This window comes from Balaenoptera acutorostrata, chromosome 8 (assembly GCF_949987535.1).
Source record: "Balaenoptera acutorostrata chromosome 8, mBalAcu1.1, whole genome shotgun sequence".
Classification (NCBI taxonomy): domain Eukaryota; kingdom Metazoa; phylum Chordata; class Mammalia; order Artiodactyla; family Balaenopteridae; genus Balaenoptera; species Balaenoptera acutorostrata.
This window is the reverse complement of record NC_080071.1, coordinates 86,195,502-86,266,289: the sequence shown is the minus strand read 5'-3', so window position 1 is coordinate 86,266,289 and position 70,788 is coordinate 86,195,502. Positions and strand designations below refer to the sequence as shown.

Below are 70,788 nucleotides of genomic sequence, written 5' to 3'. Positions count from 1 at the left end.
CCAAACAGACAGAGTAGGTGCACCCTGGGTATGAGGAGCTAGGTAATCACAGTCTGCTGGGATAAAGATGAAAAACCAAAGCCTGCCTCCCAGACAGGTACCCAGAGCCATTTCAGGGTCCAGCCTAGCCACAGATGCACCCCCATCTCCAAGGATTTTTTTTTTTTTTTTGTCTCAAGAACAAATAGGTTGAGAGATGTGGTCTGTGCACAGAAACTACCAGGAGGTTTCTACCAATGATGTAGAAAAAAGGGAAGACTGTTGTCTGAAAGCTAAGTATGAAAATCAAAAGATAATGGACCATAAGAGATTAAAGCCAAGTCCCCTTCAGGAGAAAGAAGGGCTCCCGAGCCAGAGCAAGGACTTTCTTGTCACTGTGGAAACACTGAAAAAAGACTGTGAAGGATGAGGCCTTGGCAGTGCTGTCAACACTCTGTCAGGGGGTGGGGGTGGGGGAACCAGGCGCAAGGATGCACGCAGCCTACCTGGTGCTAGGGGCAGCTACTGTGAGTACAACTGTGGGGCTGTGTAGCAGGGGCTGCGAAACATTCAAGTCACAGAACTTGCTCAGAAGTCTTCTGGTTATGATTTGGCTTCCTAGGTATCTTGGTTCAAGAGAGATAAGGTCCTGATAATCAGAAGGTAGTGGCATGCAGCCTCGGGAGCTGTGGTTCTCAGGATGAGCTTGGCTAATGTGAGAACACTCCATGAGACCCACCCAACAGATCTCTGAGCCTCCAAACCAAGGACCCGCCCAGGGAATTCCCGGTGGGGGAGTGGTTCCAGGAGACCCGGGGGACTGCCAGCCCGTTCTTCCTGGTCCTGTGCAAAGTCACACTTTTCATGCTGGTGGTCTTTGGCAAGGTCTCTTCTGGATATACGTATCCTGGATGTTTCCAGCATCTATGGATTCCTGGATGATCCTGCCTCAAAATGCCCTCATTACAATCCCAGGGACCCAGGATGTGCAGACTTTTACCAGGTTCTCGTCTCCTGACAGTGTCTGGGAAGGTCTATTAGTTTCCTGTGGCTGCTCTAACAAAGGACCATGTATTGAGTGGTTTAAAACAACTCACATTAATTATTTTACAGTTCTGTAGTTTAGAAGTCCAACACAGGTCTCACTGGACTAAAATCAAGATGGTGACAAGGCTGCATTCCTTCTGGAGGCTCCAGGGGACAACCTGTTTCCTTGACTCTTCCAGCTTCTTGAGGCTGCTCTGCCCACAGTCCTTGGCTCGTGGCCCCTTCCTTCATGTTCAAAGCCAGCAACACTGTGTTGAGCCCTTCTCCCATCACATCCCCCTGGCTTTCTCTTCTGCCTCCCCCTTCTACTTTTAAGAACTCTTGTGATTACATTGGGCCCATCTGGATAATCCAGGATAATCTCCCTATTTTTAGGGCAGTTGATTAGCAAGCTTAATTCCATGTGTAACCTTAATTCCCCTTGCCATGTCCCTTAACATTCACAGGTTCTGGGGACTAGTACGTGGACATCATTGGGGGATCCATTATCCCAGAAGGCCTGAGGAAGCCTCCAGGATCCACAAAACCTTCCTGGTTGCCCCTGGTCACCTTAGTTATAGTGTCTCCTTCCTCACCTCTGGCCACCTCAGAACCAGCTTCTGTGGGGTGTACATTCTCCCCAAGCCACTGCACCCCAAGTGTGGACCCAGGCTTCACCCCAATTCCCCAAAGCCCAGTTGAAACAGGATGAAAAAAATCACTGTAACAACTGACACCAGAAGTCCTCTTAGCCAAGGAAACATCTCGACAACTGTTAGGGCAGAAGGTGGGACTTAAGCGTGTGGGTGTCAGCATGAACTTGTGCCACAACTCAGAGGCTTCAAGTGCTCTGTGGGAGGTAAGGGTGGAGAGAGAGAAAGGTCGGGAAGGCAGTGAGAGGAGCCTGCCAGAAAGAGGCTGGGGTCCGTGTGGAGGCGAGCCTGAGGCTGCTCCCCAGGGAAAGGGTGGCTGTGGGTCATTTTAGCTGTGGTTAAGCTGAAGTTTGTGTTTTGTGACATGAATCCTCTTGTCTCTCTGCAGCACCCAAATTTAAAAAATTTCCCAGGAAACTCATGACTGCCTGTGGGCAGGGGGGTTTGCTGGAACTCTAGGAAGAGGCTGACAGCATAGTGGCAGAGGACACCATGGAGATGTCAGTCAGCCCTGCCCTGGGAGCTCCTAGAAAACTTGGGAGGGCTTTGGCTATTCTTCATCCATGGAACAGGACATCCCGGGGAGGGAGGGCTTTGTCCTTCTCCAGCCCTTTGAGGTCCAGGTGAGCCAGTCTCGTCTAGAGCTCAAGGGGTGGTGAGACTCCAGGTGACTTCTGGATCTCATAGCTAAGCCCAGGATGTACCTTTTAATCATATATTACTAAAGGCTTGAGAATAGCAGGAAAGCATTCCGTTATGGAGAACAGTCAATGTGGTCACCAGATTTGCCAGCTCCTGGCACCCAAGTGGTGCCTTCCTCAGGCTCCCTGCTCTCCAGAAGACCCTGGCCTCCTGGAAGATTTGCCTTTGATCATGTTGTTTCTACCTGAAGTCTAGAAACCCCCTCCCTCCCCAATTTAATCTTCTCTGGGTAGAATAAAAGGGGAAAAAAATTCCTTCCTACGCTCAATTCTCAGGATCTCAGGAAACTCCAAGTTGCAAGTGGCACAAAGCAGACCTGATAAACATTTATGTTCCTCTGGGTCAAAGGGTAGGCTATTTTTAAGGCTCTTGATCGGTATTGCCAAATTGCCTTCTAGAAACTGCATGAAGATGTCCTTTTCCCTAGACTTCTGCCAGCACTAAGAATTGTCATTTAATAAATCTCCACCAATTTGATAGGGAAAAAAATCTCATTTTCAGTTCTTTGATTACATGTGAAGAGGTGTTTTAAAAATATACACATTACTTTTTTGAATGGGATGAGTAATAATGAAAAACCTATTTCAAATGTCACTAAATCTTTATTTAGATGTAAGAAAAAAATTTCAGTTCATATGAAAAAGGGAAGGTGTTATCTGTGTGACTTTTGTTATGAGAATTGAGGCTGGGGGAGGGGAAAGGAGAAAAACAAGAGAAAAGCTGAGAAGAGGGAAAGGGAAGAGCAGAAGAAATAAAAGTGGGGAAGAAGAGATAAAAAGAAAAAATGTAGCATTTCTTCGCATGTCGTCCCAGGTGTCTTGCCTGGGATACAGGATAGTAGGTGTTGCTTGAAATGAGCCCCACTCAGCTGACCCTGCACTCTGCCATATCATGTCCAGGTCAGCGGTTCTCAAATTATGATCTTAGGAAAACTTCACACTATTAAAAAGTATTAAGGACCCCCCCCCAAAGCTTTTATTTATGTAGATTATGTCTATCAGTATTTTTGATGTTAGAAATTAAAACAAAAATTAAAAAAAAATTTTTTTTTAAATACAGGAGGATTTTTTTTTAAAAAAGGAATTCCTTTATTTTTATTATTTATTTATTTATTTATTTATTTTTTGGCTGTGTTGGGTCTTCGTTTCTGTGCAAGGGCTTTCTCCAGTTGCGGTGAGCGGGGGCCACTCTTCATCGCGGTGCACGGGCCTCTCACTATCGCGGCCTCTCTTGCTGTGGAGCACAAACTCCAGATGCGCAGGCCCAGTAGTTGCGGCTCACAGGCCTAGTTGCTCCGCAGCATGTGGGATCTTCCCAGACCAGGGCTCGAACCCGTGTCCCCTGCATTGGCAGGCAGATTCTCAACCACTGCGCCACCAGGGAAGCCCACCCCCCCAAATTTTAAATATTTACATAACATTTTTATGAAAAATAATTTTGTTTTCCAAAACAAAAAAAATTAGTGAGAAGAGAGATATTATTTTTACATGTTCCTAAATCTCTGATATCTGACATAATAAAAGATGGTTGACTTTTCCTTTCTGCTTCTGCATTCAATCTGTTGTGATACCACACATCTTGTAGCCTCTGGAAAACTCCACTGTACACTCATGAGAGAAAGTGTGTGGAAAAGGCTAATGACATCTTAGTAATATTATAAAAATGGTTTTGACTTTGTGGGTTCCCTAAAAGTGTCCCAGGAACCCTCTCCCCAAGGGGTGCCTGGACCACACTTTGAGAACCACGGATCCAGGCAGGGGGGATTGATACCAGCCTCCTCCCCCTTCCCCAGAAAGGGATATCTAAAAATATATATCAAGGGCCATAAAAACATTAATGCCCTTTGACACCATGATTCCCCTTCGGGGGATATATTTTAAAACAATAATCCCCAAAGAAGGAAAAACTGCCCAAATGATCCACAATTGGAGAATGGTTAAATAAATGCTGGTATATCCGCTTAATAGAATTTGTGGTTTAAAAATTATAATTATTGGGAATTCCATGGCAGTCCAGTGGTTAGGACGCTGTGCTTCCACTGCAGGGGGCATGGGTTTGATCCCTGGTGAGGGAACTAAGATCCTGCATGCCACGTGGAGTGGCCAGAAAAAAGAAAAAAAAAGAAAAAAAAATTATGGAGGGAGTAGCCAAAATGGTGGAGCAGGAAGACCCTGAGCTCACCTCCTCCCACAGACACACCAAAATTACTACTATTTACAGAGCAAGTATCAATGAGAATGACCTGAAGACTAGTAGAAAAGATTTTTCACAACTAAAGATATAAAGAAGGAACCACAACAAGATAGGTAGGCAGAGCACAGACATTGTATAGTCAAGACCCACACCCCCAGATAGGTGACCCACAAACAGGAGGATAATTACAATTGCAGAGGTTCTTCTCAAGGAGTGAGGCATTCAAACCCCACATCAGCCTCCCCAGCACAGGGGTCCTGAATTGGGAAGATGAGTCCCAAGAAGGACTGGCTTAAAGACCAGCAGGGCTTGCATATGGGAGAGCTGGGAGGCCGTAGAAAACAGAGACTCTGCTCTTAAAGGGTGCACACAAAATCCCACATGCTCTGAGACCCAGCAGAGGGAGTAGCTTGAAAGGAGCCTGGGTCACACTCACTTATTGATCTTGGTGAAGCAGGAGGCAACTGGGACTGGGACTCCCCCTAGGGACCTAGATGCTGGCAAGGGCCATTTTGGGGAGCTCAATCTACCATGAGGATGCTAGTGCAAAGGGCCATTTTGGAGTCCTCCCTGTAGCCTATTACCACAGGGCGCTTCCCTGCCCACCAGCCAGTTGGCACCAGTCCTGGGAACCCCCCTGGCCTGTCAGCCAGCCTCCTGGAGATCCAGCCTCACCCACCAGCAGGACTGTACCAGCTGTGGACCCACCAGCCCCTTAACCAGCCTCCCCAGGACCTGGCTTTGCCCACCAGCAGGCCAGCACCAGCCCTGGGATCCTCCAGGTCCCACAACCAGCTGCACCAGGACTCAGCCTAGCAGCCCACCAGCAACTGGTGTATGAGGTAGGGCCTGGCAGCCAACTGGGCTTGGGGCCAGCCCCACCTGCCACCAGGCCCACAGTAGTCAAACCTGCCACAACAGAAGGGCCCATACAGTCCACATAGGGGACACCACTAGAGCATATAACTCTGCTGACCAGAGGGCAGTGTGCTGCTGGGCCTCAAAAGATGACTCCTACATAAGGCCACTTCTCCAACATTGGGAAACATAACCGACCTACCTAATACATAATAAAAACAGGGAATTAGGCAAAATGAGGTGACAGAGGAATATGTTCCAATGAAGGAACATGATAAAACCCAGAAGAAGAACTAAGAAGAGTGAAGATAAGCAATCTACCTAATAAAGAATTCAAGGTAATGATCATAAAGGTGCTCAATGAACTCAGAAGAATGGATGAACATAGTGAGAAGTCTAATGAAGAAGAATCAAACAGAGATGAATACAAAAACTGAAAAAACAACAACAACAAAACACTAGAAGGAATCAACAGTAGATTAGATGATACATTGGAATGGATCTGTGAACTGGAAGACAGAGTAGTGAACATCACCCAAGCTGAACAGAAAAAAGAAAAAAGAATTTTAAAAAATGAGGACGGTGTAAGAGACCTCTAGGACAACATCAGGCATACTAACATTCACAATATAGGTGTCCCAGAAGGAGAAAAGAGAGAGAACACATGCCGCGGAGCAACTAAGCCCGTGCACCACAACTACAGAGCCTGTGCTCTAGAGCCTGTGGGCTACAACTACTGAGCCCGCATGGCATAACTACTGAAGCCCGTGCGCCTAGAGCCTGTGCTCTGCAACAAAAGAAACCACTGCAGTGACAAGCCCATGCACCACAATGAAGAGCAGCCCCTGCTCGCCACAACTAGAGAAACGCCCACACACAGCAAAGAAAACCCAACGCAGCCAAAAATAAATAAATAAATAAATAAAATACATTTATTAAAAAAAGAACTAATAAATGAATTCAGTAAAGTTGCAGGGTATGAAATTAATATACAGAAATCTGTTGCATTTCTATACATGAACAACAAACTATCAGAAAGAGAAATTAAGGAAACAATCCAATTTGCAATTGCATCAATCAGAATAAAATACCTAGGAATAAATCTAACCAAGGAGCTAGAAGACCTTTACTTGGAAAACTATAAGAGCTTAATGAAAGATATTGAAGATGACACAAACAAATGGAAGGATACACTGTGCTCACAGATCAAAAGAATTAATATTGTTAAAATGACCATATTACACAAGGCAATCTAGAGATTCAATGTAATCCCTATCAAAATACTAATGGCATTTTCCACAGAACTAGAACAAAAAATTCTAAAATTTGTATGGAGACACAAAAGACCCTGAATAGCCAAAACAATCTTGAGAAAGAAGGACAAACCCGGAGGTATCACGCTTCCTGATTTCAAATTATATTACAAAGCTACAGTCATCAAAACAATGTCGTACTGGCACAAAAACAGATACATAGATCATTGGGACAGAATAGGGACCAGAAATAAACCCACACTTCTATGTTCAGTTAATGTACAACAAAGGAGACAATGGAGAAATACAGTGGGGAAAAGACAGCCTCTTCAATAAATAGTGTTGGGAAAACTGGATAGCTATTGATACATGCAAAAGAATCAAATGAACTACTTTCTAATATCATATACAAAAATAAACTCAAAATGGAATAAAGACTTATGTGTAAGACCTGAAACCATAAAACTGGAAGAAAACATAAGCAGTACACACTTTGACATTGGTCTTAGCAATATTTTTTTTTGGATGTGTTTCCTCAGGTAAGGAAAACAAAAGAAGAAATAAACAAATGGGATTATATCAAACTAAAAAGCTCTTGCACAGCAAAGGAAACTATCAGTAGCTGCCCACTGAATGGGAGAAGATATTTGCAAATGATATATCTGATAAGTGTCAATATCCAAAATATACAAAGAACTCATACAACTCATCAAAAAAACCCAAACAACCTGATTAAAAAATGGGCAGAGGGACTTCCCTGGTGATCCAGTGGATAAGACTCTGTGCTCCCAATGCAGGGGGCCCAGGTTCGATCCCTGGTCAGGGAACTAGATCCCACATGCATGCCACAACTAAGTTCCCACACGCCACAACTAAAGATCCCGCATGCTGCTATGAAGATCCCGCATGCCACAACTAAGACCCAGTGCAGCCAAAACAAACAAACAAACAAACAAACAAACAAAAATGGGCAGAGAAACTGAATAGACATTTTTCCAAAGAAGACATGCAGATGGTCAACAGACACATGAAAAGATGCTCAACATCACTAATTATCAGGGAAATGCAAATCAACACCACAATGAGATATCACCTCCCATCTGGCAGAATGGCTATCACCAAAAAGACAACAAATAACAAGTGTTGGTGAGGATGTGGAGAAAAGGGGACACTTGTGCACTCTTAGAGGGAATGTAAATTGGTACAGCCACTGTAGAGAACACCATGGAGGTTCCTCAAAAAATTAAAAATATAACTACCATGTGATCCAGCAATTTCACTTCTGGATATTTTTCCTAAAAAAATAAAAACACTAATTCTAAAAGATATATTGCACCCCCCCACCATGGTCATTGCAGCATTACTTACAATAGTCAAGATATGGAGGCAACCTAAGTGTTCATCGATAGACGAATGGATAAAGAAGATGTGGCATATATATATATTATGTTATATATATTGCAATGGAATATATATACATATATTACAATGGAATACTACTCAGCCATAAAAAAGAATGAAATCTTGCCATTTGAGACAACATGGATAGACCTAGAGGGTATTATGCTAAGTGAAATAAGTCAGACAAAGTCAAATACTGTGTGATTTCACTTACATGTGGAGTTTAAAAAACAAAACAAGTGAACAAACATAGCAAAACAGGAACAGACGTATAGATACAGAGAGCAAACTGGTCATTGCCAGAGGGGAGGGCGGTGGAGGGGGATGAGGGAAATAGGTGAGGAAGATTAAGAAGTATAAACTTCCCACAAAATAAATGAGTCATGAAAATGAAATGTACAGCATGGGGAATATAGTCAGTAATACTGTTTAAAAATATATACATATATATTTATGAAGACTGTACTAGCATGGAAAGAATATATATGGCCCGAAGTGAGAAATGAAAATTATAAGACAGACTCTTCATGGTGCCTCCCAGTCTCTGGCCTCAGTTTTTTTTTTTTTTTTTTTTTGTTTTGCAATAAGTATAAACAAAAGCAAGGGCTTTGTAACCTGTCCGCTGGCCCAGGTCAGTGTGATTAGGCAGGAGCAGAGAGCAGAGTCACCGAGGGGCCTGGAGCTGGGGAAGAAGGTGGGGGTGAAGGGCATACAGAGGGAGCCAGTCAGGGATGGAGACTTGATGCTTCAGCTCATTCCATGGTGCTCTTTCTGTGGTGACATGAAAAACCTTTGGTTAAGCAGCTGTTATCAAAGGCTTGTGTGGAGGTGACAGCAGACTAGCTGTGAGGGGCTGTGCTTCACTTCACAAAGGGAAGGAAGGAGCTGCAGAACCCGAGACATTTTGGAGAGAACCAGGTCCAGGGGGCCACACCATGTCTAATGGAGCCGGGTGAGAGCAGCTGGAAGGCCGCCAATGCCGGGTGGGTCTTGGCCTGGAGGAAGCATGGATGGCAGGGCCTGATGGGCAGTTTAGCGGGCAGTCCCTGGGCTGGAGAGCTGGGACCCAGAGACTCCACCTGGGCAGGACCAGGGCCAGGTCTGTGTTTTAGGAAGTCCTCACTGGTAGCCGTGTGCAGGCTGTGATAGACTTGGGGAGACTATTTGAAGATGAACACAGTGGTCCTTAAAAGACAGAACTGAAGTCATCAAGTCCAGCAACAGACTCAGAGCTAGTGAGAAAGGGGCAGGGAGTGTGGCATGGGCCTTATTCCCCCCGAGCTGAAAATACAACCAAACCTCTAATTACACCTTGCAGTGTAAATGCAATCTTCTATGACCATGACTGTGTACGTACTCTTTGACTGCATTCTTTCCCTTCGTATTGCAGCAGGTGTGGCCAGCTTACGTCCAAGGTGCAGCTGACCGAGGCCGAGCTTGGCTACTTCAGCACATCTCAGGATTTCCATCTTTGTTTCACCTGTATTAAGGTCATTTCCTATCACTAGTATCAGCACTTCCATTTTTCCATTTTCTATTCACAGTCATAAACAATAAGGACTAACCTCAGTAAAGGCCCATGAGTAGCAAAACTAGGGTGATACAGACCAAGAGAGGCAGGTGCACAAACAGCTGTGGGCTTCCAGGCAGGTGCTGTAGTAGGTAGTTCAAAATGTCGATTTGACGGCCAATAGATCTCTCTGGGTTGGGTGTGTGAAAGGGGTGGAGGGTCTGGACTGTGGCCAAAGGTGATGGGGCTGTTGGAAAGTTGAATACACCCAAGTCAAACATGGGGAAGTTGACAATGCGTTAGGTCGACCAGGGTTCAGCATGAACCTATGACAGTTCTTATCTACTTTTTGGGGTTCACCAGAATATAATGTGACTCAGATGTTCTGATCTCCAGCTTGGGGCAGTGTCTCAAAGAAACCCAGTAAAGTCCTAAAGAACCACACTGGATACCCACCCGCTATGGCCCTGATAGGCCCCAGAGGGCCCCAAGTGTTCAGTGGGCCAGTCCTGCTTGCTTCTGAAACTGCCAGAGCAGAAACTCGGCCCAGCTCCAGCAGGAACACAGTCTGCCCCACTGGGACTGCCCACCCAGCTACCACAACAATTAACTTCCGCCAACCTTCTCAGATGGATTCCTTCCCCCACCCACTCCCACTGACTCATGACATCTCAGCCTCACACATCAGGGTGCATCATTCTGTTGAGGATACTTTTTTTTTAAATTGAAGTATAGTTGATTTACAGTGTTGTACGAATTTCTGCTGTATAGCACGGTGACTCAGTTATACACATATATACTTTTTTTTTTTAAGTATCCTTTTCGATTATGGTTTATCCCAGGAGATTGGTTATAGTTCCCTGTGCTGTACAGTAGGACCTTGTGGCTTATCTGTTCTAAATGTAAATCGTTTGCATCTACTAACCCCAAACTCCCAGTCCATCCGTTTCCCCTGCCCACCCCCTGCCTTGGCAGCCACGAGTCTTGAGGACACTTTTTAATGCAACCACCACTCATCATCTTAGCTAAAAAAAATTAAAAGTCAGTCTTTAAGATCATCTATCACCCAATCTATACTCAGATTTCCCCAGTTGTCTCAAAAGTGTCTTTTTACAGCTGGTTTGTTGGAATCAGGTCAGGACCCAAATGAGGGCATGCATTGCATTCAGTAAGCCTTTCCTCCTTTTCTTTCTTTTTCTTTTCACGTCTTGTTTTAAGGAGAAAACTGAGTATATGTCTGGGAGTACATTCTTTTATTTATTTATTTGGTTGTGTTGGGTCTTCGTTGCTGCACGCGGGTTTTCTCTAGTTGCATCTACCGGGGGCTCCTCTTCACTGCGGTGCGCGGGCTTTTCATTGCAGTGGTTTCTCTTGTTGCGGAGCTCGGGCTTTAGGCGCGCAAGCTTCAGTAGCTGTGGCACATAGGCTCAGTAGCTGTGGCTCGCGGGCTCTAGAGCGCAGGCTCGGTAGTTGTGGCGCAGGGGCTTAGTTGCTCCGCTGCATGTGGGATCTTCCTGGACCAGGGATCCAACCCGTGTCCGCTGCATTGGCAGGCGGATTCTTAACCACTGCGCCACCAGGGAAGTCCCTAGGAGTACATTCTTAATGCTCAGCAAATAAGTGAAAACCTCGCCCCAGCACTCACCCTCGAAATATACTTCTTACAGAAGGCAGCTGCCTCCCAGAATCAACTCCCTCTCTTTCCGCCTCTTTCTCTCTTAAATCCCAACCACCCAAGCCCACATCCCCCCACCCCAGGCTGGTCTGTAGGGCTCCCCTCTCCCAGCTCCACGGTCCTTTGCAGAGATCACCTGAGCCTCCGGTCTTCTTTAGGGTTCTCTCTGCTTTGCCCACGAGCAGGAATCGTTATCACAAAGGAGAGCCCCAGGCCTGGGCCAGCAGGCACACCCCCTTCCACTTGGAGGCTGAGTGGCGGGGAACAGGGGTTGCGGGGTTGGGGGGAGGGGGCTTGGTGAGGGGGAGGAATGAAGTCCCAGCGGCGCAGTGAGAATAACGCAGTGAGAATACCTGGGGGACAGATGTGGGGGCACCGTTATGTGTTCAGATAGCCAGTGCCCGTGGGGACGACGTGTCTGACTTCATCGTCGCATCTGCAGGGCCGAGAATGGTGTCTGTCACGTGCAGGGCATCGGGAAGGATTCCTTGTCGTGAGCATGGGCAGTGGTCCTGCTTTGTCGTCTTTGGAACAGTGGCCTGTGTCTGGGGAGTGGTGATAACGAGCTCCATGCCAATTTGCGACAGAGCTTTCAGTTGTGTTCTTCCCACTCCTGAAAGAGGGTCTTAACCTCCGGCTAAAGCAGAATGTCTCGTGCCACCTCAGTGCTGAGTCACTCCCGGGGGCTCCCGCACGCATGCACTGCATTCTCATTTTCACTCAGAATTCGCTCGCGTGCTGTCAGTCATCTCACCGTGGAACTTTCCCTCTGAACCAATCAGCAATGGTTCCTGGAATCCAAGTCCCCTCCAGTTCCCTCCGTGAGCTTTCTTCCAAACCTGTGGCGTTTGCCCTGGGATCCCAGCCTCCACGCTGATGGGGCCGGTTCCCATCTCAGTTCGTACACTCACGTGTGTTTACGTGAAGAAAGGAAGAAGCCAGAGCTTCTTCCTTTCTTCCAGGACTTGATTTCTGTTTCGAGGGCCCCTCGTCTTGGTTAACTCAGGATTCTCCTCCTCTTTCCCCAGGATCTCACGAGTGTGGGGGCGTGGCTACGGGGAGTGGGGGGCGGGGTCAGCATCCGGTCCTCGGGCTTCTCTGCGCCACGCTGACCAACATCCCCCAGGAGCCCTGGCCCGACACGGCTGGGCCATGAACTCTCACAGGTGTGCTAACCCGCCCACATCTCTCCCTGCTGGGATGCTCGCCTGCTTCCTGCCCCCTCCCAGGCTCAGCGAATCATTCTGTGGCCCCTGGTTCAGAACCTTCGGGGCTGACTGGACGAGGTTTCGCACCGCCCTTAGATGTGCAAGAGTCAGACCAGTGCTCCCGCCCCGGGCTGAGCCACTGGGGTCTCTGGGAGGCTTGGCACACCGCCCCGGTCTCCGGTGTGGCAGGGGGAGCAGCTTCGCCACCCTCACTTTCTGATCCCCACATCCTGTCTGGGGCTGTCATACTCTCCCCATGGCTCCCTCACGGTGGGAAGCAGGCACAGGAGCCCTTCCCAGAAACCTGCCAGCATCTTGGGGTGTTTGCAAGGAGTCATTGTAATGGGAGCAAGTGAGGACCGGAGGGGAGTGGACAGTGGACAGTGGAGAACTTGGTAGAGTGATGGATGGTGGCCCCAGGCCTGGAGAGTCATTGGAAGGGAGCTTAGAGATGAAGTGGAGACAAGGGAGGGGGGTGCAGTAGGATATGACATGGGGAGTGGCTTGATGGGGTTCAGGATTTCTTGGGCATTTGCTTGGAGACAGTGAAGCATCTAGAGGAGAAGGCATGAGGGTCAACTGGACTTGCAAGGTGAGTCCAACAAGTCCCTAGAAACCCAGGTTCCTTGGTCTCTGTTGTGAAGCTCAAGGAAGTTCTAGGAAAAATCAGTCAGTCACACGTGGGAGGGATCAGGTTTGCCCCAGTCCAATGTCCAGTCTTAGGTAATTTCCATCACTGTCCTGGGAAATCTCTCTGAGATCCTTCCTGGGATCCAGAGAGCACGGGGATGTTACTGCATGAGTGATGAATGACAGGTGGAAGGTGTCTCCATGAGAGATTTCTTACCTGACTGTTCTCACTGGTCCTGACTCCTGGGCCTGGGGTAGGAAGCCAGGGAGAATGGGGGCAGCGCCTGGCTCACCACGTCCCAGCACTGACCCCCAGGGGACCCTCCATGCTCCAGGCTCTTGCTTTTTGACCAACACTCCATGGCTGCTTTTGCTGCCTGGGCCCCACTGGGTCAGGGACGCTCAGAGACAAACACGGGGATCCCTGTTTGCTCTAGGGAATTCCTCAGCCCAAACATCTCCCAGGCATCCAAGCCTCTTGACCCTGCCATGGAGGGGCTCCTGGGAGAGGGACGGTATGCCTGGGAGGGAGGGGCCGCTCCAGAGCACCAGCCAGCCAGGCTCTCAGGCTCTCTCCAAGGGATGGGGGAGCCAGGAGTCTGTCTCATGAGCCCCCACATGGGCCTAACCTGGGCTGGCTCAGGTTGGAGAGGGGCCTTGCCCTGGGACAAACATACCCGGTTGTGGCCCAGGCACTGCCTCTGATGGTCCCCATATAGACCTTGGTCTCCTCATCTCTAAAGTGGGCACAGCTGTGCTGCAGGCAGGACTTTTCATTCTCTCCCTCTAGAATTCTCTGCTTCTGAGGTCACAAGGACAAATCCACAAGGCAGACGGAACTCAGATTCCGGAACCCCAGGGTCCAGCTCTTGTCCTGTTCATTGGCAACAATGAAAAAAAAGCAGCCCTGCTGTTATTCTGCTGCCCCCAGGCTGCCGCCTTCCCCTTCCCCTCCCCTCGCCTCTTCCCCCTTACCTGCTCCCCTCTATCCCTACCTCCTGCAGGCTCCCACTCTCAGCCCCCCGGCCCCTCCTCCTCCTCACCCACCTCGCCCAGCCAGGCTCCCATCCCCAGCAGCAGCCCCCCACCTCCCTTTGCTGCCTCCACAGGCCCCTTGGGGTCCCCTGCTCCCCCTCCCCCGCCAGTCCCCCTCCCCCAACCCTCTTCCCTTGCCACCTGGCCTCCCTCTCTGCTCCTCACCCCTCCTTTGCCCGGGACCCCCCTTCTGGCGCTCCTCTGGCCTCCGGCCACCCAGGCAGACTGCTCACCTGTCCCTACAACCTTCCCGCCCAGTCACCTCGCCCCGCTATCTCCCCACCTTCAGGTCATTTTGCAAACTGTTCTAGGGGACTGATGCCCCTGCCAGTGGGCCTCCAGACCTCTCAGAGCTTCGTGGATCGGGGGTGCAGGGCACAGCCCCTGGTGGGCAGCTCTGAGGCAGCGTGGCGGGCCCTCCAGCACTCCCGGAGGCCCCCCTCTCCACAGTGAGTTCTCAGCCGCCTGGGAGAGAGCGCTCCGCCTGGAGGTGAAGGCTGGGCGTCGGGGCGGGAGGGGACGCAGACCTCTCTGAGCCTGGGGGCTCCTGAGCCTCAGGGCCTCCACACCCACCTTAACTCCCTTCTTGCCCCAGTGCAGCCAGGGCTCCTCCTGTTTCCCATCCAGGACAGAAGCAAGGAGAGGCTGGACCGGCCAGAAATGGGGGCGCCCACTTTTATATTCTTCTACCTCCCGAGCTGGGCCAGACAGCTCGAGCTGGGGCAGCCAAAAGGCGGCGGCATGTCCCCCTAGGAAGGTGAGCCCTGGCATGCTGGCGGGGCGTGGGTAAGGGTGACCCCTGAGAGCCCAGAAACAGAGCACAGGCTCCCTGCCCCCTCCAGGGGGGCACAATGTGGTGTGGTCAGCGTCCAGAATTATGCTTTCTTTTGGCCCCTGTAGACTTCTCAGTCTTGATAACTGCCTTCCTGTGAGGTGAGATCTCTTGCTGTGAAGACAGACCATCCGACTGGTGCCTCTTCTCCGGGATTCACGGGCCGAGGGAGCTGGGATCCCGCCTGCTGATGCCCTCAAGTTTGCAAATGATTATGAAGTGAATGTAGTACCGTGAAACCATAACCTTGAGCTCCGAATTTTAATGCCAAGGGCAAGTGGGGAGATGGACAGAGTTTGAGGAACCCTCCATAAGCCCCTTCCTGAGTAGTTACCCACTTCCTCTCTCGCTCCATCTGTTCCAGGGGTAGGTCCTACCCCAAGCAGGGTCTCTGCTGGGCCCTGGTCCAGGCACAGGCCAAAGAGCCAGGTAAGAACCTGCTCCCCAGGGCCCTGGCTTCCTCAGGCCATTTGCACCCCCTAGGCCTGGCGTGGCAGGACAGCAGGGGTGCCCCCAGACTGAGGATGGGGGGACTAGCTCTCTTCAGGGCCCAGCAGGACACTTTGGCCCTGGGCCCGCTGGGGTGGAGGCGACTGGGGAGGGGGGAGTGGTAGCCCCTCCCCGAACCCTCCCCTGCCGCGCAAGGGCCTAGTGTCTCTTCAGTGAGTGCGCAGCCTCATTGCTGGGGAAGGAATCGTGGCGCTGACCCCACTTTCAGAACAAGGTTCTGCCCTGGGCACCGTGCGCAGGGCCAGGCCATGTGAAACTCCTACACACACTCCTACACCTGACTCCTGACCCCAAAGGCCTCCTGTCCATTCTCTCTCTTTACACACACACACACACACACACAGAGCTGTTCTCCAAATCAGATATGGGGTCCTCTTTTTTCGCTTCAGACCACTCACTGGTCTGCACCCTGGTCCCTCCCTCTTGTTAATGTGGTGAGTGGACACATTTGGCCCCTGTCATTGCCAGAGACCCACGGACACCTTTACTTTGGGGGTCACGGGGCCACCTGGCCTCCTGCTCAGGTGTCCTAGAAGATACCCCTATGAATCTCTATGGAGCCAGGGGTATGAGGCCCAGACTTCTGCAGCCCTGGGGGCTGGGCAGCTGGAAGGATACAGTCTTCTCAGGGAGACAGAAGTGGACTGCTTCTGTGAAAAACATCTCAGACCACCCCTGCCCTTTTTGGATTGGAAACTTCTCTGGGAAATGTCTGGGTCACGTCATTCCCAGGCTCCAAATCACCCCACCCCTGAGAACCCTCCTTTCTCTCCTTGACCCATGATACCTCCGGGCTCCCCCCAGGCATCTCAGACAGGGCTGAACAAGGACAGAGCTTGCAATGTCCACCCAAGGGAGGAAACCCATGGCTCAGCTCCTTGGAGCCATGGAAAAGGAGCGCTGTCCCCTAGAACTGTCCGGCCCCCTTTCCCCCGGGGCAAAGGTAAGCATTGGGTTCTCGTAGGCTCAGCCCAGCCCAGCCCAGCCCCGGGGCTGCAGGACAATGAGAAGTCTGGGGAGGAAGGTGCGGGGAGGCCCCGTGGTTGGCCAGGCCCCATGGCTCTCCATCTCGCAAGCTCGGCCTGTCCTCTAAGAGAGCCCTGGTGCATCATGCTTCCCACCCGAGGTGGGCAGGTGGGAGCCATGTCATAGCTGACTTTCCTCCCCAAGTGCTACTTGGGGGCGGTTTAATGAGCTCTTAAGAAAGGCCAAGCCTTCCTACTTTACCTGGGAGTTGTTTACTGAGACCTGGAAGAGACACAGTGAGCATCAAGGTTCTCACCAACAAATGGCTGGACTTGGAGGACTTATTTCCTCCCATCCAACATGGTATCCTTCAGTTGCCCAGGGGAAAATGAAAAGGAGGTGACGGGACTCAGTGGAGGCTTAAGGCTGCCGCATGCTCCGGAGGGTGGCTGGGTGCCAAAGCCCGGGGCTCTGGGAGTCTGGTCCAAGCCCTGCCCTTTGCCTGCTGCCTGGGGTTCCTGGAGGGCTTCTCATTTTCCAGAGCTGGTAGAATTCAGCCAAAAGAGGACCTGGAATCTTCATTTACCTTCCTCCTGATTCAAGTGTCCCCAGGACCAGTCAAGCTCCCTAGTTTTTCCTTCAAGTGAGATGCTATCGGGAAAGACCAAATATTTCTCAAAGCCATCTAAAAAGTATTTGTTAAAACCATTTTTTTTTTTTTTCCTGGCCACAGAAAAACAGGGCAGAAGACCAGGGTATGCAAGGCTGGCGCAACCATTTTCCGGTCATCTGGTTACAGAAAGAGAAATTTGATTGTATTGATACTTCTTATACATTTTAGGAGCAAATGACGTAACATGGCCTTTCGTAAAGAAAATTGATTCCATATGAAGCCTATCCTGACAGTTTCACTTCCTCAAGTGGCATTTCAGGAAGTCCTTGCCTGGCCAGCTTTTTTATGTGACATTTAACCACCCCACTCCACGCCCCAATTATTAGTATGAGAACAACTTTAACCAAATTTTAAAGGATTCAAACATCTTGCTCTCCTTGGTAAATTTTCTCTATTCTTTTTTTTTTTTTTTTTTTTTTTTTGCGGGGGTGGGCCACGTCGCGGCATGTGGGATCTTTTTTTTTTTTTTTTAAGGAACTCCTTTTATTTATTTATTTATTTATTTATTTTATTTTATTTTTGTCTGTGTTGGGTCCTCGTTTCTGTGCGAGGGCTTTCTCTAGTTGCGGCGAGCGGGGGCCACTCTTCATCGCGGTGCGCGGGCCTCTCACCATCGCGGCCTCTCTTGTTGCCGAGCACAGGCTCCAGAAGTGCAGGCTCAGCAGTTGTGGCTCACGGGACTAGTTGCTCCGCGGCATGTGGGATCCTCCCGGACCAGGGCTCGAACCCGTGTCCCCTGCATTGGCAGGCAGACTCCCAACCACTGCGCCACCAGGGAAGCCCCGGCATGTGGGATCTTAATTCCCTGACCAGCGATCGAACCCATGCCGCCTGCAGTGGAAGCACGGAGTCCTAACCACTGGACCACAAGAGAAGTCCTAACTTTCTCTATTCTATTTGGTAATTCCAACATCATCTGTGCTGCACAGTTTACAGATTTTGAGAAATTAGCATTAACTTTCTCCTAGATGTGGCTTTTGCCACGCAATGTTTTTTGGAATGACACAGGGCAAATTTATTTTCTTAAAGTTATATTCTAGGGCTTCCCTGGCGGCGCAGTGGTTGAGAATCTGCCTGCCAATGCAGGGGACACGGGTTCGAGCCCTGGTCTGGGAAGATCCCACATGCCGCGGAGCAACTGGGCCCGTGAGCCACAACTACTTAGCCTGCGCGTCTGGAGCCTGTGCTCCGCGACGGGAGAGGCCGCGATAGTGAGAGGCCCGCGCACCGCGATGAAGAGTGGCCCCCGCTCGCCGCAACTAGAGAAAGCCCTCGCACAGAAACGAAGACCCAACACAGCCATAAATAAATAAATAAATAAATAAAAATTAAAAAAAAAAAAAAAAAGTTATATTCTAGCTTATGTATTATTCCACTGAGTTAAAAATCTAATATAGTTCTTTCACGCAAGAGACACCATAATTAACTAAATGTTTCACTTTCATAAGCTGTATGTTTTTCATTTCTCATATACTATTCTCCATAGAATTCATTCTTTAGTTGTTTTTATTGAGTTTGGGACTCTTCGAGAAACTTTTAGGTTAATGACTCTCCAAATGCAGGCTGCAAGAATATTTTCTTTTTTCCTTCCAGTTTTATTGAGATGTAATTGACATACAGCACTGTATAAGTTTAAGGTGCACAGCATAATGGTTTGACTGACATACATCATGAAATGATTATCATAACAAATTTAATATCATAAATTATCATAACATCCTTCATCTCATATGAATACAAAATTAAAGAAATGGAAAAAAATGTTTTCCTTATGATGAAAACTCTTAGGATTTACTGCAAGAATATTTTAAAATTCTTCTCCAGCTGCATCCTGGGGTGGTGGGGAGGGCTGGGGTTTCACCCTGGGCTGAGGGAGACCATGCGTATGAGGATTGTGCTATATAATAAGAGGGTGATGCTGTCGTCTGTCACTGTCACTGGCTCAGGCCAGGTTTGCTGGTACCCTGGCTCTGTCCCCTCCAAGTGTCTCTCTTGAATGACCTGCCATCTTGTCTCCTGCTCAGGACTCTCGGTCAGGCAGGCTTAGGAAGCCTGGACTGTGGCCTTGGGGAGGCAGAGGAGGTCATGACCCAGCTATGAGGTAATGGAGCTGCAGGGGATTCGTGGTGGTTCAGGGCTGTGCCTGTCTGGGAGTGCATAGCTGAGTGAGTGTGCGAGTATGGGTAGTTCTCTGACTTTAGATCTCTTTACACATTTGTGTGATCTGTCTGATTGTGATTTGTGTGATTTGACACGTACCTGTGTCTTCAGGTGTGTGTGTGTCCGTGGGAGCATAAGCATGTGTGGGTGTCCTCAGGTGTGTGTGTGCACGTGTGCGTGTGTGTGTTTGTGCCTCTGTCTACATGTATCTTTGGATGAGTTTGTGTGTGAGTGTGTGTGTTTCTAGGTTAGGGCATATCTCTGGGTGTATATTTGTTTGTGTGGACATGTCTACATACCTGTGTGTCTCTGGGTGTGTGTACCTCTCAGGGTGGGTGTGCACAATTCTGGTTGTGAGCCAGTGAAGGTCTGAGGAGAGATGGCGACACACAACACAATTATTCTGGACCCTGGGGCAGATGAATTGGGCAAAGCCCCCCCTATGGCAAGGTGGTCTGTTACCCCTTTGAGGCCCCCCCAGGAGTCAGTTCAGAAGGAAAGAATTCCTGATGGAGAAAATAATGAACAGACATGTGGAATCCCATCATCTTTCACTGCCTGGGCCCCTTGTCCAGACTAGAGGCTGGGATGGGCTGGGGGTGGCCACTGGGCCCAAGTCCACACACTCTAGTTCCTGAGACTGGCCTGTTTCGTGTAACCTGAAGCCCCTTGTCTGATATGTTCCAGACATTCCCACATGCTGGCAGCAAGCACAGCCCGAGGTAACACAGCCCCTTTGTCTGACCGTGGCGCTGGGAGCCTCTTCTTGGAAATGTGGTCACTGTGGTGTTGAAACCAGGGTGCCTGCCGGCCGTGTCTGAGGGAGAGAGGAAAACACTCACGCCACCCCCAGGTGTTTGCTCTGAGGCCCAGTGACTCTGCAGTGAAGGACCCTGTGTGTGCTCATGTGTCCAGGTTGGAGGAACCCATGTGCATCTCGGGAGCCAAAGAGGATCAGGGCGTCCCAGGCAGTCAGTGGAAGAAAGGACCCTGGGCCAAAGCCCAATGGGCAATGTCCTTCCCCGGGAGATGGACTCAGGGAGAGGAACCCTCAGACTGGTGAGAGGGGCCAGTATCCAAAGCTCCCTCACTGGCCTGTTGTGGCAGCTCATCCACTCAAAGGCCAGTGACCCAGGAACCCCCAAAGCCCTGGGCCACCAGGACAGTTGGCCACCCGAACCCCCAGGTAGCAAACTAGTGTCTCCTCGGGGGAAGCTGCCTCTTGCCCAAGAAGTGACTCAGGCCCCTGACGGTGGGGTGTAGGGCCTGGGGCCCGGGGCCCGGGGCGAATCTGAGGGTTTTGCTCAACACCCTTGGACCGGCCAAGACTGGATTTTCCTGCTGCGTCCAACCATGTGCACTTCCCTGGCACCAAGAGCTCAGGGTGGAGGCTTTCAGTGGAGATTTGTGCTGTTAACAGCTGTTGGTCACCTCACATTTGGCCTCCAGACTTAACCTCCCTGAGGTCCTGGGGCAGAAAGAGCCAACAGATCCAGGGGATTGAGAGTGTGGCTGGGGACCCATAAATGTTTAATTCAAGTACATTCCATTGCTGCTGCAGAGAGAGGGGCAGAGAGGTCCTGGCCCTCGAGCAAACTGAGGTTTTGTGATTGCAGAACCAGAGCTAGGTTGGAAGCCGCCAGGTTCTGTGGTGTGAGGAGGGGCGAAGTCAGCCTTTTGTGCTAAGGGTGCAAAGGAGAAACAGCAGGGCAGGGAGGGGGCCCCCAAACAGCATGAGTTTGAGGGCCAGTGCCCCATGGAGACAAGCGAGCTGTTAGCTCCCAAAGGGAGCTTTTATAAGGTGGACAAGGAAAGCACCTGGCCCCAGGGGACAATCTGGGCAGCCAAAGTGGGTGGGGGTGAGAAGGGCTGACCTCTGGGGTGGCAGGGTGCTGTACGGTGGCGGCTGTAGGTGTGACCTCAGAAGCCTAAGTCAGGGACTTCTGAAGCCAAGCTCTGGAAGGGAGGGGCTTGCCCCCCACTGCCCCCTTCCTGCAGGCTTTTGTGCCCCAATACCTTAGAGCCTGGCATCACCCCTCCTCCTGCTGCCATAGCCTCCCCTACTCAGGCATCCTTTGCTCTGCCAAAGGGACCCGCAGGTGCTGCCTCCTGGGGGCTGGTTTGGAGCGTGGGGCGCGTGCCAGCCTCCAGGCACAGTTGCTCCTCCTGAACGAGGCTGTCAGTGCCTGGCCACGTGGAAAGCAAGGACCCTGCAGGGAAAGCTGCCCTGAGTCCATCAAGTCCAGTCCCCTGTGGCCTGATGGCCTGATCCCAAGGAGGCGCAGCCACCAGGTGACACAGGGCAGACCCCCAGATGGATGGAAGAGCACTGGATGTAGGGATGGGGCTTCCTGGAGTGCTGGCGGGCCCACCAGCCTCTCCCTGAGCCCAGGAGGTGCCCAACTCACGAAGCTCCAAGAGGCCCAGGGGCCCGCTGGCGGGGGCACCAGGCTTCTGGGATGGTTTGCAGGATGGTCCAAAGGAGGGGAGATGACTGTAGGAGGTGGCTGGGTAGGAAAGATGTAGGAACAGGTGAGCAGTTTGCCCAGATGGCTGGAGGCTAGAGGGGGGCCAGAAGCGGGGTGCAGGATGGTCCAAAGGAGGGGAGATGACTGGAGGAGGTGGCTGGGTAGGAAAGATGTAGCAACAGGTGAGCAGTTTGCCCAGATGGCTGGAGGCTAGAGGGGGGCCAGAAGCGGGGTGCAGGACAAAGGAGGGGTGAGGAGCAGGGAGGGAAGCCAGGCGGCAAGGGAAGAGGGCGGGGGGCGGGGGACTGCCGGGGCAGGGGCAGCAGGGACTCCAGGGGACCTGTGGAGGCAGTGGACCTTGCAGGCTCCAAAGTTAGGAGACGGCCTGCTGCTGAGAGATGGGAGCCTGGCTGGGCTGAGGGCTGAGAGCAGGGGCCTGCAGAAGGCAGGGGTAGAGGGGAGCAGGTAAGGGGGAAGAGGCAAGGGAAGGGGGAGGGGAAGGTGACAGGCTGGGGACAGCCGAATAGCATTAGGGCTGCTTTTTCTTCATTGTTTCCAATGAGCAAGGTGAGAGTCTGACCCTGGACTTCTGTCTGCCTCTGTTTCCTCAGACCTTAGGATCAGATAATTCTAGAGAGAGAGAGTAAGATGACCGGAGGCCCTGCTTGCAGCACAACTGTGCCCATAGTAGAGATGAGGAAACCGAGGCCTGAAAGGAGACCATCAGAGGCAGTGTTTGGACTAGAACAAAGTGTGCTTTTTTTTTTGCAGGAGGCTGGGAAGTGATGGGATCAGGGAATGGGATGAGGAGTCCTGGACCAGGATGGAGGGTGGGACTAAGCAAGAGATCCAGGCTGCAGATGCATCTGGGCTGGAAGATGAGGACCTGGAGACCTTCGGCCCCACGTGGAGACTGTCCTTGTAATTAACACCTTCTCGCGTTCAGAACTTTGAGAATGTTGTTTCATCCGGAGGCCTCTGTGCTTTCATCTTATAAATATTCATACCCAGGTTCTTTTCATTTAGAAGAGATGTAGATCCAATTATTTTAATGAGCACTGAAAACTTTTCCCTCCATAATAGCTTTCCCTTCATATAACAGTATGTGTGTTATGTAACAGAAGTTAATGTTCCTTTACAGAAATCTCTGTAAAAATCATATCATACATAAATTAAGGTTTCTGGTCACCTTAGATTATAGAACAGGTATCCATCCAATTTGTGAGTAATTGTCTACCTTCAAAATCAATAAGTAGGGAATGAAATTTTGTTCTTGTAACATCCCCTAACATTTTCCTATGCCCTACGGACACCCCTCATAAACAGCGGTGACAACTTGATGCAGCAGGTTCCCCGCGGAGACAGGTGAGGTGGGCGAGAGTTGGGAGGTGAGTTTCTCTAAGCAGCAGAAACACCTTGCGGAAGTTGGTTGGGTGCAGACGGTGCCGTTGTGAGGAACAAGGAGTCCGAGGTTCATGCTGCATAAGCCAGGTTTTCTCTGTGACGTTGGAGGCAAAGGCATCCGTGGATGGTGGGGATGCTGGGGAGGGCTGAAGGAGATATGGGAGAGGCTGGGCCGGGTCTGATCTCGCACCAGGAAGGGGTGCTGGTGCTCCAAGACCACCGTGTTGAGTGGCTCCCTTTGCCTCTTGGAGCGTTTTCCGCAGGCTCAGTGGCCTGGGGGTGGAGTGGAGCCGGGCTGGGGACTGACCCGGGCTGGGGACGAACTGGGCAGCGGCGAGGCAGGGGGTGGAGCGGGTGGAGGGAGGGCTCGAGGGAGAGGGGAGCTTTCAGGGGCTGGGGGGCTGGGGGCGCCCAGGGGCAGGAGGCGGGAAGAGGAGGAGGTCACACTGTGAGAGCAGCACGTGAAAATCAAAAGGCGGTGAGGGTAGCAGTTACCTTGGGGCCTCTGGAGTCAGGCAGGTGTGGTTTGCGCTGCAGCTCAGCTTCTTAATAACTGGGTCATCTTGGGTGCGTTGTGTAACTTCTCACGTCTCTGTTTCCACATCCGTGAATTGGAGGTGCTCATGGGCCCTGCCTCGTGGGGCTTTGTGAGGATGCCGTGAGGTGGTGCATGTGTGCACTGAGCGCCAGGCCCAGCAGGTACAAATCTGGACTCGTGGCTTGATGACCAGGTCCAGCTGTGCTCCTGGCGCACATGTGGGCCCGCGACTCGACCTTGCTGCACCTCAGTTTCCTCGTCTGTAAATGAGGCTAATGATAGTATATACCTCACAGTTTGTTTGGAGAATGAACTGATTTTATTTATAAGGGCGTAGCCCACGGACCGATCCTCAGGACTGGCTGTGTAAATCGTGGATGGTGCTGTCCTGGCATTCTTGAGGTCTCCTTGAGGGGTGGGGTGTCCAGGGATGGAGACTGAGCTACGAGCGGGGAGCGACTGGGAAGATATTTGATGACAATAAGGAGAGGATGTGGAGGGCACCACAGCTGCGGGCAAGAGGCTCTGGGGACAAAGCGTTTTTGTATGAAAATAGGAGGGTCGGCTTCACCCTTAGAAGGACCTGTCAGGCCCTCGGTATTGGAGAAGCTTTTTAATCCTCCCACTCAGGATTAAAAATTTTTTTAATCAAAATTAATTCAAAGATTTCCAGGAAGGAAATGAACACCATGCTGACTCCAGCTGTAGAGGGGTGAAGATGTACTCGTTATTAATCACAGCAAGATGATTCATGGGAACAGAAGGACATACCATTATACCCCAATTGACAATTTTCATGCAGCAAAGATAAAAATGTGTGTCAGTGGGGGAGGGTTGGGAAGGAACGAAGTGAGGAGAAAACACTCACAAAAAATAAGTAGGACAGACATTTAGTAACTAAAGTGTGAAAGAGATTATTACGCTCCCAATGGACACGTGGGCTAAGGACAGAGTGCACTTTATGCAACAGGAAATATGAAGAGTAAAGTATTCCAAAAGGGTCCACCATTCCCCCCCTCCATCATGTCCCCGGGAAACATACAGTGTAACTGGGAGCTGTGACCTCTGGCAGGTGTCATGGAGCCCCGGAGGCCAGAGGTGAGAAGCCCCCAGGGCCCAGGCAGGAGGGGGACTGGGGCCCTGGTTGCCAAGCTGGAGGCGGAAAGGCCAGAAAGCTCCCTCCATGGTTCAGCCCAGGACACTCTCCCCCTTGGGGGCCAGACCCCCGAGGGGCCTTGGAGAACCTGGACAAGAAAGCCAGGGGTAGTAACTTGGAGGCATCTACGTTCAGATGCTTCCTCGAAGTGCTGGCCCTGCTTACATAAATCACAGAACCCTTCCTCCCTTGCTGGAGGGGAAGCTTTGGATGTCCATCTTTTCTAGAACCCTGTGGTCTTTACAGCCTTCATGGTGAAGGGCCCCTCTGATGCGGCAGAATTTTGGCGTCTGCCTTGGAGTCCACCTCATCTGACTCCTGCACCCTCGGGGGACTCCAGCTCGCATTAGGGCCACAAGCAGCAACAGGGAGGACAATTGTGGGGAGCCGGGAGCTCTGAAAAAATGGCCACAGTCATGACAGGAACTGAAGGGAAAGCCCACACCCAGATATCTGAGCATCCAGAACTTTCTGCCTTAACCTTGCACTACATTTCTAGTGAGAGCCGGAAGGGGCGTGTGGGAGGGGAATGGGTGAATCCTAAAGGGTTGCTGTGCCCTAGTAGGTTCTACTTGCTAGTAAGCGTCTTGACCTTGATGCTGTCAGCTACCCACGTGCCCACTTTCAGGGAGGCTGGATGCTGTCGGTCTCTGTGGGTGCTATTAGGGTTCAGCTGATTTGCCAACAACTAGGGGGCCTGGTGGGGTGGTCCTCAGGGACTTGGTTCAGACCCCCCAGAAAGGGTCTCATTTGTGCTCCAGTGGACTGAATTAGGCAGGCTAAATGCATAGGTTGAGCTTAGGGACAGATCTGTGGCAGAGCCTGGAGGGGTGGCGCTGAGGGTGCCTCCCTGCCTTTCCGTCCTCAGTTTCTCCTGCCCTCCCCTCTCTGTCCAGGCTGCCTCATGTCTGGGACCCCATCCCCTTCTATCAGGAAGGTTTCACTCTCCACGTTGCTGCTTTCCTTTTCTCCTAAGAGACCCTTGAGGCAGACATAACGTCAATGGGGGCCGAGGGGTCTCAGCATCATGAAGTACCCGACACTTGCTGGTGCTCTGACCCCTGCTGTCATGCCGACTCCTAAAAGCAGTGTTCTGAGGCAGGTCCTGCTGTCTGTCTTGACCACCACTGCCTGGTAAGGAGTTTGTTGACTGAATGAATGTCTGACCCCCAATTTACAGAAGTTAGGCAACGAGCCAAATTTACAAAGCGGCTGCATGGGGAGTGGTTACTGAGCCCGGCCCGCCTGAGGCTCTCGCTGGAATCAGGCTACCTCAGATGACAATGACCCTTCCCTCAAACCACCCGACACCCCCTTCCCTTCCTGATTCCTTCCTGTTACTGCTGTTGCCCTCACCCCACGCTGACCCTGCCACCCGAGTGGGTCTGTCCTGTGTCCAGTTCTTGAACTGCCCCAGCTCGCGGTAGCTGGTCCTGATTTGGCTGGGTGTGAGAAGAAAAGCTCTGGACTAGGTCAGAGCATTCTGTTTTATTGGACAGCTTCCTGTATGACATTCTGATCCAGTGCATACGTTCCCTGGGGCCCCTGAGCACCCCTGCCCCTGCTGCTGTCTGGCCAGCCCTCCAGCCCTTCGACTCTGCAGAGAAACCCCCGGATCCCCCCAAACGCCACGCTCCTCCCTCCTCGTGACTGCCCTTTGGCTGTTCTCTGTGCTTCTAGAATCTTCCTCCCCCACCTTGTCCCTCGTCCCTGTTCCCTGAGTAGCTCCCCTGGGCGGGATTGGGAGGCATCCTACATGGCTCTGACCCAGCACTTACAGCCTGCAATGCACACCTCCCCACCACCGCCTCCCTCCCCCACAGCGGTGGGCAACTCTGGATGGAGCTGGATGGAGAAGCCGGAGCCATGGGTTGGCCCTGGGCAAGTCCCTGCCTGGTCCGCCCCTAACGAGCCAGCACACTCTGAGTGTCCCTGAACCACACGTTCCCCTGCCAGGGGTCCGCTCCCTTGATGAGGGTCCTTAGCAAAGGTCTTCAAGAAAGGGAGGTGGAAGATGACTTGTGTTTGCATTAAAAGGGAGAAAATAAGGACCCACATATGTGTACATGCTTGTATAGAAACTGTGAAAGAAGCTGCAGTCAGCGGCACCCTGAGGGTAGGTGGGTGCTGGCTTTGGGGACAATGCTGGGGCACAGACATTTTACTGTATGTTTACATGTGTATTTGAATCACGTGTATGCATTCCTAATTTAAAATAAAAAGCAACAGTAATAAAACAGAAATATTCATAAAAAAAGAAGATAGCCAGAACGGGAGGTGGGTAAGGCTCCCTTTGAGGAGGGCCTGAGCAGTGAGTCCTTCTCTGCGGGCCCCTCAAGGCTGACCCCTTCCCGGAGCTCCCACGCTGCAGGCCCTGGACACCTGCCCATCTCCTCCCTGCTGCTTTCCCCACGGGCTACTGGCCTCCTGCAGCTTTACCTGGGGTCCCCTGGCCCGGCCGCCTCACCTTGGCTTAGATTGGGCCAGGGGCCTGGGGTGGTCTCGCTTGGGGAAGGACTGCCCGGTGCCCCGCCTCGAGCCCAGGCCGGCTTGGGTTCCATGGCCCGGGGCAGTGAGTGAACTTGGTTCTACCCATAGCACAAGCACGAGTGTGATTGGATCGGAGACGGTGAGAACTTAAAGGGTTCTGTCAAGCTCTTCACGGAATGATGAGGATCTCGTGCCCTGGAGGGCCAGGTGACTTGCCCACAGTCACACACAAGCTATGGTTTATACAGAGACGGAGTTTGCTGGGATAAATCACCCCGACCCACTTTGGAGAGTTTCTATTCCTGTAGATGCCGGAAAGCCCCAGCCTGCCAGGCCTGTAGAAACAGCCTGGGCCTCAGTCTTTCGTGGGATCTCCTAGTCCCTCCTGGGCAGGGAGCAGAATCTGCCAGGCTGCGTTTCAGCCCAGACTTTTCTGAATGTCTGGAATCTGCATGGGTTCCTTGCTGAGAGCCACCTGGGGCCCATGGGCGAGTCTTGGCTCTTCCTGCCCTGGAGATGGGCTGCCCCGGGGAAATCTCTGCTCACAGGGCCCTTTGGAGTGATGCAGCCCAAGGCTGACCCAAATCCCTGTAGAGTCCAGGAGCAGAGAAGCTAGGGCCAAGGAGCAACGTCACGGGCATACCCTGCTGACCGTCCTTGAAGACACGCAGGCAGGGGCTGAGGTCTCCTAGGCTGGACCTTCCCAACCCACAAGTCCTGAAATATGAAGGTGTCCAGCACCACCTTTTTTTCTGTGGGCAGTAGTTCTGAATCCTAAACCCCAGAAGCGCTGGAAGCCGTGACAGCCTTTTTCAGATGCTGGCTGTCCCTGTGTGACGCCAAGCTCAGAATGTCTGCTGTGTGAGATGGTCCCTCCTCTTCCAAAGGCTTCTCACGCCTCGGCTCAGGCAGTGCCTCTTGACATTTTTTGGGGAAGCTGAGTGAATGTGCAGACCCTCTGAGAGGGCACAAGAGCCTAGAGCCTCTTCCTGGCAACATGCCCGCCACCTCAGGCCGCATTCTAGCTGCACTTAGAGAGGAGGGACCCCCACGGAGCCCCTCTCCTGACCCGAGAGAAGAAGCCCCTTGGCCAGGCAAGGCTTCTGTGGAGCTGCCTGAAGAGCATCTGGTCCCACCCCCTCATTTCACAGATGAGGAAGCTGAGTCCCAGAGAGGGAAGTGACTCTCGCCAGAGCAGGCTGGTGACCAAGCTGGGAGGAGAAATGACATCTCACAACTCGCTCAGCTGCACTGGACCCCCTACAGGTAATAGACCCCGGGCCACTCAGAAAACCCAACACACAGAACCACACACTGACCTTGCTCTCTGGGACTGCGGGCGACTTTCCTGAGGTCAACCGGGCCTTCGGGTCCTGGGCTCTGTCCACACCTGCCCCGATTCGACGGGACTTCCCAGGCGGCAGGGGCAGTGGCAGCCTCCGTGACAGCGGCAGCAGCAGCGGAGGGCTGGTTTGTCCCTGATTGCAGGTGACATTTTCTACGAACCCTCAACTTCCTCCTGATTTGACTCAGGGTTGCAGCGTCTTGCCTGAGTGGGGAAACCTCGCTGTAGGCAGTGCAGGAGCCTTCCCCTTGGGAGCTCGGCTTGCGCACCACACCCTCCACTGGCCTGGCTGCCTGCTGCCCTGGAATCTGGCCAGGAAAACACAAAGAGCCCAAGATTACAAACTCCAGGAATCACCCTGCAGCCCCTGAGCGAGGTGCTCACGGCAGGCTAGAGCCATGCTTGGGAGTCTAGGCCAGCCACTTGCCAGCTGTGTAACTTCCCTGGCCTCAGTGTACCTCTCTGGGGAATGGGAGCATTAATAGTTTTTTCCTCATGGGGCTCTGGAGAGCAGTAAGTGATGGAAGTACTTGTCCCCCCTCCCCACCCCAGTAAGCACCCAGCAAGCTTTGGATACCATTATGTCTTAGAACTAGATTATTCTCGAACCCTCAGAGAGGCTGGGAGGGAAGATACAGCAGCATGGAGAACCCTGAGGAGTCTAGATCTTTCTTAAGAGTGGAGGTGGAGAACGGGAAGCCAGGAAATGTCTGCAGGACTGGCCTGGGCTGAGCTTTGCGCTCCCGGGGTGGTGGAGCTGGGGCAGAGATGTGCACAGTGCAGCCCAGGGCTGCATGGAAGGCTTGGTGCTCTCAGGTCTGGCCGGCTGTCTCAGCTCCACAGGGAACGCCTGTCACCCTGGAGCTGCCTCAGACCAGGTCGTTAATTCAGTCCCTCTTTCATTTAATAAGTCCTTTTTGACGGACTGCTATATCACCTTCCTGAGGTGGTATAAGGGCACAGGAGGCATGGTCCTTGTCCCGGAGTTGCTTGAGGATGGCAGGACACTCACCCCAATGACACACAGATGCTGTTAACAGCCCCACCCGGCCACAGCAGGGAAATCATATCAGATGATGCGGTGGATCAGGGAAGTGGATTGGAGGAAGGGATGGGGTTTTTAGGAGGGGAGGTGAGTCTGAGGGTATCAGACTCTGTTGGGTGGTGCCAGGCACTGAAAGGAGTGAGGAAGGGGGTGCTGGGGGTTCCTGGATATACCGGGTGCCCTTGCTGATGATGACGGTGGGGATGGAGTGAGGGAAAGATGGAGAGACGCAGAATGTGAGTTCCAGTGAGGCCCCTCACTACCTGTTTGTTTGATCTTGGGTAGACTCTTTAACTTCTGTGAGCCTCACTGTCTTCATCTGTAAAGTGGGCATAATTATAACAGCATCCCAGGAATGTACCAAGTTCTCTCCTTAGAGCACTTAGCACAGAGGGGCCACATCTCAAGCCCCTGGGCTGGCCCCTGCACTCCCCCAGCCTCAGTTCACCCTCACCAAGCTCAGGGTACAGCTACAGCAAAATTCTGGACTCCCAGAGGTTCTGTCTATGTGCTCCATCCCCCCGTGTTCTGTTCTTTCTTAATCGTGCCCCAGAAGCCCAGCTCACACTGTGGTACTAGTAACAGATAACTGCATCCAAGTAAACATTTATATTCTAACTGTGGCATTCACCACCGCTCCCTCAGAGGAGATTGGGATTTCAGGCAAGGAACTTGGTCCTGGGGAATGTTCCTCTTCAAACGACGTCCCTCAGGCTGTACCAACTCCGCTCAGCCACAGGCTGGCACTCCCATCTCTGAGTTGGCTCACACCACAGTGCTCCCTGAGGATGAGGGATTTGGCAGCACAAGAGAAGCATCTTCTTAGCCTGCAAACCACCTAAGGTTGCATTTTTCCCGTTGCTGGTGTTTTCTGGAAAATCCAGGACTTTCCAGGAAGGAAGGCTGGCTTGGTCTGAGCCACAGCTGCGTTTAGATGCCCCCGCTGTATACACACAGGATCAGGGCTGCCCCAACTGGGATGCTGGGTCCTTGAAGATGTGGGCAGACTGGGACCTGACAGCTGCAGGAATCACAGCACAGAACGGGGCCGAGTTGGCAGTAAGAGAGCCCCTTGGTGAGGCCACGGGCTCCAGGACCCCAGGGCTGGGCAGTGCTGTTTGGATGAGAGAACCCAGACAGAGGCCCCCAGCCAGAGAGAGGCAGGAGCAGAACAGCGGCCTCTGGACTCTCACCCCAGTCCTTTATCCTGTACGAGATGTTTTCTCTCCTCTTCACTAAACATTAGAAAACGATACATTGATAGAATATTCTATTTCAGGGTTTAAAAAGAAAACCTCTTATATATGTGAATTTTCTTGACAACATTCTGAATAAACAGATATTCTGCCTTTGTTTGCATACCTCTGGGGACAGAGAGCTCATTACATGGCCGTTTGGTCTGCTCTCCGACTTCTGGTAGCAAGATAGATCTGCTTTTTACAGCACCTGGAAACCGTTCCTTTTGTGGCCCTGTGGAGTCATACAGTGGAGCTTGTTTTGAGCCATGGGGATGCTGATATGTCTATTCTTTTGTAGATTATGAACAACCCCAGTCCTTCCTTTATGTTCCCAGTCCCTCCGCACGCAGCCCCTGCAGACAGACAGCCTCTGGTGCCTGCGTGATCAGAGCAGCGCAAGGGCCACTTGTCACAGGTCCGCCATGCTCCTCTTCTAGATTTCCCGAGTGTAGCCGGGGTTCCCCTCGTTTCTCACTGTCTTCCTGTTTACGAGACTACTTAGGAATTATTTTCCTTTCAGCGGTGACTGCATCTGTGTTTTATATATAAATATTTGTTCCTTTCCAATATTTCAGTAATGTACTTCTGATTTTATGTTTGACACATTACTTAAGAGACTGCTTAAGAGAATGCATAAAAATGCTTATTATATATGGTTACCATCACAGTGCTGCAGCAAATAGCTGTGTTTTCTTATTTGCTGCAGCAAATGGATCTGAGAACAGAAGAGTGGAATTGCCATTGCCTTGGGGTCCTTGGCTGGGCCCAGGAATGGGATGAATTTGTTGAAAGACACTTGTCCTCTCCCCAGGAGAGTGTATTCCCTTGATTTATGACTTAGTCCTCACCAATCTGCTAGTTCTGCCTTATTCATTGGGCTCTAAACAGCTCTGTCTACTTGATCTATGATATTCTAAGAGGGGAGCATTAAGGTCTCTACGTACAATTATATTTCTATTTCTACTTTGTTTTGCATTTCTGCTTGTTCCCATCATGGACTTCTTTGCTATGCTCATTGGAACATAACTTTTATGTATTAATTGTTTATTATAACATTTATCTTGTGGGGTTTCTGTGTTACTCTCTCAGTTGTTTTACTAAAAAAAATTACTTTGTCATATTTCCTTCTTTCCTAGTGTTCTGTGTGCCTGATAATCCATAGATGATCTTATCATTTTACTCTATCTATGCCTTTTTGTTTTTTTGTGTGTTTCTTATTGGCACAAGATGATAGAGATTTAATATTTTATCGGCTTCCCCCTTTGATAAGAAGTATTATAGTTAATATAATTGTTAGGGAATATTATAATTTTTATTATAATTGCTACATTTGTCTAAACCTCCATGGGGTTGCCCGTCTGCTTTCTATATTGAGACATTGCAGTTTTTTTTTCACTTTCAGTGTCAACTGTGAATTTTCTCTTCTTTGTCTCTTTAAAATAGACAATTTAACCTAAATACCCACGTTAGAAAATAGTTAAATTTTAATGTCTACATTTGTTTCTATTAATAGCTCTCTGAACTTTGGGAGAACTGTATTTAAACGTCTTCCCTCCCCTTCACCCACTCTCTGGCACTCAATGTTCATCTGGTATTTTGAGCCTCTTTCATATTCTTCTTTCCTCCTTACGCACAATTTTGATGATGTGATGGCTGACCTGCGGACAGAGGAAACTTTGCTTTTTATCGGGTATCGGGTTCTTGTGGCTGTTCTCCGGTCGCTTAGGTGGCACCTGCTTCCTCACCTGTCCAATTCTCTGTCACTCCATGCTTTGTTCCCAAGTCCCTCTGACACTCCAGGTTGAAATCTTTTTTTTTTTTTTTTTTTTTAATTTATTTTTTTTTAAGTTTTTTTTTTTTTTTTTTTTTTTTTTGGCTGTGCTGGGTCTTCGGTTCGTGCGAGGGCTTTCTCTAGTTGCGGCAAGTGGGGGCCACTCTTCATCGCGGTGCGCGGGCCTTTCACTATCGCGGCCCCTCCCGTTGCGGGGCACAGGCTCCAGACGCGCAGGCTCAGCAGCTGTGGCTCACGGGCCCAGCTCCTCCGTGGCATGTGGGATCTTCCCAGACCAGGGCTTGAACCCGTGTCCCCTGCATTAGCAGGCAGATTCTCAACCACTGCGCCACCAGGGAAGCCCCAGGTTGAAATCTTTGACCTGGCAAGATTTATGCCTCATCAGCTGAGCATCTGTTAGTTCAATGCATTCCTTTAAATTCTGTATAAACTTCCCTTCCGCTCCCACCTTGCCTCAAGCACACACCCAGATGTTGCTTCTTTTAAGGGAAAGTCAAAAGCTGTTCTTATTTTTCTTCTTTTTCCCCAGCATTTAATACATTAAACAATTTTTAAATTGTTTTCATATTATTATTAGAAAAATACACACACACACACAAGAGTGAGATAAAGATAAAAGATTTAAAAATCACCCCCCATCTAACTGTTAGAACGCAACCAATGTTTGGCATTTGGAAACTTTTTCTAGGTATTTTTCCCTATGCGTGGGTTTTTTAAATCATATTTGAAATCATTCTGAATGTATAATTCTGTTGTTTGTGGGTTTCTTATTTAATGTAGTCAGTATAAACATAACATAGGCAGACAAAAATTTTCCATTGAGTAGATTTACCATAGCGAAATTAAGCTCTTGTTGACATTTAAATGCGTGTGCGTATTTTTTGCTATCGGAAAAAAATATTAGAGTGAACATATTTCTGTACACATTTTTCCTTCTTTTGCATAATTTACTTAAGGTAAATTTTTAGAAAGACTAATAAGATTTCTAGGGCTTGTAATATAAGTTATCAACGTCCCAAAGTTGGGTACTTATGTTTATGCTCACCAGCATATTGGTGACTGTTTTACGGAACCCTTGCCAGCTTCTTTGATTATATAAGCAAAAATTTTATTTCTTCGAAAATCTTATGGGAATTATTTGTGTCCTTTGCCTGTTTATCTATTGTGGGTCTTTATATTATACATTTTTTAATATTCTTCATAGAGAAGGAACATCATTTATCTAACCAATTTGTTGTACTTCCTTTCCTCCAGTATATTATTTGATGTTAAACTTTTTAACAAAAAGAAATTTTCTAATTTTGTGCAGTCAAACCTGTCCTGTCTGTTTTCTGATTCTTTTGCTTTTCAGCCATTCTAAGTTGACAAAGGGCTTTTCTTTCCCTCCACTGGCTTTTATAAATTGACCACTAATCTTTCATCTAGTTTTTCTATGGTTTGATTTTTTTGAAATTTAATTTATTAATGGATTCGGAATTTCTTTTGCTACTTGGTGTGAGATGAGGATCTAAAAGTTGGTTTTTACCCCTGAATTGTTCATTGATAGTCTCAGCATCATTTATTGACTAAGATTTCCACTTGCATTATTGATTCAGGGGAATACCTCATTTCTTCTTCTGGGTTCTGTTAATTGTCTAGCACATTATTTGGAACTTCTGGGTGTTGGCAAGTGTCCAATTTCAACAAGAATGCCTCTTTTTTTTTTTTTAACCATTAAATGTAAAGTTGGATATTAAAGTGAACAGGTTACTCTTTATCAGGTGTAAGAAGTATCCTTCTATTCCTTCATTTAAATGACTTTTGTGGAAAAACTATCACACAATGAGATGGCTTTTTGTTTTTTGCCATGATGACGTAACGCACAGTATCAACAAATTTCCTGACATTGAAAAGGCCTTACATTTCTATGGTAAATCTGACTTGGTAAAACGATGATTTATAATTTTAATATACTGAGTTCTATCTGGTAATATTTTAACTCAGATGTTTGCATCTATATTCATACATGCATTTGAGCAATTGTTTTTCTCTTTTGTGCTACATTTGTCAAGTTTTGGTATTTGGGTAAATTAGTTTCATAACAGAAATTCATTATTATTATCTTATGTTCTGAAATTGTTTACAGAGTATGAGAATCATCTCGACCTTGAAATTTAAAATATGCTAGAGCCAAAAAAATTATGCTAGAAACTGTTTATTCTTTGATAACATTCTCAGTTTCATTTATGGTTGTTGGTCTAATCAATACTACTTGTGTTAACTTCTATTAATTGTAGTAAATTATGTTTTGCCCCTAAATTTTCAACTATTTCAAGGTTTTTTTGTTTTGTTTTGTTTTGTTTTGTTTTGTTTTTTTACTTCAAGGTTTTTAAATGGATTAGCACACAAGTAATAAGGTCATTTCTTCTCATTTTTTCTCTCTCCTCTATCTAAGCTTACATTGCCTTCTTATTTCTAGTTAGGATTGAATCATTTTTCTCGATCACAGTTATTAGAAGTATTTGTATTGTTTAGTTTACTCTTTACCCCCTCCCCCTGCCAAAGAACCAGCTTTTAAATTTATTGATTCTGGTATTTTCCTCCTTTCTAATTCATTTATTTCTGCTTTTATCTTTATAAAAATTTTCCTTATTTCTCTATTACTTTTTTGTTCTTTTTTTTTCTAAATGCTCAAGTTGACTGTTTCATTCATTTATTTAGTTTCTTTTTTTTAAAAAAAAGTATTCAAGCTGTTAGGGTTATGTGTTTATCTCTGAGAATAGTTCTGGCTGCATCTGTGAATTTTTTTTTTAAAACAACCAATCCAGGGCTTCCCTGGTGGTGCAGTGGTTAAGAATCCACCTGCCAATGCAGGGAACACGGGTTCGAGCCCTGGTCCAGGAAGATCCCACATGCCACGGAGCAACTAAGCCTGGGCACCACAACTACTGAGCCTGTGCTCTAGAGCCCGCAAGCCACAACTACTGAGCCCGTGTGCCAAAACTACTGAAGCTTGTGCGCCTAGAGCCTGTGCTCCGCAACAAGAGAAGCCACTGCAATGAGAAGCCCATGCACCGCAACGAAGAGCAGCCCCTGCTCACCACAACTAGGGAAAGCCCACGCACAGCAACGAAGACCCAACACAGCCAAAAATAAATAAATAAATAAATAAACAAACAAACAAACAAACCAATTCAGAAAGTTCTTCTCATTCTTGATTATGTTCCATACATTTTGTTTTATAGTCCTGACTTTGCTTTTTTTAAAAAGCCAATTTTTTTATTTCCTAGGTTTCTGTGTATTGTGGTCAGAGTACATAGCCCACATAATATGTTTTTCTTTTTTTTTTTAAGTTTTTTTTGATGTGGACCATTTTTAAAGTCTTTATTGAATTTGTTACAATATTGCTTCTGTTTTATGTTTTGGTTTTTTGGCCGCTGGGCATGTGGGATCTTAGCTCCCTGACCAGGGATTGAACCTGCACCCTCTGCATTGGAAAGTGAAGTCTTAACCACTGGACCACCAGGGAAGTCCCCAATTTCTGCTTTTCTTTTAATGGAAGGTTTTGTTTTTGCTAGGCAGGTAATTCATCTTGACAACTGTTTCTTGGATACTTGAGAAAAATGTGGATTGCCTATTTATTTAAAATCAAATCTAAGAGCTATTAATTAAATTATATTCATTATACTGTTTATATAATTATATATCCTAATTTATATTTTGCCAACTCGATCTGTTCAAATCTATAGTATATTAAAATCTGACACTACCATATCTTTGCCAATGGCTCTTGAATTTTAACAATCGTACTTTATGTACTTTTATACAACAACCTTCAGTGCATAAGATTACTATATTTGCCTTTACGATCTTTCTTTCATTAATATAAAATAAACTTTTTAATCCTGATATGTAGTTTTATTGTTAATTCTACAGTGCTAGGTATGAATATTGCCACTCTGACTTTCCCTTTGTTTATATTTGTCCTCTATCTCATCGTGGGACTTTTACTTTGACTATTTCTCTGTCATTAAGTAAGTGTGTCCTTTATAAGCAACAAAGAGTCGAATTTTATTTTGTAATTGAACTGAAAATGTTGGTTAATTTAAAAATTTTGAAATTTTCATATTTATTGCTGTGATTTCTATGCTTAGGTACTTTTTCCCATTCTATTTACTTCCTTGCTATTTTGTCTGATTTCTTTGTTTCTTTTTATCTTTTTTAGTGATTTTGAGGATAAGCATCCTGTTTGTAATAGTCAGTGGTTACTTCAAGGTTTAAAAAAATCATATGCTTTCTGTAAATTTCATGTTAAAAAAAAAACAGAACAATGACTTTTTTTTATAAATTGTCTTCTTCATTTTTTAAAAATAAATTTATTTATTTATTTTTGGCTGCTTTGGGTCTTCGTTGCTGCGTGCAGGCTTTCTCTTGTCGTGGCGAGCAGGGGTTACTCCTTGCTGCGGTGCATGAGCCTCTCGTTGTGGCGGTTTCTCTCGTTGCGGAGCCCGGGCTCTACGCATGCGGGCTCAGTAGTTGTGGCATGCAGGCTCAGTAGCTGTGGCTCACGGGCTTAGTTGCTCTGCGGCATGTGGGATCTTCCCGGCCCAGGGCTCGAACCCGCGTCCCCTGCATTGGCAGGCGGATTCCTAACCACTGCACCACCAGGGAAGCCCCAGAACGATGACTTTTAATTTCCTTTTATGGAGTGTTTGCCCCGCCTGTGTTCCAGTACTCTCCACCACCCCGGCCTCCTTCAACTCAAGAACATCTTCCTTCTTTGTTAACTTATCTGAGGTATTACAGCTTGCCTTGTTTTAAAGACATGGATGATCTCTTTTACTGTTTTTTCTTTAAAATCTGTAACTATATTCATCATAGCTTCGTTCTCTTTCCAGTTTCCTGCTTTTAATGCTCAGCTCCAAGCTTTCCCGCCTAGATGTTTGCATCCTTTGTGGTTAGATCTCTTGGAGATCTAAAGTTCTGCCTCTTGGAGGCAGTTTTTTCCTGGAAGCCACACATACCTGAGTGTGGCTTTCTATGATCTTCACACCTGAACAGCCACCCAACTGGGCATGAAATTCTTGTGCTCAAATTTTCTCCCTCAAAACTTTTCTGGTGTTAATTATTTTTTCAGAGAGGTTTCCAGGAGACTTGGTTGGTTTGTTCACAGATGTTTATAAGGTTCTCTATTAATGACATTTAAAGGTGTAAGTGGGACATCTGGGAGTGGTTTTCTTTCCAAAAATTTTGCATGAAACGTGGCTCCTCTAATCCAAGTTCTCATCGTCTCTGTTGTTCAGTGCAGCCCCACCTCTCAGATACCAGCTGCTGGTGGGTAACAAAGGTCCTCTCAGGCCCTTCACGTCTATTCACAGACCTGATTTGTTTGACCCATGACCTTTCCCCATTCATTCTATTTCCTTCCTAGTGTGAGGCTGGGACCAGGGCCCTGGTGACTGACAGCCCAGCTGGGGCCATCCTCACCTTGGACTGCTTCTAGCTAACAACTGGGTTCCATGGAAGCACTGGTCCTGGGAGATTCCTGCTAGACGTGGAACTTCTCCAATGGGCCACTTGTGCTTAGAGACCCTCCGTCGACCTGGCCCATCATTCTCAGAGCTGCACTGTGGTCTGAAGCTCTTCCTACCCAATCCTTCCATCCCTCTCTCCTTCCACAGGTGTCAGACTGCTCTGTGGCCTGAGGGGCTCTCCCTGTCCACTCCTGTCCCTTTCCCTTTATCCTTCACAGGCCTTTCCCCTAGTAAATCTGTCAAATGTCTAATATTGTCTAAGCATCTGCTTCTCAGCCTCCCACCCACCCACCTTACAGTGTGATCAGTTGATTGCAGTGGATCCCTGAGTTGGCCGGAACAGGAGTTATCAACAGCCCCAGGCAATGGGTCAAGAGTGGGGAGGTTGCTGGCTCCTCCTACCAAGTAGATTGGTTTTTACTGGCAGCCCATCTTTGAGAAAAAAAATGAATATTTTATCTCTTGCTGCAGCCCGAAGCCTTTTTATCTTATTCCAGTGAAGTTCCTGATCTTTTTATAAAAAAGATTGTTGAAAAGATGGTTTCCTTGAACTTTCAGAGGGAATTCAGAGGATTAATTTTTTAGAGTCTCTGCTCAATCTACCATTAGCTGGAAGTATTTTTTTCAACCTAATTTCTTTTTGCTAGTCCATAGAATGGTTTTCTAGCTTCAAAAATTACCATTTGAAAAGCTCCCATTTGAAGTCATTAAGGGGACTTCCCTGGTGGTCCAGTGGTTAAGACTCCTCACTGCCATTGCAGGGGACCTGGGTTCGATCCCTGGTCAGGGAACTAGATCCCACATGCCACGACTAAGAGCCCACCGCAGCTGAGACCCGGCACAGCCACGTAAATAAATAAATAAATATTTTTAAAAAATGAAGTAATTCAGCAATTCAAATGTGACCTTTAGGATCGTCCTGCTGAAGGGCGCTGATAGCTGAGTTTTGTCTCTTTTCCACACAAACACCTGGTACAATCCACTCAGACAAATCCCAGCATCCTAGAATGGATGCTTTCCGTCAGGCCATTTTTCTCTGTTTTTCATCGGTTTGTTCAATTCAGCCATGTTGTGGGCTTGAGTTTGGGTTTATCTTTGAGCATCACCGATTTTTTTCTTGGCCACTTCAGTTCTGATCTTTGAATCATCAGCGATGTGCGCTGGGTTCACCCATGGGGTCTGCCTGAGCATGACCCAGCCAAAAACAGATGCCCAAGTTCCTTTTTTTGCAGTCTTGTCGAATCTCTTTAAGCACAAGCTTGTATTTGTTCTTATCTTTGTGGTTCTTGGTTTTCTGCTGTTTCTGATGTTGAAGGTGACTTCTCTGAGCCAAATGAGTCTTCCTCTTTGGTGCTGCAACACCTTTCAGTTAGATCAGATTGGGTCCTTGCCTGTTCTTCTCACCATTTTTGTAACTTATCTTGTCGGTTCCAAACTATTCTAGCTATTTTTTGAGATAGTCTTGTTGGATGGTTCGGCATATTTTGTTGGGAGGGGGTAGCCTGCCAGCTTGCATTTAATTTATTCCAGGCATCCTAGGGTTGGGGCAGTTGCACCTGGGGCTTATGCTGCACAACTTCAGGAGGTTCCATTCACACAGACCACAGGAGTCCGGAGCTTTTGATATGAGTAAATACATTTTCCTAGATCTCTCATGACATAAACCTATAAGAAAAGTTAGCACCTAGGAAAATGTAGAATTTTTGGAAAGCCACCAAATCAAAGAATGTATATTACATATTTACTAAATAGTGTTCAATGGATGAGAGATATATGTGTTTTTTTGTTTTGTTTTTTGCTAGCAGTTAGAGGGGGTTTTGGAATGGCATTCTCTCTAGGGTCTTAAAAGTACTCAGCTCCTTCCTTCCCAAGGGCTTGTGACTTCCCTCTCTCCGCTGGCTTCCAGCTTCCATCTGCAGCCACGGCTGCAGCCTTGATCCTCTTGTCCCTGAGGCCAGCTCTAATTTTCTACCCGTCCAAAGACCTTTCTTTGCCTTGAGGAGACCTCAAGCCCTTACTTCATTCCCTCTGGGAATGTTCTTTCTTCCATGTTTCTCCAATTTCTGTCTGGTTTTCTCCTCGGAGAACAAGAGGCTGTAGCAGCTTCAGACTTTATCCTCCCAACTCCAAATCCCAAAGAAAAAGTCCCAACCCCCTTCCTAGAAACCCAAGCAAGAGTTTCATTGCTTTTCATCGCCTCTGGGTCAATTGTTCATCCCTGGACCTATAAATGAACCAGTGATGGTGTCCAGAGGAATGTGCTGCACTGATTGCCACCAGCCCTACATTCGGGGGTGGGGTCAGCTCTGTCCAACCTTCGGGGTGGGGGTGGGGTGGAGCAGAGGGGCAACATATAAAGAGGAGCTGGGTCCTGAAAACAGCATTTGAAGCTGTACAATCTGCAGCTCAAGTCAGCCCTGCCCTAGTTTTCATGTTTCCAGTTCTGTGAAGTTCACTCTTTGATGAAACCAGTTTGGGTCAGGGCTTATGTTGTTGTTACTACTTTCAACAGAAAGACTTCTGATTGGAAAAAAGGGACAGATGTTTGTGCACAATTCTGTTTTTATTAAAGATAAAGGCACACACATGTGTGTGTGTGTACAGAAAGAGTCTGGGATTATATATATACTTTATATATATATATATATACACACACATATATATAAAGTAACAGTGGTTCTATCTGGGCAACAGATTTTGAGGTAATTTTTCTTCCTGTGTCTTCTAATTGTTATTCAAAGAGCATAGATTGCTGTGGGAGAAAGGGGTCATGTTTATGATTCTTGACAAAGTCGTTTGAATCCATCAGTTCTAGAGAGTAAGAGGACCTTCATCTTATCTACTGTTGACGTTGTAGGAAGGAACATGAGCCAGCTAAACCAGAGTGAGAACTGCTCCTTCCACGATGTGGATGAGCTGATGAAAACAGTGCAGCTGGCTGTCCACATCCCCACCTTCCTCCTCGGTCTGCTCCTCAATCTGCTCGCCATCCGAGGCTTCAGCTCCTTCCTGAAGAAGAGGTGGCCCTGCTACGCTGCCACCTCCATCTACATGATCAACCTGGCGGTCTTTGACCTGCTGCTGGTGCTCTCTCTCCCATTCAAGATGGCCCTGTCTCACGTGAAGGCTCCCCTTCTTCCCTTCTGCACCCTAGTGGAGTGCCTCTACTTCATCAGCATGTATGGGAGCATCTTCACTATCTGCTTCATCAGCCTGGACAGATTCTTGGCCATCCGGTACCCGCTCCTGGTCAGCCACCTCCGGTCCCCCAGGAAGACCTTTGGGATCTGCTGCGCCATCTGGGTCCTGGTGTGGGTGGGGAGCACCCCTATCTACAGCTTCCATGGGAAAGTGGAAGATTACAGGTGCTTCCACAACATGTCTGATGGCACCTGGAGTGCCAAGGTCTTCTTCCCTCTTGAGGTCTTCGGCTTCCTCCTCCCCATGAGCATCATGGGCTTCTGCTCCTACAGGAACATCTGCATTCTGGTCGCCCGTCAGGACCACACCCAGGACTGGGTCCAGCAGAAGGCCTGTATCTGGACTATCGCGGCCAGTCTGGCTGTCTTTGTGGTCTCCTTTCTCCCCGTCCACCTGAGTTTCCTCTTGCAGTTCCTGGTGAGGAATGGCTTTATCGTGGAGTGCAGAGCCAAGAAGAACATCATCTTGTTCCTGCAACTGTCCATGTGTTTCTCCAACATCAACTGCTGTCTGGATGTTTTCTGCTACTACTTTGTCATCAAAGAATTCCGCACGGATATGATGGCCTACCAGCCTCCCAGGGCCCAGCTGGTCCTCCAGGACACCATGACCACCATGGCTAAGGGAAGACAGCTGTGCTTGGAGGAAGGAAACCTCGGTCTGAATTCCACAGCAGATACCTCTTCCTAGGGCTCTGACGTGGTGGGCTGACACATGGCACATTTACTGGTGTACCCTCCCTCTGGCGCTCACTTGAATGCCGTCTTTGCTCACTGTGGCCCCAAAACCTTTCCCCAGCAGCCAGACAACTTGATATAAACACTCAGTGTCTGGGGAGCTCTGAAGAACCTAAGACCCAGGTGAATTCTTGATTTCTAAGCCTAAAAAGCATGCGGTGGAAGAATTGAGAAAGAGAATGAGACCATCTGAATAAGGCTGTTTCCCAGCTCTCCTCTGTCCTTCTGTTAGGCTAGAAGGTTCTGGAAAGGAAGAGAGAGAGGAGTTAGGAGAGAGAATCAAGAGGGTTGGCATGGAGGAGAGATGGAGTGGGAGGGATGGACCAAGCTCCTTTTTGGTTTGGGGATCCCGGCGTGGAGCAGTTGTACTTTGTGGTCTCTTCTGGAGCTCTGTTGACCCATGACCTCACAGAGATGCCAGCAGAGTGGGTGACTGGGGAGAGCAAGTACGTGCAGAGAGCCCCGAGTTTTCTATGGGCCTTGGAAAGGCCTGGAAGGCCAGCCAAACTTTCCTGTGCCCAGGACAAAGCTGCAGAGGGACTGAGGCGGGCTGGTGTGGACCAGGATTTGTGATGTTGTGGACACTTTGTGAAAATAGTGGGGACAGAGTGGAAAGGCACTGGTGACACCTGAGAGCCACGAGGGGGCAGGATATACCTGGGAAAGGTAGGAGACAGGCCAAGGGCTGGAATTGGACAGCCCCTCCCCCATTGCCACTGGGGCGTCCACTGCACTGGCCCAGGGGGAGGAGAGGCAGTAGAGACAAGCCTGGGAGTGGGAAATTTCTGGACATGACCAGTTTGCTCTCTTGAACAGGCTGGGATGTTGTTGATTAGATTCAGTTTCCTTGAGAATGATGAGAAGGAATCAGGCTCGATTCGGTTCAGCCAGAGGAGAACAAGGTGCTTGTCTTGCCCACCTGCGTCCTGGCTGGGCAGCCGGCCACAGTGGCACCGTCCACAGAGAGGTCCCTGTCCAGTGGCTGGGAGGGAGAAGATGAGACAGCCAGGAATAGAGGAACCATCTCGACGACACAGGGCTCTTGGCAGTGCCTCGTTGGAAACTGTTAACAATTGAATCATAGTTTGGACTGGGCTTCTCTAATGCTCTAGAGAAGGGGCAGTGGTGGCAGCTGAAAGCCTGCCAATGACTCAGCTGCTCCAGAGAGTGAAATGATGATCAGGATAAATTGTGGGGTGGTTTGCAAGACGGAGTGAGTGGGATGAGAAGCAACAAATGAGGCTTAATGTGAACGGGGGGGAGGACTTTAGGAAGAAAAGCAACCACCTCATACCTGCAGGAGAAGAGGCGTCCACCGCTGAGCGGTGGACGGAAGGGAGGGGTGGCCGTGTGGGGGCAAAGAGGGTGATTTAGATAAAACCCTGAGGAAGGAGGAGGTGAGGTTGGGTAACAGTCTCAGGCTTGAAGCGCTGGGGCTCTGTGAGGGGTTGGGGTGTGAGACCGGCAGGAAGGATGGAGGGCAGAGTGGCTTCCTGTCTGAGAATCCTCAATTTGACTGAGAGCCATAGAAGGGCAGAAGCCCCACCTTCTCCCCGCTCCCCTGCGGTCAGTGGTCAGGTGGCACTCTGTGGGGCTGGAGGGAACGGTGAGGAAGAAAGGGTAGAAATGGGTGCAGAGCAGGGATCACGGCCAGGGCCAGAGGCTCCCGCCCCTCAGACTGGGCCTCCGTGAACCGGCAGCCAGAGTCAGGAGCTCTGCAGACCCAGAGATGAGTCCCGCCCAGCTGCTCCAAGCCCTGGACACTCCTCCCCCTGCCTACAGGCTACACAGTCCCATGGCCATCCTGGGCCAAGGCAGACTCGTGCTAGTCTCAGAAAGCCAGAGATGTACCCAGCAGGACACTGGGCTGGATGCGGTCAGAGCCCATGGGTGGGTGGAGTTAGGAACCGCCCGCCTCTAATTTCTCTCTTTGCCCTGGGAGCTGGGAGCCTGCCCAGTGGAGCTGAGTGGCGCGGTTCATGCTGCAGTTGTATTTACCAGCGTGCTTAGGGCCAGACAGGCTTCTAAAGAGGAAAGGGATGGTGGGGCCCTGATGACCCATCATCTCCAGTGATGTCTGTAAACATACAGTCTTGTCTTGTAGGCAGCATGACTCTGCCGAGCCAGGTGACAGAGGGCCGGAGGGGAGTATAGACTCACAAGCTGCGTAACTGTTAGGTGTAGGTCCTTGGAAGGATGTGGCAGACTGGGGTTGATGTGACCACTGTGGAGGTGAGCCTTGGGAACCGCTGACTGATCCCAACACACTAGGGGAAGGAGATGGGCCTCTTCTCTCTCCCCATGAGGACCCATCCTGGCTTGCATGTCACAGAGGAGCCATCAGGGTCTGTGGGAGTGGGCACAGGTCCAGAGCTGCAGGCTAGGCTGCTCTGTAGGAGGGTCCACACTCTGGGCTAAGTCTGGCCCAAGATCAGCAATCAGGCCCAGTAGGCACAGAAGGGGCAGAGGGTCAGGGTTAAGGTTAGTGTGCTGATGCACCCAGAGCCCACCCTGCAGCAAGTGGCAGTCAGTGAGTTAGGGACAGCTGAACTTAGCTGTGGAAGAGGCTGAAATTTTCACTACTAAAACCAGTGGAGGCTTAGGGACATTGTCTGGCCTTATTTGTACTCCTAATCTGGAAAAATCTGAGATACACAAGGTATATGTACGTGTGTGAAACTGGGACAATTAACTGGAAAAAATAATTTGAATAATCTGATTTGCCAAATAAATAGATTCCTATGATGCTGAGTAACCTTGTCTTGGGCTACCCTTATTGACTTCAGAGAAGAGCTGGTTGCTGATGGCCCTTGTCAGGTGACCCAATAATCTTGGTCAAAGGAACTATGAAGGGACCACATCGAAGAAGCCACCTGGACACGGAGTCTGGGAGCACAGAGACCCACCCTCTGGCCTGTCCCAGGAGCACAGCTGGGGCCTGTCCCAGGTGACCAGGAGCCAGACCCTGCAGGGTCTAAATGTAGCCCTCACATCCACTTGGGTACTTGGTTCTCTGGGGCAGCAACTGGGCCACACAGACCCCACAGGCTGTGGTCCCTCCAGCTCTGAGTCCACTCCACCCTGCTCCCGCCATCTTGTCCCACCACCACCATGACACTGGAGCTGCCTCCAAAGGCCCTGACTCCTGTGCACACATTGTGTGGCCCAGCTCAGGAGACCTGTTAACCACTAACAGGCTGAAGACACAGAGCCAGTTCTCCAGAAGTCCTCCACTGATGACCCCTCCCTTCTCTGACCACCCACAGAGTGAGTCCATTTCTCCCAGGTTATATCTGAGTTTTCTTTCATGACTCATCCCACATGAATCCTACTAACCTATCCAGAGCTCCTGGAGAATGTGAACAGCCAGGCCCTGGCCTGGGCCACCCCGTTCTCCTGAGTCCCCCACAGTCCTGAGCACAGCCCCGTTGTGACCTGGGTGCCAAGGGACGACTGGGGGCATCCTTGCTCCTTGATGGCTGCTGTGGACTGAACTATGTCTCCCTCCCAAATCCATATGTCGAAGCCCTAACCCCCAATGTGATGGTATTTATGGATGGGACTTTTGGAAGATACTTAGGTTTAGATGAGGTCCTGAGGGTGGAGCCCTCATGATGGGATTCGTGCCCTTATAGGATGAGGCACCAGAGTGCCTGCTTCCTCCTGCTGCATGCACTGAATGGGAGCTCCATGAGGACACAGTGAGCAGACAGCCTTCTGCAACGCAAAGAGAGAGCCCTCAGCAGACATCAACCCTGCTGGCACCTTGATCTTGGACTTCCAGCCACCAGAACTGTTGTGAAAGCCAACAGGTCTGTGGTATTTTGTTATGGCAGCCTGAGAAGGCTGATTCAACGGCCATCTTCTGCTGACCCAGAAGCCACCCACATCTGGACCACATCCCCTCAGGGGCAAGGACTGATCCTCCCTTGGAATATTGGCCCTCAGGGAGCATTTGCATGGAGAATGTTAGTCCACCAACTGCATTTGCCACTATTTTCCTACTGAGTCTCTCTCTGGGGATCCTATGAAGCTAAGAGTCACTGTATGAATGCTACGTAGCTGCTACAAGACACGAATGACATTTGTAGTGAGATAACAGCCTTGTTACCACAAATACACAGTGATTGCACAGATGCTTGAAATGGCTGACACCTGGTGGGCACCTGGAGAGACTAACAGAGGTTAAAAAGGATTCTGTTGAGAGATCAGTGAGGAGAGAAACTGAGAAGAGCAACCGTGTGGGTGTGAGGAGAGCCTGGTGTGCAGAACAGTCACGAGAAAGGGCCAGGGACGCCCCTCCATAGGAACCACGTGGGGTGGTGGTGATACCCACACCAGACCACCCTCCATCGACCCTAGAGGGTGGGCTGTGCTGTGCGCAGTGACCTTCCAGGCCCACTGTGAGACCCCACTGCCGAGGGCGGAGAGGACTCGAAGACCCACAGAAAAGTCACAGAGATATTTTGGGGGGAACAACCCCTGAAACTACCACTGCAGCTGCCTCTGGCTTTCTTCCACCCAGAGCCGGCTTCTCAAGTGAGCCCAGGACTCAGAGCCGTGAGTGGGCGTTTGAGGGACAGCGTATGGCAGGCGGGTCAAGGCGGACTCGGGAGCTGGGGGTGGGAGGACAAACAGACGCCCCTCTGCCCCAGTTCAGGCCCCACCCCCTGCCACAAGCCTGCGAGATGTGTCCTCTGCACAAAGCCGCTGCAGGAGGGCCCACAGGACGCTTGATCGGGAGCTAAATGTGGCCCTCGGTGCTTTGACGTCTCCGAAGCCCTGTCACTTCAAAGCCTGACGTCACTTCTGCGGGGGGGTGGGGCAGGGGCCTTGAGTTCACCTGGAAGCCTCAGCCAGCCTTTGTTCTGGGGGCCTCGCTTGAGCAAGTGTAACCCTGCGAGGGAGGCTGTTGAGACCTGAGGCTCCGAGGGGCACCGACAGTCACGCAAAAGGCACCTCAGGGTGCGTCTGTGTAATGAACGTCTCTGTGAAGTGTGTTCCGCTGTCGGAGACCCCTCTCTGAGGGGGGCTCGGGGCTGCACATCGTGGGCGACGGTGCACAGACACGTGTGCGTGGCTTCTCGTTCAGGGAGGGGTGAGGACCGGTGGAGGCTGCAGAGAGCTTTGCAAACGTTTGCAGTTATCAGACCTGACCTGGCTAAATGCAGAGGATCCAAGTAGCTGATCCGCATGGGTGGTGCCTGCACGAGGCGTCCAATGACCCAGGGATCGTTGGGTGATGTCCAGGGCCAAACCACGGCTCTTGGAGTGGATGGTGGGGTTTCCCTGAAGGGCAGAGAGGCCTCATGGCCACGGGTCTGGGATGGTCAAGGAAGTGTCCAAAGTACTGGCACCAGAGGTGCCAGAGGGAGGTGGGCGGACCTCCTCCCAAGATGTGCTAGATGTTGTTGCCCCTGGATTCCGGGAAGGGCCGCCTCCGATGGCAGAGACAAGCCTCTTGGCTGTGCTTTTCTTCCCGTTTTCCAGTCTGCAGCACAGACTTAAAGTGGGAGCCAGGGTTCAGCTCTCACTGATGGGAATCCAGCATGTGCAGCAGAGTGGAGCACGTGTAAATGCAAACCCAGCGGGCGTCTGGGGGACTCGTCCGCATGTCCTGGGGCAGGAGACCCAGAAGTACTTGCGGAGGGGAAGCTGGCGGAAAATGGACATCTGCACTGATGGGGGCAAACTGATGGTTCTTGGAGTATTAAGAAAATTTGACTTCAGAGGCTGGTACATTTAAGTCACATGGATAAAATAGGGATGAAAATGGATGTAATGGAGCTGGAAACTCTTGCACGCTGCAAAACCCATCCCTAGGGAGGGAATGGCGTATAACCTGCAGGGCTGCCGTAACAAAACACCACAGACTGAGGGGCTTAAACAACAGAAATTTATTTCTCACAGTTCTTGACGTCTGCGTTCAGGGTCCAGCAGTGTGTGGTTTCCCATGAGAGCCCTCAGCCGCCTTCTCACTGTGTCCTCACGTGGTGGGGACGGAGGGAGGGAGGAGGACGTGCACGTGAGCTCTGGTGTCTCTTCTTATAAAGACACTGATCCTGTCGGATCAGGGTCTCACTTTTATGACCGCATTTTACCTTAATCACCTCCTAAAGGCCCTATTTCCAAAGCAGTCACATTGGGGGTTAGAGTTTCCACGTATAAATTCGGGGGGAGGGGCACCATTCAGCCCATTGCATGCGGATTTGCTCTGTGATCTGGAGCAAAAGAAGTGTGGTGCTTCTTTTGTTTCTTCAAATCGAACGTCACCTGCTCTGAACTCATCAAGCTTTACTGTAGGACATTCCAGCTCCATCATCTGGGGCTTCCTCCCTCTCCCAGGACCTGCACAAGTCTTAGGGATGAGGCCCCTCAGTGGCTGCACTATTTACAGGGGCCTCTGAGTCTCAGGTCACACTGGGCACAGCTGTGGCGTCCACTTAACAGGCCCTTCAAACACTTGGGCATGAAGCTCATCCCCGCAGCCCCGGAGAACTTGGTGTTAAGTGGTCTTTTCCCTTCAAGCCCGAGGCTCCCTTCGGCCATCCTGCCACTCCATGGGGAGGCGGAGTCTTGTCCTGGCTCTTCTCGGAAACCATAACAGCCTGCATCTTCCTAGGCTTGGGGAGCTGGTGCTCTAGCCTCGCTGAGCCCGGCCACACTCCTCTGTAGTCCCCACCCACAAAATCCTGCAGGGCTTTCTTTACCCGACCTCTAGACAAAAAACCTGGCTTCCTTTTCAGGCAGAGGGAATGGAAGAAAAATTGAATCCTGTTTATTTTTAAAACCAAACCACTAGGAAAATATATCACAGTCTTGAAATGGCAAACAGACAGGCTATGTTATCATTTCAAGTAACAAGGTCCTTATCAAAACTGTAAGGTGCTAGAACTGGAGCAAGAAGAACGCATGTCACAAAGGCCCGGGCAAAAGTATTTGGTATTTGGTAACGGAGGGCTGTCCTTCTTTTGCACTAAAGGAGTCACAGCTCGCCCCCGAGCTGCTGACTTTTTCTCCCTTGACCTTCATGTTGCCAAGGGATTGTCTCAATAGAGCTCTGTTATTTCAGGGGGCAAAGTAAGTAATACTGGGTTTAGGCTTTCACTCTATTCTGTTCTTTTTTTTTTTTTAATTTTTTAAATTTATTTATTTATGGCTGTGTTGGTTCTTCGTTTCTGTGCGAGGGCTTTCTCTAGTTGTGGCAAGCGGGGACCACTCTTCATCGCGGTGCGCGGGCCTCTCACTATCGCGGCCTCTCTTGTTGCGGAGCACAGGCTCCAGACGCGCAGGCTCAGTAATTGTGGCTCACGGGCCCAGTTGCTCCGCGGCATGTGGGATCTTCCCAGACCAGGGCTCAAACCAGTGTCCCCTGCATTGGCAGGCAGACTCTCAACCACTGCGCCACCAGGGAAGCCCTATTCTGTTCTTTGAAAACCAGATTCTTCCAAAGCCTGTACTTCATAACTCTCTTAATTAAGCAGCCAACAGCTCCTCTTTCGCTCTTCATTCCTGAATACTAGCACATGGCACAATCAAAATCTTCTTTGCCTTCAAGGGTGAGTGTCACTGCAAGATTGTCCTGTCAGTCTGCTGCAGACAGCCTCAGGGCCCACCATGGCTGCCAGTGAGAAGGAAGGTTTGCTTCCCCTACCGGTGTGATATCGCTTCTTACGTTTCTGCAGGGTCTCCAGGCTGAAAGATGTCATGTGTGAGAATTTTAAGAAATGCACATCCGTATCTTGATGGCCAGAAATAGACTCTTTCAAAATTTTTATCCAAACTACCTCTCCCAACTCTACATCTTAAATAACTTCATGCCCTTGTATATAAAACAAAACCAAGCAAAACAAAACCGCAGAAGCCCCCTTTCCCCCTCTAAATTAGGGACCTCATGGCTTTTGTTTTATTTCCAATTTGTGGAAAATGTAGTGGTGATCCTTCTGGTAAACAGGAGGTTGGCAACAATCAGAAACACCTCTCCTCACACTCCACCAGATCAAGGCGGGTTAGATGGACCTGCCAGCCTGTTGGTATCTGTGTACTAAGAGAATCTGGTACTTTGGAGGGCTCTGGTTTGGTACAAGGGAGATTCCCTATTGCCAGGATAAGCCCTGGCCACATGAAATTCAGGCTCACAAAAACTCTCCTGTACTATCTCTGACCCAAATTTTAGCACTGGTGTTTTCCATTTCACTTTCTAGGATTGAAACACAAAGGAACCAGTGTCCAGAGGCAAGTGACCTAGGCCTGAAACTTGCTGCCATCCTTAATTTCCTCATTCATAAACTTTCCTTAAAGACCCAAATCCCCATTCCTCTTTTTAAATAGATTCCTGCCCTCAGCCCCGCTGGTCAGTAGCAGACATCTATTTCCCAATGGACGAGAGACACTCCTTCATCTTCTTGGTCATGGTTGGGGAGAGGTTCATGTGGTCATCCCCACACTTGGTCACGCAACTCTCCAGCCACTGCTTCACCTGAAGCTCTTTACTCCCCGCATCCATTGAATCTTTGGCTTTGTTGATGCAATGCATAGTGCACCGGGCCAGGCGGTCCTGGAACTTCTCCAACTCGCTGGTCCCCAGGGCCTGGGCTTGAGCCAGAGATGCACGGCAGTGCTCAGTGCACTGGTGCACTTGCTGCACGGACACCTGGCTGACCTCACAACAGCCGGCGCTGCACCGGAACCTGAGGCCCTGCATCTTCCGGATGTTCTCTCTCTCCAGACTCTTCACCAGGGGTCCACCGCCTCCTGCACCCAGAGCTGCTGCAGCTCTGCCATGGTGACCCCACGCTGCTCCCTGCCGCGCCGGCGCCCACATGGATTCCCGCCAGAAGAGGCTTCTTACCAGCTCGCCCTGGTCCTCGTGGTCCTGATGGGCAAGTGCCCTCTGTGATCTGTGGATGGAACCCCTTTCAGCTTCAATTCAGTTCAACTGGCATCGTATTTCCTGAGAAGCCACTGTGTGTCCACTCCTGTGTGGAGCAAGAAGGCCGGAACAGGGGGCTGCTAGCCCCTCTGAGAGACTAGTGAACACCTGGGGATCGGAGAACAGGGCCATTTCCGAACCCAAACCGCCTGCAGGCCTTGGGTGGGGCATGTGGTTTCTAAACTTCAAAAAAATCTCAGTGGCAGCGTGAATGGCAGGACACGGTGGTCTGATGTGTAAAACGATAAAAGAGGAGCAACCATGGTGGGCGGGTCCCCCGAGCGACTCTACAGAAGCACCCCAACACCAGATGCACATGTGGTGCATCCTAAGGCCTGTGGTCTGAGTGGTCAAGACCGTGGGGCTCCAGTGGTACCCAAAGGCCCCCCCATCCCCCACACCTCCTCCCAACCCCACTCTCTCCTCTCGAAGGCCTGGCTTCCACCCCAGGCCGGAGCTGCAGAGTGCCCTGCAGGTTGGGTGTCCTGAAAAGTTGTCTCCAAGATGGAGCTCAGCGTGTGGGCGGTTTGTTAAGGAGTGTTCTCAGCACCAACGCCTGTGAAGGGAGGGGACGGAAGCAGTAGGAGTGATGGAGAAGCTGAGCCGGGATGCAGGCCCAACTGCGCCTCAGCCAATGCCCGCGAGACCCCTGCAGCTGTGAGGTCCGTTCAGAGTCGTCCCAAGTTGGAACGGGACTCCAGGCCTGTAGACCCCATGTGACCCAGTCTCAGATGTGGGCCTGGGAACGTGCGACCTTGGATAGGAGGTCCCCCGCGCTGAGGGCCTGAGAGCAGCTGGGCAGTAGGTCCTCACTGGAGGGGGGGCCCGGGCTGCTCGCCTCCACCGAGAGGCAGGCAGGCACGACGCTTGGTGGGCAGCTCAAGCCACTTGGCTGGACCTCCCAGCTGCGCTTTGGGAAGGCGTAGGCGGCCCCAGGAAGCAAGTGGCTGAGTCTGAGACGGGGTGGGAAACAGCAGAGGGCAGAGTGGGTCGTCTTGTCTCAGAAAGGAGCGCAAAATGGACAGCTAGACAGAGAAAGTCTCCAGGAGCTGAGCAGCTGGAGACCTAGGTGCACAGGTACGGGGCCTTTAGAGAAATCAGACCCAGGGTCTTTGCCTTGAAGTACCTTTGGGACTCTGTGAGGGCACGGAGTGTGTTCAGGGCAGAGCCCCATCCTGAGTGGGCAGGCCGATGGGGTTGGGGCTACAGGGTGGGCTTGCTCAGCGCCCAGCTGATGCCTCCTTGGCTCCTGGTAGCTGGATGGCACAGAGGATCAGCTGAAAAAGCCACGGTATCAATGATGTGAATGAGTGATGTTCAATTCCAAGGACCAAGTTCAAACATGTCACCTACTCAGGGCTCCCTCCTCCCTCGGTTGGGACACTTGGGAACTGTTATGGACTGAATGTTTGTGTGTCCGCCCCCCCAGTTCATTTGTTGAAATCCCACCCCCTCCCCCCAATGTGATGGTATTAGGAGGTGGGGTCTTTGGGATGTGATAAGGTCATGAGGGTGGAGCACACATGAATGGGATTAGTGCCCATATTAGTGCCTGTAGTAGTGCCCCAGAGAGCTCCCTTGCTCCTTCCACCATGTGAGGACACAGTGAGAAGTCAGCAGTCCGGGACTAGGAAGACGGCTCTCACTGGACCCCGACCATCCTGGCGCCCTGATCTCGGACTTCCAGCCTCCTGAACTGTGAGAAATAACTGTCTGTTAGCTGTTTAAGCTGCCCAGTCCATGGTATTATGTTACAGCAGCCTGAACTAAGGCAGGACTCAGTTTAGTAACTAGTTAGATCGAGAAAATGTTATTTACCGAAGTTCCCCTTCAGAAAAGAAAGTATTGGGGAAAGTCCTTGGAAGTGAAAATGGGAGGAACTGTCCGAAGAGAGAAAGGGGCCAGGATCTATTGCCTCAGAAAGGAAGGAAGGAGGAAGGGAGACAGGGGAGTGTTAGGAAGCAGGAAAGAACCAGAAGGATGGCAGAGGGCATGTGTGACCTGGTCGATCTCTAGTAAATGATGAAAATCTTGCAGTGCCTGGCGTGAGCAAACGTTGTGGAACCAGAGAAGGAAGTCGTGGTGGCTGATGGCCTGAAGCAGCACGGAAAAGAAAGATGAGGAGGGATGTGAGCCCTGGAGTGCGTGGCTGTCCTGGGGAGGGCCCTGTCCCCCTCGGCCCGTGACACTGGGGTTCCGGTCAGGTTTATCCAGGCCTGCAAGGGGCAGGGAGCCCGGGGTGACCCTGGGGGACTGAAGGTTGCCTGGTGCCTATAGGATGAGAGCAGGTCACGGTCACCCCAGGTGGGCTGAACACTGGACCCCCTGAGACCACCTCCCTGCCCTGGCCTGAGCTGGCTATGGCCCGGCCCTCAGCCCTCGAGGGAGAGCTACACTCAGGTCGAGCTCCCTAGGACCTTGGAGGCAGCCTGACTGAAAATGACTGAAATCTCAGTGCTGGGTTGAAAGGTCAAGGCTGACTCCTGGCTCCTACCCTGACCGCTGTGCGCTCACGGCCAAGTGACGTCATTCAGTGCACCAGTGCCTCAGCTTTAAATGGAAATAACAGCTCTACTTATGATGCAACAACACATAGAAAGTGTCTGGCATGTGGTAAGGGCTCCAGAAATATTAGCTCTTAGAACTGTGATGAGGTTCTTTTTCTTTTTTTTTTTAAAACAAAACAGTGGCCAGTTGCTCTCTGTATGGCCATGGATCTTAATCAATTTTGTATCATGGATTCCTCCTGCAGTCTGGGGAAGCCTATGGACTTTCCCCAGGATCATAGTTTTAAATGCATGAAGTAAAATACATAGGATGGTAAAGGAAACCAAATATACTGAAATACAATTATCAGAATTTAAGAATTGTGATATAGCAATATACGTGCTTTATTGAGGCCTTGGATAAAGGAGGTCTAGTGACAGGTTCAATAACTTATCATGATCTTGAATTAGTGATGCACTGAGCTGAAATAACATTTTAAAATATCTACAGCAATTGGGGTGCTATATGAAAATAGTTGTGATTTCTATTGGTGGCAAAGTCCCAGGCACCGTCTGTACTACTGTGGTGTGATGCCTATAAGCACAAAGGAAGGAAATGCTAGTTTCAGTTACTGATTAGTGAAAATAAATACATAATGCTTTTCCCCAACCAGTTCATGACGCCGCCCCCGGATTCCACTCCTGATCCCCAGGTCAGGAACTCCTGGTTTAGGCAGAGACATAGGGATACCTGGAACAGATGTTCTTCCTCTGGAGAAGGATCATTTGTGTGCCCCCTTTATTTTAGTTTTAGATTTATTTTTCATTGAAGTAACATTGTTTTATATCATCGTATGTTTCACGTGTACATTTTATTTCTACTTCTATATACCTTACAGCGTGCTCACCACAAAAAATGTAGTTTCCATCCATCACCATACAGCTGATCCTCTTTACACAATTTTCACCCTCTTTCGCCTCTGGTAACCTCTACCCTGTTCTGTGTACCCCCTTGGTTATGCAAATGTGAGCCACCAGGGTGCCAGCCTCTTCCTCTTGGGGTGTGAGCTGTGGCGCTTAGCAGAAGCTGGCCGGCCCCTGCTGGTGTGGGTGAGACTCCCTGGGGCTCTCTGAGAACAAAAACACCCCCATCCCAGCCCTGATCTCTGAGATGCAAAGTCAGGCACACCTGTTCAGGTGAGCTAGGGTGATCCAAGGAGCAGTGGCGGGGAAGAGCAGAGAAGCCCTCCAATTAAATCACCTTGAGTGAAGGGGGATTTTGGCTGATGTGCTATTCTCATTTCAAAGCAGGAGGGCTGAGGCCGGTGTGGAAGGCGGCTGATGCTAATTACCCTTCCCACCCAGCCTCCACGCCCCAGGGGCCGTGCTCTGGGCAGTGATGGCTGAGTGTGGGAAAGCAGACTAAGAAGAGCTGTAATCCTGCACCTAGTGCAGGAAGGGCATCCCACCCTCCAGGGTAGCAGCATCGTCTGTGAGAGCAAGCTCCAATAGTGACACCTTGTGACAGCAAGGAACAATGGTAGCAGTGGGCTCTTGGGACCCTGGTTCTCCTGGTGTGAAGAAGCAAAGCTGACCTCCCCTTGCACGCTGAGATTTTTGAATAATATGGGGCAACTCTCTTCGTGCCCCAAAGACATACGGGGACTAAAACAATGAATTGGGGCAATAAAAGGAATGTGAACATATTTGTAATCTAAGTTGGTGAAGCAGGTCATACCTGTTACATGATCATCATATTATTATATATGATATTTTAATGATTACTGTTCCTCCCATGTGTTGCTGTAATACGTTCCATTCTCAGAGGATGACCTTACCTAACCTTATATCAAAGTTCTCGGGGGCACCTTATTGTCACCCCATAAAGCATCTCCAATCACGCCAGCAGATACAGCCTTCGGTGAGCTTGAGAACTCAGTTTCCCATCCTCCAGCACCCCCTCCCCGCTACTGCTCTCCATCCCACCAGGCCATCTGCTCTTCATCATCAGTCGTTACTCCTAATTTAACTGCTTGGCCACGTGATTCTTCTTTGTTGGGCTATTTACAATGAAACTGGGACAAAGCTGTAACTCAAAGAAGAAGTCAAGAGAGCAAAGGGGAAACACTTTTAGAAATACCTCCTATGCTTCTGAAATTACACAAACCGCCTGCCTGGGTGAGGTACTGCTCCACTTCCCTGTGGAGCATCTGGCATCAGCGCACCTGGGGAGGGGGCGGCACAGGCCAGTGGGAAATCCTTGGGCGGAGAAAGGGGCTTGGGTACATTTTAAGTTGTTGTACGTTATAATCCACTAGCCCTGGGCTTCCATAGAGTATCCCGCACTCAATAGCCTATGTCAGTTGTCCTTTATGGGAGAAGGGAGTTGGAGAGGTGTTCCATGTGGGTCAGATATACAGACTTGTAGGACCCAGGACCGTTTCCCCTGGGACTCCTAAGACTATTGTGGGGACACCAGGGTTCCCACTGAACGTGGGATGAAATCACAAGTCTTTCTGTTTGGAGATTAAAGTAGCGGGGATCCCTGGACTTCCCAGGTGGTCCAGTGATTAAGACTTTGCCTTCCAATGCAGGGGCTGTGGGTTCGAACCCTGGTCAGGGAGCTAAGATCCCACATGCCTCACAGCCAAAAAAGCAAAACATAAAATAGAAGTAATATTGTAACAAATCCAATAAAGACTTTAAAAATGGTCCACATCAAAACAAAAATCTTAAAAAAATAAAAAAAGGGTGACCCCATAAAACTGAGGACTTGTCACTAGAAATAGACATGAACAGGACCTTGCCTTGGAAGGGAACTGTTTTACAAATGTGGAAACAGATGTGAATGGAGGTATGAGTGGCGGCAGCTCTCCGATTCCCAGGTGCGGGCTCTTTCCACAACAGCACTCTGGGTCTCTGTGCCTGGCCCTCCCTCCCCTCCCTGAGATACTCTCGGGGCTCTGCCAACACCCTGAGCTGTCACGGAGTGACCAGTCTGCTCCCAAGGTGGGCACAGCCCGCCCGCCAGCCTCCCCCAGTCAGCATATGGTGGAGAGCAGACTTCTCTGCTGGTCTGTTCCGCCTGATTTGGCCCTCCACCACGCAGTGCACTGGGCACGGAACTCTAAATAGAAACGGTCCTTCTTAGTTGTCCCTCCCAGCGAGGGCTCTCATCCCCTCTCTGCCTCGCGCACCTGGCACAGGCTGGGCGCACAGTGGAGCCGATAAATACCTGCTGGTTGACAGCTGCAGCCATCACCGTTGTCCCAGCCCTCACTTCAAACCAGGAGGCAATTGGAGGCTCGACTCCACCTGAATCCAGGCCCCATAGCACCTGCTGGAGGTAACAGAGAGCCAGGGCTCCCCACCAAAGCCCTCATCCCCAACCGGGCGCAAAGAGCCTCAGCCACCCTCGCAGAAGTGATGACAATACCTGGGTGACTGGGATGTCCCACATCACCAGTTATGAATAAGGTCACATGTATCTTAAGGTTAAATAAAAACTCTAAGCCTCCAACATTACAGGAAGGGGCACTTACGGCTTGGGATCAAATGGCCAGTGATTGTGTCACACAGGGATTCAAAAAGTGCTGAATCTGAGTAACTGAGCCTCAAGGGGGGGGGGGGGGGTCATGGGCTTTGGAAGCCCCTGGTGGCTTAACCTGGCCCAAGGGATGGTGAGGACACAGACACCCAAGAGGCTAGTGAAAAGTTGAGATAAAAATGTTCCATAAAATGTGAAAGCAGAAAGGAGCAACATTTTCGAATTAATGTACTAATTACCTTTTATGAAATTAAAATATGTCTTTAAAACGCGCACATGAACTGCTCCCTGAGACATTTAAACAATGGCACACACACCCCTAATAGTCTGTGTATTCAAGTTGGATCTTCTCATTTGGGAAAACTATTCCTTTTGCATATGCATCTTCTTAATGGCCAAGTGGGAGATGCCTCATACCCAGGCTCGCCCTAGGTTTGGGCAAATATGGCATGTGCCCCCGGTTCCTGGAGAAGCCCAGGCCCGGGTAGGTGGAGCAAATCCAGACTCTTCTAATGGGACGTGGAAACAGATAGGGGTGGCATATCCCTGGAGACAATGTCGGGCCTAACGTCCCCCATCCCTGCCACAGCGGAGTGACCCCAGGGCCCAAGGCTGGGGACTCCTGCACCAAACTGCCATCAGTCCTCTCTCGGGGGAGGGAGGCCACGGGAGGCCCAGGTGGATGGCGGCACCTGCAGAGAGGGCCTGAGCTCCGGGTTGCTGGGCATCTCATGTGCAACTTCCAGCTGCTCCTTATTTACTTGGGGGAGCTGGATCTGGTGTCTCTCGCAGGCAGCAAAGAAGCCTCCTGGTAAGAAATGTTTCCTGCTCCAGGATGAGGAAGGCTGGCTGTGGGGAGAGGGGAGAGCAGGGGCTCTGGCGTGCAGGTGGGACTTGGGGATTCTCTCTGATGGGACCGGGAAGGGAGTATTGTATGGTCAGACACTCCCACCAGTCTCAGAGCTGCAGGAGTATAATCTCACCTAATTAGGTATAACCTCACCTAATTCCTTGGGAAACACTGCATTAGGGTGTTTTGGACAAAAGCTCTCTGGGGTTGTGCAGGCAGCACAGTGCCCATTGACTGCACCCGGGGACGGTGCAGATTCTTCCCTTCCATGAAGATGAGGAGGTCGAGGCCCCCAGGGGGCACTGGGGAGGCCCTGAACACTGAAACCAGGGTGGTCTCCACAGCAGAATGTGGAGGGGGCAGGGGAGCTGCTCCGAGTTCGCTGGGTGCTGGTGGGCAGAGTCTGATGGAGGGTTCTGTCTACCCCGTGCCTGCTGTAGGGGGTACCTGGTCCAGATGTTGCCACCTGAAGGTCAAAGAAGTGATGGGACTCACCCTCCCCCACATCTCCGGGGTACTCGTACCGCCCTCTGGTGCTGGCTTAGACGCGCATCTCTCTGGGAAGACTTCCCTGACCCCCAAACCTAGATTAGGCCCTTCCTCTGTGTCCCCATGGCGCTCTGTCTTCACATGGATCTGGGGTGCATGAGGGTTGTTGGTTGCAGGGAACTCGCTCAGATCCCTTCAAGAAAAACAGATTTATTATAGAGACTGGATGATGATGATAGTCACACACTTTATAATTTTACTAAAAATTACTGAGTTGTTAAACAAGAAAAAAAGGAAAGGAGGAGGAAGCTGCTTCATTGTAAGGATGCACGTGGAAATAAAGGCAACAGGACTCAGCCCCACTGCGGGCCCACAGCAAGCCCTCCCTGGGCTGGGCCCCCTGGGGCCATGGTTCAGTGCTTGGAGGGCTGGAGGCCCCAGAAGGTCTCCTGAGTCTGCTCTCCCCTTCAGCCTTTCAGCTCTGTCTCCTGCCACCCCTGTTCCAGCCAGCGGCCATGGTCGCTGCTGGCCAGTCCCCCTATATCAACCACTGGCAGCCTCAGGACGGTCAGGTGTTCACCAACAGGTCCAGCTGACCATGGTGGCGACCGTGGGACCACACAAGGCACGACGTGGCGGCCTACGGTGCCGGCTCAAGCCAGCAGCAGGGGTCCAATCCGACGGGCATCCTGAGGCTCTGTGTGTCTGTCTCTACATCTAAGCCTGGGGCTGCCGCCTGCGAAGTCTTATGGGAACACAGTCACGCCCAATTTAACTGTTTGTAGCTGTAATGGCAGAGTTGGGTAGATATGACGGAGACTATAGCGTGTGCAAAGCCAAAAATATTTCTGATCTGGCCCTTTGCGGGAAAGATTTCCTGACCTCTGCTCTGAGCTACAAGCTCTTGAGGGCAGGGACCAGGTCTTGTTCACCCCTGGTAAACACACTTAGAAGAATGACTGACACATAGTCAGAGCTTAACACATTGTGTTAAATGAATAAGTGAATGGTGTCTGGGCTGAATCTGTTCAGGCTGCACCCCTCGCTTTGGAACGAGGCACCCTCCTGCCCATTGGACAGGGTGACCAACGGTGCCAGTTTGCCCAGCACTGAGGGTTTCCCGGGACATGGGACAGTCAGTGGGAAAGCTGGCAAAATCTTGGGCAAACCTGGACAATTTGGTCACCTTATGTTCAACAGCCTGGCCTCTTTCTATGTGGAATGCCCACCTGCTGCATTTGGGCCAATGAATCCACGCGGGTTGCTGGCAGAACTCCATGCCGAGCAGAGACAGGTACACGAGTAAGTGCCTACATAACAGTAACAGCTTCAAACAACTGGCTAGAAGAGCAAGGCCTGAGGGTGGTAGCAAGGGGGCTGGAGAGGCAATTGTGATGGGGATCCTGGATGTTAGTGAGTGAAGCAGCTGAGATCTCTTTGGGCCAGGATGTTGAAGAAAGTCTCCCGGGGAGCAGGAGTCCAGCTGGGTCTTGAGTGGATGAGAAGGAATCCATCACTGGTGGAGAAGAAGGAAGGCAATGACTTTATTGGTGTAGGAGGCCCCCAGTGTCCATGTTAATTCCCAGGGAAAACTCAGGTGGGTCCCATGGCTGTTCCTGAGCCAGTTTCTGTGGCCAGAAGATGAGGTGCTGACCAGCTAGATGGTCACATGCCCCTCTCAGAGGGGGCAGTGGGGTGCTGATTGTGGCACCAGGAGCACCCCGCAGAGTGGAAGAGGTGCTCCAGAAAGGAAATTGAGGCGGCCTGGTTTGGGTTCCTTGGAAAGCAGAGCAGGAAGCAAAGCCCCGGTGCCGCTTCTTTGTTAGGGAAGGTGACCTCCGGGAGCAGGAGAGGGAAAGGGAGTGCGTCTGGGACGGAGGGGGAGCCGGTTCCAGAGTGTGTTGTGGAGCTGACCACAGCTTGGTAACAAATGTAACGGGCTGCTCAGTCCCCCAGGACCGTCTTCTGAGACTCTGTCTAGATAACTGTTTCTCAGCAGTCCTGCAGAAGAGAAGGGAGAGAATTTGTGCACAGTCTCCCCTTTCTCGTTGGCTCACATGTAGGGTGTGACTTGCTGGACTTTCCAGTTGCTCATGGGTGGATGCAGCGTCTCACACCCTCACGCCCAGGGCTGCCCGAGAGGCAGGAAATGTACAGCGTGCACCCGAGGCCAGAGGCTGCTCGGTTGAGGTGGTCCGAGTCCACACAGAGGTGGTGGTCTCAGCAGTGGCTGGGGCTGGTGGCCAGTGATAAGCAAGAGGGTCCAAAGCGACCCGAGAGGTGTCGGATCCAGAGGGGACTTGAGAGTGTGCAGTGAGATAAGACTCGAGTGCCCGCTGTCCTCCTTCACACTGTCTGGTCTCCTGCCTCTGCTGAAGCTGAGACCAGGGCCAACCGGCATTTGCACAGAGAGACTACCAGGGCTGGAACAGTCACTGGGTCATGGGAAGGTCAGCTGTTTCTAGCAAGAACCAAGGGACAGGCCTTAGCAGCCCCCAAAAGAAAAGGCAGGATGAGCTCCTCTCGGTGGAATCCAGAGAGGTCTGGAAAGGTTGCTCAGCAGATATTTAATTAAGCTTGAAGAAGTCATAAGCCCCAGGACCCTCGTCATCTCACGTGTAATGGAGAGGTTTGAACAGAGCATTTGGGTGTGGCGATGTGGGAATCCAGAGTTAAATAGTGAGGTTTGAAATTTTGCCAAGGGACCTGGAGGGGCGGCAAGCAGATGGGAGGCTGAACATCCTGGAAGGACCAGGCTCTGCTCAGCCCCGGCTGTGGGTTGAAGGAGGGGGAAGGATGTGGTCTCAAGTCCCCACCTGCAGGACTCTGCTCGTCTCACTGTGTCCCTGTCAAGCTCCAGCCCTCCTTTCTCAGTAGGAGCCAGAGGTCATGGAATCCAAGGAGCGGTGTCCCATCCCTTGGCCTTGAGGGAGGCTGAGTGTGTGAGGGTGGCCTTTGGTGGCTGTCTGTGGGGTCTGATCACCATCTCCTTGTGCAGGAATGGCTGAGGCTTCTGTCTGATGGGAACTCGGCCAAGGTCAAAAAGGAAAGTGAAACAAGTAATATCACAAAACTGTGAAAACATCTGGTCTTGAGGACAGAGGATAACATTTAATATGAATCCAACACATAGGCCCCCTGCTTTGCTTGTTTGGGCCACACCCCCATCCCTCATGATACCCTGGACTTCCCCATCATAACACTTAGCACAGTGCCTGATAACTTCCGGTTTGTTCTCTCCTACCAGACCTCGGGCTCTAAGGGGGCAGGGCCTGTTTCTTGTTCACAATCCCATGCCCAGCACCTGCCACGCTGCAGGCCCTCAGCCATGCTCCGAAAGCCTGTGTTTCGTATCTTGGTCTAGATAGCAGGTCTACCCAGGCCGAGAGGCTGGCTATGAGGTCTGTGAGCTCCCAGAGGGCAAGGCTGTGTCCTGCTTATCACTGTTCCCATGCCCTGGACAGGACCCTGCACACGGGAAGGCTCAGAGCCATTTATTATTGAATGAATGACTGACATCACCTCCTCACTCAGCGCCATTTATTATTGAATGAATGACTGGCATCACCTCCTCACTCAGCGCCTTTTTGCTTCCATCCCAGCCTGCAGCCGGGTGAGTCAAATGATGTGCAAAAGGCCTTCTCTCAACAGCTTGGAAAACTGGGACGACACCCTCTCTGTGCAGAGGGAGGACTGGATGCGGTGAGGGTTTCCTCGCGACCCCCCGCGGGCAGCGGTGTGGGGTGTTCTCACCTGCTGGATGCCCGCGTGCCCCGAGGAGGGGCGGCCACGTGGCTGCGTCACAGAGCCGGGCATAGAATCCGCCGGGCTTCGCCCGCGGGGGCCCCTGAAGCCCGAGACTTGGTGCAAGTCACTGAAACGCTGCTTTTTCCACGCAGTGCTTGTCCCACTTCTGGTGAATGCGAGTTGCGTTACCAGCAATGACAGGCCAGAGCACAAAGCCAGCTGGAGGAGATCCAGCTGGAAACGTTCCTGGTCTCGGAGGCACAGTCTCTGCTCAGCAGAGCCTGGCCCTGGAGCCTTGGTGACAGCGGTCTCCTGGGTAACGGTGGCCAGAATGGGGAGCTCAGGCCCTACGGGGGTCTCTGGAGCCAACTGGGCAGGCTGTGTGGGGCAGCTCTGCGGTGACGGGTTCCCCGAGGGGAGAAGCGACCTGGGTGGGTGCTGGGGTTCCGTCCGCACCGCAGGCCAAGGAGGTGGGCGCAGCCTGGGTGGATAGGGGCTGAGATGTCCTCCGTGACGCCTGGGGGGTGGGGGCTCTCCTGCAACAGAATGCATCTCACCCCTCCAACCCCACATTGTAAGGTCCCCAGTCACCACAGCCCAGGCCTGCCCTGCCCCCCAGGAACAGGGCATTTCTGAACACCTAGAGAATCAGGTTTTCCCATCTCTTTTGAAATGGGAAAAAAGGAATTTTGCTTCCCAGACTGATTAGAGCTGCCCCATTTCCCAAACCATTTGGTGCTCCATCAGATTGCTGCCAACTGCTTCTAACCGCCTGGATCCAGAGAGGCCTGATGATGCCCCAGGATGGGTCAGCTGTGCCCCCTGCTTCCTACAGAAATGACACAGCCTCGGCCCTGCAGAACGGGGCCTCGGTGCGCTAATGAACTGCCAGGGCTGCCCAGGCAGAGGCTGGGGCAGGGGGTGGTCTGTCCTCTTCCAAGCCTGGGCTCACCACTTCTTTCTCTTCTCTGGCTTCGTTCTCTCCCTCCCCAGCTAACTTTACCTTGAAGAGAAGACCTGTGGAGGCCCCCAGGAGGTCGGTAATAGTTTTACAACAATAAATCCCTCTCAATTAGTGGGAGCCCATGGGGAGGGGTTTTGGGTTGGGAGGGGTGGGCAATGTTAGCATCATTCCACAGGATGTGTCCCAACCTAGGGAAACTGATGGCCTAAACGCAGCCCCCCGCCGCCCCCCGAGTGGCACCGGGAAAAGACCTTCCAGGAGTAAAGCCCAGACCCCCAGGCACTTTGCTGCATGTCCAGGAGAAGGGGAGGAAGGCTGGGGGGAATCTCCGGTGAGGACCCTAGAGGCCAGAGACCAGAGACAGGAGACGTCAGAGGCAGATGCCAAAAGGACTAGCGGTGGGAAAAGTTTTCCACCGTCTTCTGGCGTAACGTGTGCACAGGATTGTCTAATATTAACATTGAATTCTTTTGAGCCATGGGCTACTTAAACATTCTTCCAACTATTGTGAGCTCAACTGAGAGCTTATTTAATCCTATCAATAACCAAAGGAGATAGATACTATTATCTCCAGTTTACAGAGGGGGAAAATGAGACTTGGGGAGATTAAATAACTTGCTCAAGCTCACTGTGGTAGCTTGTATCCAAAGATGGCCCCAAACAACTTCACCCCTTCAAGTACACGGGTACTACTTCTCCCCTTAAGAGATGGAGTTTATATCTCCTCTTGAATCTGGGTCGGGCTCAGAACTGCTTGACCAATAGAATGAAGAGGAGATGATGTGCTGGGACCTCCAAGCCCAGGCATTAAGAAGGCTTAGGAGCTTTGGCTTCCTCCCTTTTGGAACCCAGCCTCCATGATGTGGGGAAGCCCTAGCAGTTAGGTGGAGAGGCCCATTTGGAAGAGAATCAAGGCTCTTGGCTGACTGCCCCAGCTGAGCTCTGAACTGATGTGAAACTATCTTAGAAGAGGATCTTCTTTCCCCCATTAAGACAACCCAACTCATGACACATAGGGCAAAGTCAAGCCGTCTCCACTGAGCCCTGCGCACATTGTAAAATCTTGAGTAAATACCTGTTATTCTGAGCCACGGGTTTTGCAGTGTTTATTACTCAGCAATAGATAACCAAAACAATCACACAGCCAGTAAGGGGCAGAAATGGGATTCAAACCCAGGTCTGGTAGTCCAGAGTTCACTCTCTAACCACTGTCTCCCATGGCTGACCTGAGACCACTGATGTGCAGGGCATCATCTGACCCATCTCCCCGAGATGAGGCTGGCAAACTTCCTTTCACATCCAAGATGCAGGCTGGGCACCCTCAGTTTCCAGGAGCCCTGGAATGTCAGAACCTTCTCCCTCGCACAGCTTCTGGAACTCCCAGCCCAGCCTGGGCTGGGTGCAAAGAGATGGCCTCAGGTCAGACTCACTGCTCCAGCCCCTCCTCAGCCACAGAACCAGCTGCCTGGGATGCCCACGGAGGCCCTTCCCACTTCTCCCCGCAAACCCCCTCCAAGTGTAGATGAGGAGCCCACAAGCTGAGAGAAAAAGAAGTCAGAGGCAAGTGAGGTTGCCCTGGTCCTCCTGCCCCTCATCACCTGAGGTCAGCTCCAAGGAGGAGACTTGTTACACCCCTTTGGGATCTGAGAAAAGAGGGGGATAGTGCCCCCTAGTCAGACATTCCAAAATAAAGGGCTTGGAAAGGAGGTGGCCCCAAACCAGTCCTGCAACCCCAGGATGCCACCTGGACAGAGCATCTCTAAGGAGAGAATGATCAGCATCCTACGTACCTTGGCCTTTTGCCAAGTGAGAGGAGCTTCCCTGAGTGTGCCAGAGAACTTGCTATGTGTCCTCTGTGGCTGGGATAGGGGACCCTGAGGACCTGGTGTGTGACAAGCACGTGTAGAGGCTAGAGGTGACGGGCTGTGTCTAGAGCAACCCTAGTGGAGCACAGAGCAAGGGGAGGTGGCTATGCCAGGAATGCCCATGCTGCGGAAGCATGGCATCAAAGGGTACATGAATGTCTCAGGAGCTGGCCTGGGATGATTAGACCCAGCCCTAGAAGTCTGGAGCTGGCGGAGCATTCACCTGCGCTGAGATGCAGCAGGAGGGGGGATCAAAAGCTCCCACAGGTACCGAAGTCTCCCATCGGTGGCCTCTCCTGCCCCTTGTCTCCTCCCCCCATCACCCAGCAGCCTGGGGCAGGGAGGAGTGGAAGCACGAGGCAGGGGGTGGGAAGCTGCTGGCAGGGCTCTCCCTGCCTGAACCGGTGGGGCTTCCCTGTGGCGCGGGTCTCCACGGTGGAGGGGGCAGCTCCAGCTTCCATGAACTTTGGAGTCTCCACTGTTTTGCATAATTCCACGCTGCAATTACTGAAATCGGATTTTTGTGGCTAAAAGTGACCCAAGGTATTTTTATTATCTTGGATTGACCTGAAAAACCAAGAAACTGACCTTAGATTTCATCCAAGGTTGAGGGAGAACTGACCCCACAGAGCAGGTTTGAAAAGGAAAAGGGAGAATGAAGTGGTTTTCTGGTTTTACCCACAAGGCTCTCTTGCTCAGTAAATGTGTTACACAAACAAGGAAGAATTCTGGCTAATTTAGCCAGAAAGGGATTTATTGATAGGATACTGGGTAGCTCAGAGAATCACTTTGGGCTCAAGAAGCAGCTCCAGCAACTATATGGTGACAAAGGGAACTCCGGAGAGGATGCCACCACCTCCCTCTGCCCACAGGGCACTGGGTGACGCAGTCTTCACGTGTTCCTAGAAACTGTGATAGGAGGCAGCCCCCATCTCCCATCAAAGCCCCGTTGGTGGGGAAAACGCCAAATACAAGCCCGTGACTCAGATGCTGGGCCCTGGAGGAGGGGAGCAGGCAAAAATCTATGAAAAGGGTGAACCCTTAATTGATCACTCTTAAAATGGAAGTAACAGCTGCATTCACCCCCAAATTATCAAGATGACATTTTCTGCCACCAGGCTAAATGAGGATTTGAGAACTAGATTGTTCTACAAGATAGATTATTATAGAAAAATAAAGATACTTTCTTGCATGACTGAGTTTGCAGCTATGAGATTCATATTCACCCCAGAGACAAGGCAAGAAATGAACAAATGAATCAATGAAAGTCCCTGGCATGTGCTTGTACACAATGGGTCCGGGCTCAGTAAGTGTTGGACAAGGATGCTGGTCAAAGTCATGGTCTTCCCTTCCTCCCCATGCCCCCCACCCAACTGTCTCACTGCTGCCCAGTTAGGGGCAGGGCCCTTCACTCCTGCGGGGCCAGACAGGGCATGTGAGCACTTGGTCTCACGGATGGGAGGCGCGCTCTGTGCTCTGGGAGCACGTGCAGCACACAGCAAGGGCCAGGAGACCCAGTGGTAGGTGGCAGGGTCGGGGCCTCACCGACGCTCTGGACCCACCCCTGGAGCGGCACCACCCATCCCTGGTGCCCCCAAGCCCTGGACTCCAAGCCTCCCTTCCAGTCCCTCAGCCTCCCTCAGAGGACTCAGCCCCAGGAGGGCCATAGGTGCCATGTCCTCTGGCCCATGGAGGGCGTACCTCTTGTCCCTGTTGCATTTTGCCCTCCCCGCCCCCCCCCCCCCCACACACACCATTCCTCCTCACCATCCTTCAAAGCTCAGATGAGTTCCCGGGAAGCCTGCCCTGGCCACTGTTTGGTCTCTCTCCTCTGAGCCCCATGCTGCCAGACCACATGCAAACCAGTGTTCTTAAAGCTGGAAAAGACTTAGCCTTTTCAGAATGACTTAGTCCAAACTCTCCACTTTAAACAGGGGCAGGTTGAAACCCAGAGACAGTGTTAACCCACTGTAGCTGTACAGCCACACCGGTGGTCAGTGGCAGAGTCCAGACCCCTGGACCTCCAAACTCCAGTGCCCCTTCTCCCTCCTGGGATGCTGCATGCACTGCCTCGCGTGTCTGCTTCATATGTGGGTGCTGTGCCTCCCCACAAGGGCACGTCCCATGGGGATGGTCTCTTTCTCCTTCTCAGGCGGACAGCAGGTGGTGCCCAGAGCCCACCAGGCATCCCCGGGGTGGGCAGAAGCCAATCCAGCATTCCCTCCCTAAGCATTTATTGATGCTCTGAGGTCCCGAGAAGTAAGACTAGCACCAGTGGGTGGTAACTCCTTCAGGGGGGAAGGCTGAGAATGGTTTCCGTGGAGACCGCCCAGGCTCTGGTTTCCATAGCAACGCTTGCAAGAGGTTACAGCACTTCCTTATGTCAACTTAACATTTCCAACTGTTTCAGTCTTCAGGCCAAACCTGGAACTAATGCAGAGCTTCCTTTCTAGGATGGGTGACAGACCTCAAGGGCCAGAGGGGAAACAGGTGAAACACTGTGCAGTTAGCTGACAGTGAGGCCACCTCCTCACCTAGCAGGCCCTCCTCCATCCCAGCTGCATGGTATATATCTGCCGAGTCATAAACACACTGAAGTGATAAAAAGAGCACATCTTCATGACGTGGAAGGATATAAAGTCTTACAGCTCCCTGCCACCCCTGCTCTCCAGAGGTAACTGGTGTTACAAGGCTTTGAGAATCTTTCCAGAAGTAGTATATGCACCTCCACAGAGCTAGCTTCTAGGAAGTTCACAAATGGTATATATGTGTCTGTGTATATATATATATATATATATATATATATATATATATTTTTTTTTTTTTTTTTTTCTTGCTCAGCCACCTGCTTTACGCTAATTATATATCTTGGAGAACTTTACACATCAGCATAAATAGATCTACGTCATTCTTTATAATGGCAACAAAATATTGCATTTCTCTTTCTAAAACTAATTCTTCATCTGAAGGTCTTTGGTTTTCAGTTTCTTGCTATTACAACAATAAACATCCTCGTACATATATTTCTGTATACTTGTCTGAGTATATCCATAGGATAAATTCCCCAGGGTGAAATGGCTGGGTCACACGCATTGCACTTTACAATCTGAAATTTTACAATGTGATTCTTATCAAACGAATTTACTGCCACTATTGACACAAGAAGACTTATACACACTTGGGAAGACTGGGCATTATTAAACTTAAACAAAACAAAACCACAAAACCAATCTCTCCTAATCATACTATGAGACCAGCAAAACTTTAACACAAAAGCCTGACAAGGACAGTATGAGAAAGGAAAATTACAGGTCAGTCTTGCTAATAAACATATATCTAAAACTCCTAAACAAAATATTAGCAAACAGAATACTATAGCATAGAAACAAGGTAATACACCATGATCAGATCAGTTATTAATGCTACTCACCTCATTAACAAATTAACGAGGGAAAAACATGTAGTCATATCAATAAATGCAGAAAAAACATTTGATAAAAGAATTCAACATACATCCTTGACTGACGCGGGTTCGATCCCTGGTTGGGGAAATAAGATCCCACATGCCGCGGGGCAGCTAAACCTTCGCGCCACAACTACTAAGCTCACGTGCCTCAACTGGAGCCCGCATGCCCTGGAGGCTGCGTGCCACAACTAGAGAGAGAAAACGCGCACACCACAACTAGAGAGAAGCCTGTGCGCTGCAACGAAGAGCCCGCATGCCTTAACAAAGACCCGACACAGCCAAACATATAAAATAAATAAATAAATAAAAAATAAATCTTTAAAAAACCCACATACATTCCTGATTAAAAATAAAAACTAGAAATAGAAGACAACTTCTTTAATTAACCTCAAAAAGAATATTCTCCCAAAAGGGAACCCTCCTGCACTGTAGGTGGGAATGTAAATTGATACAGCCTCTATGGAGAACAGTATGGAGGTTCCTTTAAAAAACTAAAAATAGAATTACCATATGACCCAGCAATCCCTCTACTGGGCATATACCCTGAGAAAACCATAATTGAAAAAGAGTCATGTACCCCAATGTTCATTGCAGCACTATTTACAATAGCCAGGACGTGGAAGCAACCTAAGTGTCCATCAACAGATGAATGGATAAAGAAGATGTGGCACATATATACAATGGAATATTACTCAGCCATAAAAAGAAAGGAAATTGAGTTATTTGTAGTGAGGTAGATGGATCTAGAGACTGTCATACAGAGTGAAGTAAGTCAGAAAAACAAATACCGTACGCTAACGCACATGTGTGGAATCTAAGAAAACGGTACTGATGAACCTAGTGGCAGGGCAGGAATAAAGATTCAGACATAGAGAACGGACTTGAGGACATTGGGGGGAAAGGGAAGCTGGGATGAAGTGAGAGAGTAGCATTGACATATACACACTACCAAATGTAAAATGGATGGCTCATGGGAAGCTGCTGCATAGCACAGGGAGATCAGCTCAGTGCTTTGTGACGACCTAGAGGGGTGGGATAGGGAGGGTGGGAGGGAGGCTCAAGAGGGAGGGGATATGGGGATATATGGATACGTACAGCTGATTCACTTTGTTGTACAGCAGAAACTAACACAACATTGTAAAGCAATTACACTCCAATAAAGATAAAAAAAAAAGAGTATTCTCCCAATATCTATACTAGAGTTACACTCAAGGTGAATTCCCTTTAAAGTCAAGAACAAGCGGCGAAGAAGGAGGCGAGTCGCGGCGAGATGGAGGCAACCTTAGAGCAGCACTTGGAGGACACAATGAAGAATCCATCCATTGTTGGAGTCCTGTGCACAGATTCACAAGGACTCAATTTGGGCTGCCGTGGAACCCTGTCAGATGAGCATGCTGGGGTGATATCTGTTTTAGCCCAGCAAGCAGCTAAGCTAACCTCAGACCCCATTGATATTCCTGTGGTGTGTCTAGAATCAGATAATGGGAACATTATGATCCAGAAACACGATGGCATCACAGTGGCAGTGCACAAAATGGCCTCTTGACATCTTGTATCAGTTCTCCAGCAGCTTGTCATGGGGACTCAATCGTACCTTATGTTAATTATCTTATAGAGCTATTAGAGTTCCAGTAATTAGGCCATTCATGTAATGTGCATTGGGCACTTTTCTATTAATTTTAGAGTAAGCTGCTTTTTGACAGTCTGGATTGACTTATCAAAATACTAGTTAAGGGAAGTATGTTTTGAAGCAACAGGTTTAGGTCACTTTGTATACAGAATTTTGTTATGTTTAATAAAACTGGTTGGAGGAAAAAAAAAAAAAAAAGTCAAGAACAAAACAAGATTTGTAACTATTTCCATGGTACCAGAGCTCCTAGTCAGGGAGGTAAGATAAGAAAAAGAAATAAAAGTTTTAATTATTTGAATGGAAGAAACAAAATCTATTTGTAATCAATACAATTGCTTATATCGAAAACACAAAAGAATCTTTGGGTAACCTCTCAGAATAAGAAAGACGGCTTGGCAAATTTGCTGGATCAATAGTCAAAAATAAATTACATTTCTACACACTAGCAACAAAGAGTTATAATTATTAATTATAATATCAACAGTATAAGAGATTTAGGAATCAATGTAATGAAAGCTGTGCAAGATCTCTACTGAAAAAAGTATGAAACTGTATTGGAAGATATTAAAAATCCAAATAAATTTAAAAAATACCATGTTCATGGATCAGGACACTCAGTAT

General features: G+C 50.1%; 2 protein-coding genes, 1 non-coding gene and 1 pseudogene across 3 annotated transcripts; 3 read left to right on the top strand and 1 right to left on the bottom strand.

Annotated features, from left to right (window-relative positions):
- Window positions 1-38,971: 38,971 nt before the first annotated feature.
- On the top strand, window positions 38,972-39,044 carry TRNAG-GCC (transfer RNA glycine (anticodon GCC)). The gene has a single exon. It is a non-coding gene; the product is annotated as a tRNA-Gly (tRNA).
- Window positions 39,045-41,118: 2,074 nt separating this feature from the next.
- GPR55 (G protein-coupled receptor 55) lies at window positions 41,119-42,144 on the top strand. The gene has a single exon (XM_007184886.2). The coding sequence runs from the start codon at window positions 41,119-41,121 to the stop codon at window positions 42,142-42,144; it is 1,026 nt and encodes a 341-aa protein (XP_007184948.1).
- An 8,415-nt stretch (window positions 42,145-50,559) lies between these two features.
- Window positions 50,560-50,975, bottom strand: LOC102999557 (protein FAM136A-like; annotated as a pseudogene).
- An 18,804-nt stretch (window positions 50,976-69,779) lies between these two features.
- Window positions 69,780-70,352, top strand: LOC102999289 (ragulator complex protein LAMTOR5). The gene has a single exon (XM_028167157.2). The coding sequence runs from the start codon at window positions 69,808-69,810 to the stop codon at window positions 70,081-70,083; it is 276 nt and encodes a 91-aa protein (XP_028022958.2). The 5' UTR covers window positions 69,780-69,807; the 3' UTR covers window positions 70,084-70,352.
- The last annotated feature ends 436 nt before the right edge of the window (window positions 70,353-70,788 follow it).

What these genes read in the sequence shown, in the direction of transcription:
- GPR55 (XM_007184886.2), top strand. Translation starts at nt 41,119, where the DNA reads ATGAGCCAGCTAAACCAGAGTGAGAACTGCTCCTTCCACGATGTGGAT.
- LOC102999289 (XM_028167157.2), top strand. Translation starts at nt 69,808, where the DNA reads ATGGAGGCAACCTTAGAGCAGCACTTGGAGGACACAATGAAGAATCCA.